The sequence below is a fragment of the Gossypium hirsutum genome, chromosome A08 (assembly GCF_007990345.1).
Source record: "Gossypium hirsutum isolate 1008001.06 chromosome A08, Gossypium_hirsutum_v2.1, whole genome shotgun sequence".
Taxonomy (NCBI): Eukaryota; Viridiplantae; Streptophyta; class Magnoliopsida; order Malvales; family Malvaceae; genus Gossypium; species Gossypium hirsutum.
In genome coordinates this window covers 117559432-117631520 of record NC_053431.1, presented here as the reverse complement: position 1 = coordinate 117631520, position 72089 = coordinate 117559432, and the positions used below count along the sequence as shown (strand labels likewise).

General features: G+C 33.3%; 1 protein-coding gene, 1 long non-coding RNA gene and 1 other non-coding gene across 3 annotated transcripts; 1 reads left to right on the top strand and 2 right to left on the bottom strand.

The window, feature by feature from the left end:
• Window positions 1-34785: 34785 nt before the first annotated feature.
• On the top strand, window positions 34786-36021 carry LOC107926958 (ethylene-responsive transcription factor ERF026). Its single transcript, XM_016857896.2, has one exon. The coding sequence runs from the start codon at window positions 35134-35136 to the stop codon at window positions 35656-35658; it is 525 nt and encodes a 174-aa protein (XP_016713385.1). The 5' UTR covers window positions 34786-35133; the 3' UTR covers window positions 35659-36021.
• Window positions 36022-38323: 2302 nt separating this feature from the next.
• Window positions 38324-39062, bottom strand: LOC121204648 (uncharacterized). The gene is made up of 2 exons (XR_005899848.1): window positions 38907-39062; window positions 38324-38609 (listed from the first exon to the last, which is right to left on the bottom strand). It is a non-coding gene; the product is annotated as an uncharacterized lncRNA (long non-coding RNA).
• Window positions 39063-46059: 6997 nt separating this feature from the next.
• Window positions 46060-46166, bottom strand: LOC121205725 (small nucleolar RNA R71). The gene has a single exon (XR_005900800.1). It is a non-coding gene; the product is annotated as a small nucleolar RNA R71 (small nucleolar RNA).
• Between the last annotated feature and the right edge of the window lie 25923 nt (window positions 46167-72089).

The following is a 72089-nucleotide window of genomic DNA, read 5'->3' as shown; positions in this document are numbered from 1 at the left end:
TAAAAACTGGATTGACAGATCACGATACATGAATGTATGTAATAAGCCCATGTGGTTGAAACCCATGAGAAGAAATGTCTATATGTATGTTCATAGTGTAGCCTCCGATAAAGTGTAAATCGAATTGGCAAATCACGATACATGAAATTATGTATAATTCCACGAGGGAGAAACTCATGGCACCTTCTATAAGAGTCCACCGGAACAATAGATACATGATTCTGTATGATGCCTTCGTGGCGTATTCTGAATGACACCTTTGTGGTGTATTCTATAAGTTGCCCTTGTGGCATACTATACTAAGTTTGTATAATGGAATCTAATTATCCGCCCTTATAGTAAGTTCTGGATAAGTTCTGATAATTCTGTGGTAAGTAATTCTATGATAAGGTCACGACACGTTTGAAGTTAATGTGGTTGTTTAAGATTTGATATCTAATTAAATAAGTTTAATAAGAATTGTTTGAAAAAAACGTGTATCTGTATGTTCAGAGAGAATACTTGCCATGATAATCTGTTAGTTTCGAATTTGGGCGTATTCATAAATAAGAATGAGATAAGTATCCATTAGTCTAGTTTGCCTGTAAAATATAGGGTTGAATATGAGGTTATCTGGAATTTCACCATATCTGAGTTGTATTATAGTTTCTTTTAGAATCATATGGAATCTAAGTTATTGTTATACTGAGTACTAAAGGTTCTGAAAATAAGCTATATGGAATTCATCATAATGACCTATATAGTTCATTATTAGTAAGAGATTATATGGTATTGAATGAGAATATGATTTGACTCGTAAACTAATAGTATTCAAATCTACGTGAGTATTTGCCTAAAGTGGATGTATCCGCCAGTGATCAATATATGTGAATAACCATTCTGGGTTAAGAGTAAGAGTGATGGGATGATCTATATGAAGCGGGCTTTGAACATATATTCTTTAAATAGTACTTTTGTATGTGTAAGAGAGAGATTTGGTATGCTATACATGGAAGTTGGTGTAAGTGTAAGCCTAAAATCATGAAAGTATTCGCCAAAACAGAAGTAACATGTTAAAAATAGTAGTTGTGTGCGAGTATTCACTCGATATTATAAAAGTATCCTCCAAGGTAATTCTAAGTTAACTCTTACTAAGTTCTTCTGAACTTAAAAATGCTATGTTTGTGTTTCATGTAGTGTGGTACAAGATTGCGCCAAGAGGGATGATGCTAGGAGTATGCCAAAGAAGTGGCAGGCTAGGTTATTAAGTATACAGTGAAAAAGTGGCGTGTTATAGTAGCCTACCCAAAAAGTTAGTCGTTAAAAAATATTTGTATTGTAATGAATTGTATTTGGTCTAATGTAATATATTATTTTTAGAATAGTTACTTTTGTTTCTTTGACAGTAAGTCTTTAAATGAAATGATAACGAGAAATGTTTTAAATAAAGGTGTTTCTCAAATTTTTTAAAAATTTTGTTAAGTATTATGTGTAGTAACACCCGAAATTCATATATAGTGAATCAGGTTAGGTTGAGGGCGTTACACCTCAAGTGTTGCACAACACTTTTGCTATCTGTCTCTAACTTATCTATACGACCCTTGATGTCCTTCACTTGATCAAAGACATTTGACATAGCTTTTTGAACCTTCCCCTTCATGAGTGCTGCTTTAACCTTGATGACCTTTTGAATTGTCATCATTATTCTTAGACCCCACCATTGTCATGTTGTTTGAATTTTCTGTTGCCTTTACTAGCATAGAATACATTTTCTTCTTTCTTTAGCAAGACTTCTACTATTTTTTTAGATAATGCTTCCTGATGAGCTAACAAATTTTCGAATTCAAAAAACGATGGTTGATTTTTCCATCTTAATGCTTCTTTAGCAAGACTCCTGCTATTTTTTCAGCTAATGCTTCTTGATGAGCTAACAAAATTTTGAATTCTTAACGAGCTAATGCTTCAAACCATGGATGATAATATGTTTCATCTTAGTATCACCAATAGGAGCTTCTAAATCTAACATAGAAATCTTTCGATATAGCAACTTTCCTTTGTAAAAATATTGTGTGATTGTCATATTTCCTTGTGTCATTAACGACAATTCATAATTTAAAAGTCAAAACTTCATATCATTTTTTTTAGAGAATAGCTTGCCAAGTGTATCCCAAGCTTCCTTCGGGTTTTTGGTATTACAAATGTGTTTTAGTATATATTTCTTTAAGGAAAATTATCTTCCATTGTCTTAGCATAACACTTACATCCTCGACTTTCAATTGTGCCACTTTACTATTGTTGAAAACCTCCTATAGGTTTTATCCTTGCATGTAAGACATTATGCTAGTTAACCACGTATTATACTTGTTGTTATTAAGCATTTTTATTCTGCCGACAACTTGCAAGTCTGTTATTGTTTTGGAAAATGATTCTCATAACATACACTCTTAAATACCAAGTCTTTCCTAAGCTAGAAAATTTTCTAGTCATGCAATTTCACACTACCATACTTCCTTCCAACAACTAAGCAATCAAGGATAATCTTTATATAGCTATGAAAATTTCTTTTCTCATGTGGAAAGTCAAACAATGTCGCAACCACAAAGCATACTAAGAAAATTTTCACTTCTCCAATGATCTTCCATAATTTGATATGGAAAATTAAGCTTTCTTGGTATACTTAAGGAGCTTATTCTTGAGCAAAGTAGCATATTTTGCATAGTTTTTCGTAATTTTTATATTTTAAGTTAATAAGTGAAAATGTATCGGTTTTACTCATTTTGTGACCCAATTTGGCCAATGGTGTCATTGGGGGGCCTAATATGTGGTTGAGTGGTGTAGAGATGTGTTGGAGGATGAAAACGAGTGAGAAAAACACAAAAGGAGAGGGTATTCGATATCCACACCTTGGAATCACGATACCTCCAACAGTATGGAAGATTGGAGACCATCATTCAGTGGTATCACGATATCCACCCTTCAAAGAAGACCCCAAAGTTTTGAAACTACACGAGGTGTCACGATATCCTCTTTTAGGTATCGCGACACCGACATTGAGAGGGGGATAAAATTGGACAAAAAGGGTAGTCTTTTTCCACTTGATCCACCAATCATCCAAGACTTGTGTAGAGGCAATTTTGGCAATAAAAATTCATTAGAATTAAACCTAAAATAGCCAAATTTGGCTAAGGAGGAGAGAAACACACATTAGCTTAGCTTTAGCCTTAGTTTTCTCTTAGTTTTTCTGCAACTGTTCTAAAGTTTTCATTTTCTCTTCTTCCTTATTAGTTTTAGAGTTTATTTCTCTGCATTTACTTTTTGTTCTTGATGTTCTTAGTGTTAATTAAGTTAGTTATAACTGTAGCTTAGGTTTTTTTTTTACAACTTCAGTCCCTATACCTTGGTTGTAAGACATTTCTAACTTTAGTTTAATGTATTTCAATTTCTTTTACTTTCGATCAACTAAAGTTTGCTCCTTTTATGTTTATTACTTTAAATTTTTTTATTGAATGCCTTTAGTTTCATGTTCTTTAAGTTTTCTTACGTAAAAATCCAAACTTTTATATTTTTCTTACGTTTTACTGTAATGGCTTTTTTTGTTTTTCATTTCCATGTTCATTCTCTTTACTTTCAGCACGAGCAGCTAACCTAAAAAGCGGTTGATTGATGGAGATGTGGGTAAGCTAATTTTTGGATAAATGACTAAATCGTAATAAATTAGACTAAATTAAATAAACTTAAAAACTTTGTGAGTGATGCCCCTAAGAGAATATCTAGGCAAGTGAGACCAAGAGGTAATCTTGTTGTGCACCTGTTCATTAGCCTCGGATTAATCGATGACATCAAGAGATAAATCAAATTAATTGGTCTAAGTCGATAAAATTGAGATCGAAAGATAAAATGGAGCCACTTAGTAATTTAAGCGATTAAAGTAGCCCGTTTGAGGACCTGCAAACCACACTGAAATCAACCAACCACCATTAGTCATTTATTTGGTTACTTTCTTACTTTTGTAATATTCGCAATTTTGTCTCTAGATTAGTATATTTAATTTTCTTGCAAAGTTTTCTTATTATAATTTGTCATACAATAAAATCATATCAGTAGTCGCTTATACTCTATAGTGTATGTTATTAATCATTTAACTGCCATCTCCTTTGGATTCGATCCTTGGAATACTCTGGTGTTGCATAATTTTGTTCCTACGCAATGTGTGATTTATTACCCTTTTAACTAACATAAGTGATAAAGAATGGGTGGAACAAGATCGTAAGTTTATCTAAGTTGTGGATTAGACTTAGGGATCTAGATGATCAGAAAGAAACTTGGATTTTGACACAATCTGAAATGCAAACAAATCCAAGTCAGATATGTGAATTAAAAAAACAATTGGAAAAAAAAGAACAGTTAAAAAATCAAAGATTTGAACAATTAAACAAGAAAACAATAGAATAAAGAAGAAAATAAAGAAGATAGATGAAAAAATGGAAAGTAATATGTATAAGTCCTAAGGAGCCTTGGAAACCAGATGAATCCACGACCCCTTCAAACGACTCTAATTTCCCCTTAAAAAAAACTTGGCAAGAAAAAGCTTGAAGATGATCCCCACAATCTGAAAAGATTGTTAAAACTCTTCTAAAAGAAAACTTAAGAGAAATTCTTAAAAAGAAAACTCAAAGAGAATTTTAGTAACTCAAAGTGAATAATGAATTTAATTGATTGTGTACAATGAAAAGGCCTTTATATAGGCTTGGACTCATATATAATAAAAATTAAGCATGAAACTCGAACCCAAGATGATTTAAATTTGAATAAAAAACCCGAAACTCATAATTTTCGTAATAATCCCATCTAGAAATTATGCTCGCGTAATCTTCACTAAAATGATCATTACTTGAGCTCCCAAACTCGAAATCAAGTGATTCAAAGTGCATTGCAAGGTTAACAGACAGATCTTCGATCATTATGAGACATATTGATCCAAAAATATCTGGATCCCTTCCAAAAATGCATCAAAATTCAACTAATTATAATATGGCTAAGTGTGTGGTCTTGATTGGGGTCTTGTGTAACACCTAAACTTGTTAACATCTTTCACATCGGCTTGTCATCATGGATTGAGCTTTTAAGTTCATGAACAAAATTGGTCCCTTCTGATTCATCCTCGCTTCATATTGAACCCCAAAATCCATCATCTTGAAGCTTCAACTCTTCTTCTCGATTTTTTTGGGATAAATTTTGAAAGAATTAGTTGAGTTTTGACTTTAACTACTTGGATTTGGATTTCATGATTAGGTCTTGAGGTAGTGTAAGCCCATCATGTCTATGGGATTCAAATTGGTCCTTGAGACTCGCATTAATAGGAGTAAGGCTAAATTTAGCTCCTAAGGACTAAACACTAAAGTTAAACTTTGTACAAGAAAGAAACCACTAATAAAGTATAACTTGTAAAGACTATTAATTGGCGATTGGTGTTGCTATGTCAACAAACTTGGATCAGGCATGAAGCATATTAAAAAATATGGATAAAATTTGATACGTTTGTACTTATCACATGGACAATATATATATAACATTTTTTAAGAAACAGACAATATCATTAAAATTTCGAAGGGTTGTTTTGTTAACATGTTAGATCCAAGTTATCAATGTGTTAGTACACATGATAAAATTCGATCCATATGTTCTAAATTTGTGCAATATAAAATGGGCTCTATTAATAAGATATTAGTACTTTGAGAACTTAATCGAAATATTTTAAAGTTGAAAACTAATTTAAAATCTCAATTATAGCTTGAGAGCTTTTGGTGTAATTAACCCTATTATATATTATATTCATAAAAGAAACCATAAAAATTGTTCTCTTTCTCTAACTTGCAAGAATGGGAATTTAAAATTTTTGAACCAATGCGCTGAGGCAAGTATTTGAGTTGGCAACTATGTGCTAATGGAAGTGCACATTTCCATCGTCATTTTAACAAAGTAATTTTTTTTATTTTAACAAAGTAATTTTTTTTTTCATACTTAAACTTGATAATTTATTGAACAAAATCTTTCAACTGTGTTAATATTGTAGAATCATTCAAAGTCATAATAGAAATTAATTCAATTTGAAAGAATATATTTTAAAAGATCAGATCAATCATACCAAATTCCTTATATCAAGTATGTTCAATTGATACTAAACTTTAATACTTTTATAAGCAAATATATACTAAATTGATATTCAAACCATCGACGTTGAACTACTGACAATACAGGTGGCTTATTTGCATTTGTCCATGTAGAAAAAAAAATGTTTTTGACTAATAAAAATAACACGAGAAAATGTGAAAAACTGTGATACTTGAGTTATTGACAATAGTACGACTTCTGTTTACATATACATGCATTTAGAATACTTTTAGCAAAGGCATAGAAATTCTATATTAGATTACGCATGCATGGCTCCATGACTTAGTCTAAATCAAATGGTATTTACAAAGAAAATTTCATTTGTTTTGAAAAGTAGAATGAGAAACAAGTCATTTTTGTACTAAACAGGTTGACTCAAAAGATTCAAAATTGAATTTCGTTCAAAATTGTGTGCCTAGCTTAGATACTCAATCATGCGTAGATTCTTTGCTTGATTTATTATAGACGTATCTAATTATTCAAATCTATTTTAATATAAATTTAGAGATATATTAATATTTTAGTTTCAATGTGATTGAGAAAATTCTATACGTAGCTTCAAAAGCGTGGTTTGTCACTAGGAAATCTTTGTTATCGGCCGTAAACTTATGCGATGATGGAGGAATTAAGTCAATAAACGTGTAACAACCAGCAGCATTTGAGTCTGCTTGTTTTTCTGGAGGCAAACAAAGTTAGGTAAATAATTAAATCAATTTAATTTGCATTGCTTAGATTATATTTCATCCATAGTTAAATCTGAGCAAAAGAAAAAATATTCAATCTTCAGTCGACTTTTTCAAGTAGGGTTGGTCGACTACATGAAGGTTGCTTGATTAAATGAAAATGAAATTATGTCAATTCTCAATGGGTCTAACTTTACATTTTTTTTTCTTTTGATTTAAATCATATTTGATATTGGACGTGGACTTTTCTTTTTAACGTGGCATTTATATTATTATTATTTATCTAATTTACCACTTGTATTTAACAAAAGTTGGATATTTTGGTATCCAAGTGTAATGATATTAACTTTTTTATGCTTAAATAGGGTTTTAAAGTTGATTTGATAAAAATTAATTGTTAATATTATTAAGTTTGGGTATTTAAATGATTTTGTTAATGTAATAAATTTAGTGTTATCTGTGAATTCGTTTAGTTTTGCGTTTAGTATTTTAAATACAATTCGATGAATGTGATTTGATTTGGGTTTTAAAGTTGATTTGATTAAGTTAATTGCTAATATTATTTGCTAATTATATATTTTCATTAAATCAACTCTAAAACTCGAATTAAACATTTAAAAATTAACACCGTTACCTTTGAATATCAAAATATTAAAATTTTATCAAATACAAGTGTGAAATTGGACAAAAAACTAACACTGTTACCACATTAGAAAAAATGTCAAACTCATGTATTAAATTATGTATTAAGCATTTTTATTTTTATTATTTTCTCTGTGTTCTTTTGATTTCTATATGACTGCTGTGTAAAGGGAAATTTCGGTGAATAAAAATCAAATTTTTGTTTGTTGATAATACAAACTAAAATTAATTTCCATTAAGAACCTTTCAAAAAAAAAGCCATTAAGAAAAACATGGTTCTAAAATTCACATTAATATGGTTCATGGCATTGGGAAATTGTTGGAAATAGAGGAAGTTGGAGTTTTAGCCCAGATTGAAACTATAAAACACATGATGACATCTCCCAACCAAGCCTAACCTAAATTAAAGTTCTGAGTTTTAGTGGAACCAACCCACACCATTACAAAGCTGAACCCCAAATTGCCCATAAATGGGTTGGGTGCGCTGGATTTTTATTGGAAAGATATTGGAGGTGAGCAGGTTTTTTATTGTATAGGTAAGCAAAAATCGTTTCGACTCAAAAATTAAAAAAAATTAAATTTTAAATCATTCAAATCAACTCAATTTTTTTTCGAATTTTAAATTCGAATCAAGGTGAAATTTCTAATTCGAATAAATCAAATATCAAATCCTTTTATTTTTTTGACCCCAAACTCTCCATCCCTCAAACTCTTTTACTTCCCCCCACCCCAAAATTTTACTTCTCCTTAAATTCCCAAAACTTTTTTTCTTTTATTTTCTCCTAAAACTTTTACTTCCCTCTCAAAAAATTTATTTCTTCCCAAGCCCCCAAAACTTTTCCCTTTTACTTTCTTTTCAAAACTTTTACTTCCTCCAAACCTCAAAAGCTTTTTTTTTTCAAATTTATGACTTCTATTTATATTATTGAATTAAGTTTCACATTTTGTACTATTTATATTATTGAATTGTTTAATCATATTGATTCGTGTTAAAATTTTCTATTGGTATCAACTTCACATTTTGATCTTTAAAATAAATTTTATTAAAAAATCACATTTTTTTATATTTAATATATATTTTTAATTTTAAAATATATGGTAATAATAATCAGAAGATAATTGAAGCAACTAAGTAAGCAAAGAAGCTAATCCGTATATAAAAGACTAATAAATAAATTATAAGGGGGTGAAAATTAATAACAAATTTGATTACGATTGGTGGTAGTGGCTACAATGACCCAAAGTCATTTTTTTTAATTTAACTCGAACAAATATATTCAATTCGATTTGAATTTCATCTCACTAGACTCGATTTGAGAAAAATTCGAATTGAGTTAGGATGATAAAATAAGATTCATCAACTCAATTAATTCAAAAAAATTCATTCGATTCGATTTGATCGAATGCTCACTCCTATTTTATTGGAAAGATATATTACCAACTATATAAAATGAACAGAAATTTGAGGCTTTTTTTCAAAATTGACCCAAAAATTTGGTTATTTACGAAAATAATCTAGGTGCAAAATCTTTGAAGGAAATGACATGTTTTCTACAGTGCATGTTGGTGTTGGCCATCTCACCCCAGCACCACCCTCTATCATCCCCTAATCTTTGCTCAATAATTGTTTGATCAATAAAAAATGATTTTTTTTGTGTCGACACCGGTTTTTTTTAAAAATACACTTAAAAAATATGGGTATTTTGGGATTACAAAAAAAAAGAAAAAAGAAAAAAAGAAAAAATTTTAATAGGTGTCGACGTTCACATAGTTGACACCGGTTCAAATTTTTTTTTAAAAAGTTTGTCATTGTTGGTGTCAAATTTCAAATACATTGGGTGGATGACAGATTATGTATGTGTGACTCATATATTTAGATATAAGTAAAAGTCTGAGTTCAAATAGATAAGGAACTGAAAGCCAGTGGTTGAGTATGCAACTTTTGTAGCATGTAGAGTCATTCACAATAGTGGAATTCATCGCCCGAGATACGGGTAAATGATATCCTCTCATTGGCATTATATGATAGATGAAAAGTAAACTTGGCCATGGGTCATTTTTCTTTGTGATGAATGACTTGATTACTATTTGATAGTAATTGACTTTTCATGAATAAAGATGCAATATGATTATCATAAGATAAAAAAGGATCATATTGGGAGAACGGATTTATCCCAAAGATATTAAGGATATCCTATGAGGGTAACACTTTTATGACAATGTCATTGGATGAGCACTAATCGAGCTGCTTTCGTAATGGTATGTCACGATGTTATAGTGGAATGACTTTGTGGCTAAATGAGAGTGGCTAAATGGGTTTATAATTAACAGATAAAAATATGAAATTTAATTATAAATCATTTGAGCCCTAATCACATATGTCCAATCGGTACCTTCGTTAGCTCGTTGAAACCATAAATGAATTGCATGTTGAATCAAATGAATAAAAAAGAACAGAAATGGTAAAGTTAGAGAAATGAGAAACATTTAGAAATGAATATATTTTCTCTAAATGGAAATAACCTAGAAATTTAATTTATGCTTTTTTCAAATTATTAATTAATTATTTATTTAATTAATTGAATTTCAAAAATAGAAATAAATTAATTGGTCATAGTGAATCCGTTGAATATAGAAATATTAAATATATCTTCTAATATATTCTTTTACGGTAAAATCGTCATGATTTTAGCATAATTAGAATTGGGTTGAGAATTTTTTTCATTTAGGAAATTATTTTAAGATGTTTATTTTGGAAAATAGAAAAATAAGTATTGGGTTGGATTGAATTATAAAGTATTGGGTTAAAAAGTTCAGGAAGTACTTATAATTGGATCCGATAAGGGTGAGACCCAGAAGCTTCCCATGATTAATACATGGGATGACAAATCCTAGTTTAATTAACTAGGGTTGCTGCTCCCCTAATCCTAGTTAGACTAAAAGTTCGTTTTTTTAATTGAAATAGACTTCTACAATTCAATAATGGTTTCACCTCTTCTCCCTATAAATAGACACACCGGTAAGACTAAATACACAATTTTGAGATATTGTTATTTTGCCTGAAAATAGTTAGAAATTATTTTCTAAGTATGAATTCTATTTTCCGGAATAACATTTCTACCAATTTCTATTGAAAAAGAATTTTACTTTCCCACTAAAACTAAATAAAATAATTTATGATTCTGTGTTTGATTTGAATTTGTTCGAACCCACACTCGAAGTAGCTTGTGGTACGAAAATAGTAGAGAATGTCATTCGGTTGAAAGTCGGGAACGACAAGGATCCGTTTAGTCAAAAACACATGTGCGATTTGGTAAAAGTTTTATTGCTATAAATATCACAAACCGGTTCGATTTTCAAAATTTTAAAGTTTTGATGTGCAAAGAAACCGTTTTGAAACCAAATTTTTTTTCAACAAAAGTCGTATATCCAACGCACCAGCTTTCGATTCCTTATATAGTTGAACTCAGGCTTTTACTTGTATCAAAGTATATGAGTCACGCATGCATAGTCCATCATCCACTCAAGGCTAAGGTATGCCACACTATGAATGTCACAAGTGAATAAATCCATAATCGGATTTTAGATCTATTCTACTTGGGTCTTGTTTTGGGAGTCATCCGCTTCGATGCTCAAGATAGGACATCTCTCCTATTAGACTTGATAGACAACATATTAGTCTTTCAATTGGTTTTCTCATTTTCGATTAGACAAATGACATGTTTAGTTTCATCTACTAATATTACATGTCATTTCGTATTACGATCTAACCACGTAATACTGCTTAGTATTAATTTAACATTAGATAACTAGTAAGCTAATATTTGTTTCAATTTTGTCTTGGGTTCAAAAACCATTAAGGACAATATATACACGGTATTAATATAATTTATGAATAATTTTATTAAACCAATCTATTCGAAAAAATACAAGTATACAAACAAATATACTACACTTGGGGCACCAGATCCAACATTATGTATTTGAAGCTAAGTTTGATTAGCTGATATTAAAGTTAAAATGTGTAGTTTTAAATAGATAGTCTATTTATTTATGTTTAGGACTGATGTATGAAATGATGTGAATTCATATGTGTTAGTTGCATCTGGTTAAATTGGTAAATAAGTTGTGCATTTAGGGTAAATTTATCATTAAATCTCGAGATGTCAAGAGTAAAAATGATTATTTTGTACTTTTTTCTAGTTTAACTATCATGACATGTCGAGTATGTCTTGAGACAATGGTTCATTGTCTTGAGCCAAATAAACATCGAATCTAAATTAGTTTTGCTTTATTTCAGGTACTGAGATCTCGAAATAGCTAAACATCGAAGCTACATTAAGAAAATAAGAAAAATATGTCTTGAGACATGAATGGCCTAGTCTCGAGACATGTACCCTATTTTCTTGAGACATACCAACTTCAAAGCAAAAGGAGGCCTGCCTCAAGTCCAACTCTCATTATCTGAAGACATATTGTTGAACATTAATATTTTGAATTGGATTCGAATCCTAACTCTGATTTTGAATCTATGTAACCTTTAGACTCAATAATTTAAATAGTTTAAATATCAAAATGGGAGTTAAGGTATAATGGGGGAGGGTCAAATAGTGACATAAACCATGAATTTATTTATGAAAGTGAGATGGTGAATTTATTAATGAAGCACTAACATTTGACCATGTAGGTAATGATATGTTTAAAGAAATGAATTTGTTAAGGTATGAAGTTGTTTACAGATAAGGATGAAGCTGGGATGGAGAATCAAACATGTTCATGGCTTGTTGTGATGTTAGCTATATTTTATTTTGATTTATATTAGTTTCTATGTAGGTGTTGAATATCCTTTATTCGGTATTTTCGCCATTTTATTCTCAACCAGAATGGTTGTAAAGCTATCTGATTAAATCTTTTCACAATTATTATTATTATTTTCAATATTGGTTTTGTTAAATTTGCTTTATATAATGTTATATGGTTATAAGTTGTGATGCATTACAATTTTTTTTTATATAATTAATTCAAACATTAACTTTTATGATATAATTCATAATAAAATATTGAAAAGAAAAGAAACAACTTAAAATTATATATTTAATATTAAAGAAACTAAATTATAATTTTGTTATTTTAGCCCCTACTGCCCAGCAAAACTGTGTTGGAAGAACTGAAACCTATAAAATCAGAAATCAGGAGTACAAGGGATTGAAGCAGCCATTTACAAATGATGCGAAATTCATTGCTTGCTTTGTTCTTTCTTATATGATATGATCACACCAATACCCTTGACAGTAAAATTAATTGGTCTGCTTCCAGCAGGTTCAACATTGTATCTGGAATTCTTGTAAATATGAATACATACCATTCCAACATAATGCAATCTATATCAGATTTAACCAAGTGTCGAAACCATTTTTAAATCATGTTTTAGGAAAATGGGAATCGACTTTAAAAACGAAAACAGGAGTCGCCACCAATCTTTTTAGGTGTGATTGGATCACCTTTAAAACATTTTGTTTTAAAATCATTAGTTTTGGTCTACGAAATCAGAAAACGGGTTCGGGAGTCGGTTACGTACGAGGAAGGGTTAACACCCTCGTAATGCCCAAAGATTGGTACCCTATTGATTATCAAGTGTCTTTAATGTCGGAGATTCAAAAATTTTAAGATGCAATCCTTTTTAGAATGTTTTTTATTATTATTATTATTTTTAAATTAGAGTTCACTTGTATCAACGTATTGATACTAAATTAGCTTTTTAGAAATTCCTATCTCGAAACAACAAAACGTTATATCCAATAAGTTAGGACATATTGCTTTGCAATCCCAAGACAGTTGCTCACATTTTGCAAATATTTAAGAACTAAGAAGGGTACTTGATTATTCGAACTTAACGAGAAAAGTTGCAACCCAATAAGTTAGGGCGCTACTTTCTCGAAATTTCCGAACACCAAGCATTGCCTTTATGTTTTTTCTTTTGAAAACTTTGGGGCCTTATTTTTAAAAAATGATGTGTTATGAATTGTATTATATTATAAATCATACATAATAACATATTATTGTAGTAGGTAAATAATACATGCATTTAAACAGAATAGTGACAATAATATAAAGATCGTGCATAGGATACATACATATAAAAATCATAAATTCATAGCATATATTAACAATATGCATACAAAGATATATATATATTTAACATGTATGAATAAACAAAACGTACAAACATACAAAGTAATAATTAAATAATGCATGACATACAAAAAAGAGTACTACAATATTAATGTACATGTTCATGAAATGTAAGGTCAAATAATAAAGATAAGATAATATATAACATATGATATATGATATATGCAATATATATATATATATATGTATAAATGAAATGAGTTATTATTAACAAAGTGTACTTACAATACAAATAAAGACATAATATTTAATAATAATCTTAAAATAGTATTTGCTATACAATATTTAAAGCATAATAACAAAATATTTATAAAAGAATAATAAATATATTGGGTTTAAAAATATATAAAAGTATGTAAAAGAATTTATAAAATAACACATAATCATGAAAATATCATTTTAAAATAATACATAATAAATAAATAACTAATAATTTAATATGTGTATAATATGAGCTAAAAATATAATTTAATTTACAAATTTTAAAATTTTAAATAATATAATGAATAACATAAATAATATAATAGATAATATATGTTATATATGCCACAAAAAAGTAATATAGAATAAAAATACAACAAATGTCGTATAATAAAATATAATTTAAATATATATAGAAAATAAGAAATATAATTGATATAATATAAAATAACGAAAATATATATGTAAGAACAATGTATATAGATATATAATACAAGTAATATACAATAATAATATAAAATAATAATGTAAAATAACAATAATTTGTGAACAATAAGATATAATAAATAATAATAATATATATAGTAAAATAATTTTATGATGTACAATATAAAAAATAAGGTAAAAAACATATATATATATATATAAATATAGGGCTAAATTGAAAGTTCAGTAAAATTATGGGGCAAATTTAAAAGAAATAAAAATGGATTAAGGCCTTAATTAAAACGCGCGCAAAACAAAAGGGACTCATTGGGAAAATTTCCCTATTTTCAAAATGACATCGTTTCCCTCAATGGGGTTTCAAAACACTGTGAGGGTTAAATTGAAACGAAATTGAAACAGTAGGGATAAATTATAAATAAATATTAATGAAATTATGAATAATAAAAAATAGGTGGACCAAATGAGCAATTAGCTCAATTCTTAAAAACACGCGGATCCTCCCCGGGTAATCGGGTCAACACGCGGATCCTAGGGCTTCAAAACGTCGTCGTTTTAAGCTTATCAGACTAAGCTAAAATGGTGTCGTTTTGTTAGGGCTATATAAGCCAAAACTAAAGCCTAAAAATCATTTGGAATATCGTTTTAAGAAAAAAAAACAAAGAATCCTCTAAAGAGGACTAGAGGCCGGTCATCGGGGCCCTGTGGAATCTCCGTCCATCAGTTCCCACGCGCCTACGCGCCGCCACGCACGGTGGTCGGAGGGTTAAAAACTCTCCCCTCTTCAAGCGTAATATAGGTAACTTTCTTTCCTTTTAAAACCTCAACGATTTCTGCTTAAAACAATTTATATATGCATGCTAAAATAAGAACAAGGTACACGATTAAATCACCTCTTAAAAACTGTTTGTATTTCTCTGAATCGAATATCTGTAAGTATATTTTTATTCTATAAAAAAAATCGGTCCTTCTACACTGTTTGATTTCGGGCTTTTATAGCCATTACTGTTATTACATAAACTGGGAAAGAAATTTTCTTTCCATTTCTTGTCTGCGGTATCTACCATATCTTTGATTGTGATCTGCTGAAATCTTTTTATTTTAGTTTCCTTTTTTGTTTTTCGTATCTGCTGTGTTTCTTTCCTTTTTTTGCAGGTGCTCACGAAAAATCCGGTAATGGAAGGGTCGCTGGCGTTGATGGAGGCCTGAAGTCTGGCGGTGGTATCGGTGAAGCGCTGATTGTAGCTGAAGAGTCGTCCAGGCTGTGTTGAGAAGGCTCATTGATGGCCTCGATTTTGGGGAATTCAACAGACACTTCCCAAGGCTTCCAGAAGCTGCTACGGCGCTGTAGTCCTCAGGAAACCCTAGGGTTTCCTGTTTCCTTAAAGTTACTTGGGCTTTTGGGCCATTCTGATTTGGGTTTGGTTTATTGGTATTCTGTTTGGGTTAAGGGTGTAAATGGGTCTACTGGGTAGTTTTTGTAATGGCGTAAATTCAATGTTATCGGAACAGTGGTTTCGTAACCACAAATCCGATTTAAAGAGAAATTTATTTTAATATTTTTGCTTGAAAATTTATATGATAGGAAAATCGTATGAAAATATTGATAGGAAAATTTTATCAATTTAGTGATTAGTTAGAAAAAGAAATTATTGAAGAAATTGGGTAAAATAAGGTATCGGGACCTCTATCTCGTAAAACAGAGTCAAAAATAATTTTATAAATATTTATGAAATGTTATTAATGTGGTATTAAAATTTCGTTAGGAAATTTTAATGTTTGGGTAGTCAATTAAATGAAAAGGACTGAATTGTAATAGGTGTAAAAGTTGCTAGAGTGATTAAATAGCTTATTAGTCTAATGAGAAAGGATATAAAAGGCAATTAGACCCAAAAGTTATTTGGGCTGGACGGCAAGGGTATGAAATCAGGAGAAAAATTGATAAATTAAGGGTAAAATTGGAATATTGCAAAATTAACTAAATAAAACTAGGACTAAATAGGAAATATCTAGATTTCTCTTCATTTCTCTTCAATTTCAGCAGCTAAAAACGCCATAGGAGGGTTCTATAAGCTGGTATTTCATAATTTTTGCACCAAGTGAGTTAATCCTTGCCTTTTTCTTGTAATTTTTGTGTTTCTAAGACTTTTACAACTAGATCCTACTATTAAATTCATTAGTTTTTTATTTCATGGATGAAATTTAAAGTCACCATGGTTGAGTGCTGTAAGTTTATGATGAAATAGAATGAAATTAAAGCTTTAATTTGTTTATGAGATGATTTTATTAGGCAATTTCAATGGAAATTGATTTTTGGGACCTAATTGTGAAAATATTTGGAATTAAAGTCTATTGCTGAAATTCTGATTCCTAAAGGTTGTAAACTAGTTTAAGGTGATAGAATAAAATGTTAATTGAGAAAAATCAGCCCAATTGAGAGGCTAATTGAGTAGGGACGAAATTATCATTTATTAGAAGCTTAGGGGAAAAATGGTAATAAACAGCTTGCACTAAAACAGTTTGGACAGCAGCAGTAGACTAACTTTGAAAAATCACCAAATATTGTAGGAATCGAATTAGAAGATTAAAAAAATATGGAATTAAAGCTTATTGAGTCTAGTTTCTCATAGAAGAAATATTTTAAGCAATGGATTTGTAAATTTTGAGATATAATGAATTTTGTGAGACAAGGTCAGAATGAATTTGGGTTCCCCTGTTCTGACTTTGAAAAATTATAAAAAATTGAATAAAAATAATTAGGGACTTAAATTTATATGTATAGAATTCTAAATGAGTCTATTTTTAATATAAACAAACAATAACATCATTTGAATTCTTTATAAAGAGATAATTTATTTTTAGTGAAGAAGGGTCAGAACTGTTAGACAACAGAACAGGGGTGACTTTGAAGAATAAACTGTACTGATTTGCTAAACCAAAAATTATGAAAATTTTATGGTAAAAATATATATGAGTCTAGTTTTAGGGAAAATTAACGGATCTTAATTTGGAGTTCCGTAGCTCAAGTTATAAATAATTTAGTGACTATGACTCAAGTAGACAACTTTGAATGAACTATAAATAATAGTTGAATTATAGAGAATGTTGCATATGAACATGAAATGTATTAAATTGATAATTAAATTTATTTATTTAGATCCAGAAGATTCAAATACGAAGCTAGATCGAGGAAAGGAAAAAGTTCGGTATTAATATATTTTTACTGTTTACAAACAAGTATCAAGGTAAGTTCATGTAACTTAAATTATATTCTTAAATGCTTGAGATTGTATGTTATTTATGTAAAAATGATTTGAATGTTCATTGTATGAAAATTTATGAAACATTGATATATTTGATAAAATGGGAAGAAATCCCGGTTGAATGAAAGGAAAATTCGATGGATCTCTGAAAAGGAATTGACGGTAAAAAGGATCTAGCCCGGACGGGTAATCCGAATTAGGGTCTGAATTTAGCCTGGACTGGTAATTCAGATCCAAGCTCATTAGAGTAATTGTCGTTGTAGGGGATTTAGCCTGGACTGGTAATCCCGCTGCAAGGTTGAGGTTCACGGGAGTGTGCTCTCTGAAATGGAAATGTGCGCACATGAATCTGAATTGACGGACCTGGAATTGTACACTAAAAGTGTACCTCTAAAAATCCATCGAAATTCCGATAAATTCAACGGGATAAGTATAAAAAAAATAACAAGGAAATGGAAATTATGATATTGATGAGCTCATTAATCATGGTATATATTATTGGTACATGGAAATTATTGTACTAACTTGAATGTTGAGTTTGTGCATATTAGGGTAATAATGCATTGAATGGATATATGGATGTTTATTATATTGTATTGAAAATATTAGGTAAGTATAATTCTTGTTACATGAGCTTACTAAGCACAAAGTGCTTACCCCGTTTCCCTTTTCCCTGTTTTGTAGTGTTAAGAGCTCGGAGGTCGGATTTGGTCGGAGACACATCACACTGTCAACCTCAGGATTTCAGTATATAAAGAAACTTTATTTTGGAAATCAATGGCATGTATAAGCTAACAAAGTAAATGTTAACGTGAAATGAATGTAAAGTTAGCCATTAGTATGGTTAACAAACCTGGTTATAGATATGTGATGACGTTATCTTATATAAATGCATGAATCTATCATGAAAATATGTTGAATTGAAAAAAAAATTAATTCGTAAACTCTGGTAATGCCTCGTACCCTATTCCGGCAATGAATACGGGTAGGGGTATTACAGTTTTAGGTCTGCTGGGTAGTAACCGGGTTAATAGGTCTGAAATATTTGATTTTGGGCCCACTGTTTGGGCTTTGTAACATGGACTTGGACTGTTAAATAAACAATTGTTTATTTATTTATTTATTTTTCAGCCCGGTCAAATTTGGGCTCTTACAGCTGCCCCTATTTGCTCATTGCAGTGTAACAGGAATCGAGCAAAGATTTAGAAAGACCAAATTTGACCGATCTTATTATGGTCTTCAATCCGCTTCTTGCAAACTTGGGATTGTCATGTTGATATCTTTGATCTGTTCTTCACCAAACATAGAGATGCCAAATCTGCTTCTTCGATTTGTTCTCTGACAATACAGAGATGACAAATCATCTTAGATTTGCTTCATCATAAGCTCGTGAAAACTAAATCAGCTATGTCTTAATTTGCTCATTGTAAGCACAAGGATGCCAAATCATCTTGGATCTTGTTTCAGTCTAATCGTCTGAAGGTCAAATCTGCTATGTATCTGCTCTCTATTGAAGTAGAGATGGCAGACTTCGATTTGTTCTCTGACAATACAGAGATGACAAATCATCTTAGATTTACTTCATTGTAAACACGCGAAAGTCAAATCAGCTATATCTTCGATCTGCTCCCCGCCGAATACAGAGAGATAAGATCTGTCATCTTGGATCTGCTTCAGCGTAAACATCTGAAGGTGAGATTTGCTATGTGTCTGCTCTCTATTGAAGTAGAGATGCCAGACTTCGATTTGTTCTCTGACAATACAGAGACGACAAATCATCTTAGATTTACTTCATTGTAAACACGTGAAAGTCAAATCAGCTATATCTTCGATCTACTCCCCGCCGAATACAGAGAGATAAGATCTGTCATCTTCAATCTGCTTCAGCGTAAACATCTGAAGGTGAAATCTGCTATGTGTCTGCCTTCCATCAAAGTGGAAATGCCAAACTTCGATTTGTTCTCTGACAATACAAAGACGACAAATCATCTTAGATTTGTTTCATCGTAAACACGTGAAAGCCAAATCAGCTATATCTTCGATCTGCTCCCCGCCGAATACAGAGAGATAAGATCTGTCATCTTCGATCTGCTTTAGCGTAAACATCTGAAGGTGAGATCTGCTATGCTGCAGCTTATTACCCTACTGTTTTGGGGTTTAAAGCGTGCTGTCTCCGATAACCTGTAGAATGATTATGCCTGATAATTTAGGATGCTATACTCGAAGTGACTCGAATGTTCCTAATTAAACATGTTATGATGCAAAATGTTGTGAATATGACCCCTATCCTAGACGTCATCATTCATTCCTTCGTTTGTCTTTTCTTTTCTCAAAGTTTCATTCATGCTTAGCCTGTAAGCCGTCCTCCAATGCTACGATCCACTGAGGATGTCTGTAAGAACTGAATTATTGGCTTTGTCTATTTTCTTTTTGGACTAAAAGAAAGGAATTCCTCAAGTTCTTTCATCCATTACTTATGTGAATTTCTCGAAGAAATGTCCTGTTTTAGTTTCTTGTGTTATCTAGAAATTTTAGAGTAATGTGCAAAACTTCATTTGTGAACATATTAGTTCATCTATCATTATTTCAATGCAACATACTTAAAGAATAGTGAATGATGAATAATTTTTTAAGAATAATTAAATTTGAATGAATTATCAAAACATACAAAAGGGAAGTAATCTGCTAGCCTATCTTCTAGAAGAAATAGAATCTAAAGATAGCAAACAAGATAGAAGTTAGATCCTCTAGATATCGCCTCTTGAGCGCCTATACACCAGCTCTATGAAGTCTTTCTTAAGTTCAAAATGTGTTTAAAAGATCCCAAGTACTCTGTTGATGCCCCAGTTTGCAGCATTCTTCGCTCTTTGTAGCAAGATCATTGTGTACTCTTCAAAATTTGAGCTGCCCTTTCGGGTTTTCAACTCAAAACTCCTTTGGTCACAAGGTGCCCTTTGCGGGTTTTCACCTTGGCCTCTCCGTTTTTTTTTTTAAATCTTAAGGCGCCCTTTGCGGGTTTTCACCTTAGATTCTCTTCTTCTCCAGACAAAGTATTTTTTAACTGAGTCTGAATTCACTGGATTGGGTAAACTTTTCCCATCCATTTCTGCTAAGATCAATGCACCACCGGAGAAAACTTCCTTTACGACATACAACCCTTCCCAATTCAGCATCCATTTTCCTCTAAAATCCTTTTGAATAGGAAGGATCTTTTTCAGTACAAGGTCTCCCTCATAAAATTCTCTTGGTTGAAATTTCTTGTCATAAGCTTGCATCATTCGCTTCTGATACATCTGACCATGTCGAATGGCTTTTAGCCTCTTTTCCTCGATCAAGTTCAACTGCTCATACCGGGATTGAACCTATTCAGCTTCATCTAACTTTACCTCCGTCAAAATTCGAAGAAAAGGTATTTCTACTTCAATAGGTAATACTGCTTCCATCCCATAAACTAACGAGAATGGAGTTGCCCCAGTAGAGGTTCTGACAGATGTTCGATAGGCTAGGAGTGCAAATGGCAACTTCTCATGCCAATCTCTATAGGTCTCAGTCATCTTCCCCACTATTTTCTTAATATTCTTGTTGGCAGCTTCCGCTGCCCCATTCATTTTTGGATGATAGGGAGAAGAATTGTGATGCTTGATCTTGAACTGGTCGCAAACCTCCGCTATCATTTTGTTATTTAAGTTCAATGCATTGTCAGATATGATCTTCTCAGGCATTCCATATCGACAAATGATCTCCTTCTTCAAGAATCGACTCACAGCTGACTTAGTAACATTCACATAAGAAGCAGCCTCTACCCATTTTGTGAAGTAGTCAATTACTAAAAAGATAAACCGATGTCCATTCGAAGCTTTCGGTGATATTGGTCCAATAACATCCATGCCCCACATGGAAAAGGGCCATTGAGAAGTCATAACATGTAAAGGTGAAGGTGGTACATGAATTTTATCCCCATAAATCTGGCACTTATGGCATTTCTTGGTGTAGTTGATACAGTCCCCTTCCATAGTAGCCCAATAATAGCCAAACCTTATGATTTGCCTTGCCATCGTGAACCCATTTGCATGCGTCCTGCATACACCTTCATGAACTTCTTCTAAAATTAGTTTAGCTTCCACAGCATCGACACATCTCAAAAGTACTTGGTCTTTTCGTCTTTTGTACAGGATATCTCCATCTAAAACATAGTCGCAAGCTAACCTCCTCAAAGTTCGTTTGTTATTTTCACTGGCCTGTTCAGGGTATTTACGATCTCTCACATATCGCAATATATTTTGATACCAGGGGTTATTGTCATTTCCTTCCCTCTCAATGTTACAACAATGAGCTGGAGCCTTGTAAACGCTCATTTGAATTGGCTTCATTTCTTCTTCTTTATTCGCCTTGGTCATTGAAGCCAAGGTTGCTAAAGCATCTGCCATCTGATTTTCATCTCTTGGGAGATAATTGAAGGTGATGCTATCAAAACTCCTCAAGTAACCCCAAAACTACCTTTCGATAACTAATCAATTTAGGATCCCTTGTCTCCCATTCGCCTCTAAGCTGATAAACAACCAACGCCGAATCTCTATATACTTTTAAGGTTTTTATACCTCGCTCTATAGCTGTTTGAAGTCCCATGATGCATGCTTCATATTCAGCCATATTGTTCGTGCAATCAAAGTCCAACTTGCATGTAAAAGGATAATGATCACCATTCGGAGATACCAAGACTACCCCAATTCCATTTCCGACTGCATTAGAAGCCCCATCAAAGTTGAGTTTCCAAGAAGAATTTTCAGTCATTGCTATACACATCAACTCCTCATTTGGAAAATCGAAGTTCAATAGCTCATAATCCTTTAGAGCCCTACTCGCCAAGAAGTCCGCTACCGCACTTCCTTTTATAGCCTTTTGACTTATGTAGACTATATCAAATTCTGAAAGCAAAATTTGCCATCTCGCCATTCTTCCATTTAGAGCCATTGACTCCATCATGTATTTCAACGGACCAAGTTTTGAGATGAGCCAAGTGGTATGGTATAGCATATACAGTCTTAATCTTTGAGTTGTCCAAATCAGCGCACAACACAACTTTTCAATTGGTGAATATCTCATCTCACAGTCAGTGAATTTCTTATTGAGATAATAAATTGCCTTCTACTTTTTCCCTGATTCGTCATGCTGGCCAATCACACATCCCATAAAATTACTGAACACTGACAAGTAAAGTATTAACAGTCTGTCTAGGCTTGGTGGAGATAATACCGGAGCATTCAACAAATATTGCTTGACCTTTTCAAAAGTATTCTGGCATTCCTCATCCCAAGTACATTGGTTGTGCTTTCTGAGGAGGCGAAAAATAGGATCACATTTCTCGGTTAGTTGTGAAATGAACCGAGCAATGTAATTCAACCTTCCTAGGAATCCTCGAACTTCCTTCTGAGTACGTGGTAGAGGTAACTCTCGTATGGCTCTGACCTTGTCTGAGTCGACTTCAATTCCTTTTTCACTGACTACGAAGCCTAGTAACTTTCTTGATCTAGCTCCAAAAGTACACTTTGCTGGATTGAGCCTCAACTGAAATTTTCTCAACCTCAAGAACAATCTTCTCAAGACCTCAATGTGCTCTTTTTTTGTGCGCGACTTGGCAATCATATCATCAACATATACCTCAATATCCTTATGCATCATGTCGTGGAACAAGTTTATCATGGCCCGTTGGTATGTTGCCCTGCGTTCTTTAATCAAAACGGCATTACTTTGTAGCAAAAAGTACCCCATAAGGTTATGAAGGTGATTTTATCCATGTTCTCTGGATGCATCTTTATCTGATTGTATCCTGAGAAACCATCTATAAAGGAGAACAACGAATATCCTGCTGTGTTTTCCACCAAAGTGTCAATGTGTGGTAAAGGAAAATTATCCTTTGGGCTTGCTTTGTTCAGGTCTCTGTAGTCAACACACATTCGTACCTTCCCATCCTTTTTAGGAACAGGCACAATGTTAGCTACCCATTCAGAGTACTTCACTTCTTGCAAGAATCCTGCATCGAGCTGCTTCTTGACCTCATCCTTTATTTTCAGAACGATATCTGGCCTCATTCTTCGCAACTTCTGTTGGACTGGCTTACCATCCTGTCTTATCGGAAGATGATGCACTACAATGTCGGTACTCAATCCGGGCATATCCTGATACGACCAGGCGAAGATATCCTTGAACTCTCAAAGCAACTCAACCAGACCATGCCTTGTGTCCTCGCTAATTAGGGTTCCGATTTTCAACTCCTTCCCTTCCTCTAGGGTTATATTCTCTATTGCCTCTTTCTCATGTGGCATGATTTGTTTCTCCTCTTGCTTTACCATTCTTAATAGATCGAGGGATACGTCACTATCTTCAAAATCCTGAGGTTCCTCTAAACACATGTCTTGCTCACCAGAGAAATTAGGAGCTACAGTATCAGCGCTCATATCATTGATATCTAGGGACCTTTGGGGGTATAAAATAATATACAAAGAATGAATGAATCAAAGAATGATTGTTTATGTGCTAAGAATTGCTAGAATTTAAAGGAATATTGGTCGATAAAAGTGAAACAATACTCGTTTAAATTGATAAAAGTTATGTTTTATTTAAATAATTATAGATGAACATAAGCCTATTTCACATATGTAATCTTATTACTCCTAGGCCCTAGAGTAACAAACATGTTTCGAGAATTACTCTGAAAAATTCCTAAAGACTACAAGAAGGTCTTCCGCAGTCCAATTGTTCAGAGAGCTCCCCGATTTTTAAGGTCCAATGCCCTCGAGGTTTTCTTGCCCCGATCCCTCATTATGTACAACATTAACTTGATGACTTTCTTCTATCAGCAATCCTCCTAACTTAAAGGATTTGGATATAGGTGGGAATGTCATCGGTTCCCACTCCACTTCTCTTCCATTCAAACGCGCTTTTCTTCTTGCTTGGTGCTTTTCCATTTCTTGCCTCCTGTGTTTATAGTCTAGCTTGAAACCTAAACCAAAACGATTCTTCTTCTCAATTAATTTTGGGATTTCAACCCCTCCTTGCAACTGTCTTCCTAGCCCTTTTCCTGGCAATGCTCCCCTCCCTATTATCATTCGTAGGGTCATCCTCGTGGCTCTAGACATTTTGGGTGCGAGCATCACACTTCCTTCCGAAATGAAGGTGGCATTAATGATTTCTAAAGAGCGGAAAGAACACTCGATAGCCTCTTCATTAGCCTCAACATAAAAGGCCTTGTTGGTGACTGCTGCTATGATATCCTCCTCCGCGTTGATGGTTATTAGGCGTCCATCTGTCACTAACTTTAATTTTTGGTGCAATGAAGAGGGCACCGCTCTTGCCGAGTTTATCCATAGTCTCCCCAATAAACAATTGTAGGAAGGCTTGATATCTATCACCAAGAAATCAACTTCATATGTATTCGGTCCAATCTTTAAAGGGATGTCAATTCGTCCCATCACTTTCCTTTCAGTTCCATCAAAGGCTCTCACCACATTATGACATGTCTTCATATGCGAACTGTCAATGGGTAATCTGTTTAATGTGGATAATAGAAGGATGTTCAAAGCAGACCCATTATCAACAAGTACACTTGGAAGCGTGTATCCCTTGCACCGAGTAGTGATATGCAAGGCCTTGGTTGACCCTATGCCCCCGGGTGGAATTTCATCATCATTGAAATAGATGAAATTTTCAGCACTGATGTTGTTTACTAACCGGTCCAACTTGTTAACGGATATGTCATGAGTGACATATGTTTCGTTAAGCACCTTTAACAATGCATCCTGGTACATCTCAAAACTCAGGAGTAGGGCTAACACTGATATACGTGCCGGCTGCTTGCGCAACTGCTCGACCACGCTATACTCACTATGTTTCAGGAACTTTAGAAACTCCTTAGCTTCTTATTCCTTTACTGGCTCATTGATGGGTACTTCTGTTTCCTTCTCCCTTTCAACCTCGACATCTTTCGTCTTTGTGGGCTCCATTCTGATATTCCCCCCGTCATAACGTTTCCCACTCCGTATATGGGAACCTTCATTTTGCACACCTCTATATGCACTGGCTATACTCTCCCCCTCAAGTATTGTTACACTGCAATCATAACTCCATGGCACCCTCTTGTCATCCTTGTAAGGGAAATGACTGTGTCTATGAATGACAACCCTGGGCCCAGTTTGCGATTCCACTTTATTATTCCCTGGTAAGGAAATAATAATCCTCGGTCAGTGGGTTTCTTGTCATTTATTCTTAAGTACACATATTTGTCCTTCACAAGAACTACCCTCAGAAAACTGTAGTTCTTTGTTAACCATGAGGCCTTGTATCATGGCTTTAAACTCTTCACAATTTTGGATCATATGACCCACTTTTCCATGGAATTCACAATGGTCCTCTATTCCTTCTCTTCTTTTTCTAGAGGTCAGCATACCTCTCTTCACCATCTCCTCCCATATTATTTTCATAGGTGTCTTCACCTTAGCAATATCTTCCTTGACTTTTCCTTTCTTTGTTCATCGATGGCATTCACTCCTTGATTGCCATGATTTGGTAACAGATTTTTAGCATTAGGGGTACTATCGAATTTTACAACCCTCATCTTAATAAGGCTTTCCACGACCTTCTTAAATTTGGTGTAGTTTTCAATTGAATGCCCCGGTATTCCCGCATGATATTCGCACTTAGCATTTGCATCATACTATTTGGGAAACGGTGGCTGTAGTGGTTTCAAGTGAAACGGAGCAATGGCATGTACATCGTATAAGCTTTGATAAAGCTCCCGATATGTCACAGGGATAGGAGTGAATTGCATCCTTTCTGAATTTTGTCTTGCACCCGATTCCTGTCTTTGAGTACTTTGTTGCTCACCCGTAGCTGCTTTAGGTTTTCAAACTATGATTGCCCTGGAGTTGAAACTGTGCATGTTATTCACCTCATTGTCTTTTCTCCTTGGGGCCGATCTTTTAGCTACTTCCCCCTCGATTTTACCGCCCCTCATAGCATTCTCAATCATCTCACCCGCCATAACTATATCCGCAAAACTTTTCGTGGTACTTCCAATCATCTGTGTGATGAATGGTGCCTTCAAAGTATTAATAAATAACATGGTAGTCTCCTTTTCCAACAATGGTGGTTGTACTTGCATTGACACCTCCCTCCATCGTTGTGCATATTGCCTAAAACTTTCATTAGGCTTTTTCTCCATGTTTTGAAGTGTGATCCTATCTGATGTCACATCAGTCACATGGTTATACTTTTGCATGAAAGCCTGTGCAAGATCTCTCCATGAACCGATTCTTGCACGGCTCAATTGATTGTACCATCTAGCCGCTGCTCCTACTAGGCTGTCCTGAAAACAATGGATCAATAATTGATCATTGTTCACATATCCAGTCATTCTCCTATAGAACATTGTTATGTGTGCCTCTGGTCAAGTAGTTCCGTTGTACTTTTCAAACTCTGGTATCTTAAATTTATGAGGAAGCACCGAATCTGGGACCAAACTTAGGTCTTTTGCATCAATCCCATGATGATTGCCAGCGCCTTCCAAAACCCTAAGCTTCTCCTCTAACCATCTGCAACGACCTTTCAATTATTTTGCGGATTCAGTTGCCATTCTTTCCTTCTCTATCAAGTCCAGATCAGGAGTAATAGGGTTGACCGAACTATCATCCAAATTATTTCCCAACCCAGATGGGAAATTTACGGGGATTCCAGCATCAACTGGCCCATGTTGAGGCCCCACGGTGACAGATGGCCTTTTAAGAGGTGCCTCGGTTTGCAATGGCATATGAGGCAGAGTAAAACCCGAAAGAGGACATTCATTCTCCTCTTCAGTGATGGCCATGAGAGCTTTTCCTTTATCAGTGGCTCTCAACAGCTGAGCCATTTCAGCCATCATGTTTCTCTGAGCCTCTAACATTTGTTCCCTCATTTCATTCTGTATTTTGGCCAACTGCTCTTGCATTTGATCTTGCATATCTTTTTGTAATTGCTCGAACCTTTGATCCATACTCTTAGTTTTAGTATGAGTGCCGTAAGGATGCGTGATTTCCAGATTTTCTTTTCTACCTTCGGAAGTAAACTTTAACTAATCAGGGTCTTTCTATAACTTTGAATGCAAATGATGTGATGAAATGCTATGAGATGCAAATGCATGAATGCAAAAAAGAATATCGATTCTGGTTCAACTTCATTTAGAAAATTTTATTTAGAAAAAGAATATCTTTAAATATAAGAGGATTACAAATACTCTTTCGCCCTAAGGCCCAAAGCTTTAACTTTATCTAATAAAAAGGCTAACTCTCGTCCTACATCCGATGATGATGAATACATCAGACTCAATACATCAGCTCGAATTGCTAAGTCTTGCACATACTCAGCAACCTCGCGAATCTGGGTTACGGCTTCACCAATGACATGATCCCTCTCTCTGACCTATCCTCTAGTCTGATGAAGCTCTCCCTTCAAATAATCTTCTTGCGCCTCGAGCTGCTCTACTCGGAGTTCACCATCATGCAATGCCACTTCCAAATCTTCGACCTTGCTTTTTAGCTCCCTCAACTCGACCGCAGAATTATGGTTTTGGTGCCAACGTAGGGATCTTCCAAGCTCAGTTACCTTAGTCTTCAATCCTCTATTCTCTTCCACTAATGCCAAATTCTGCACCTGCATCTCTTGGAACTTCCTCTCCCAATACTCGGCTCTAGCCTTTTCCTCTTGGACCTTTTTCTGCAACTGATCTGAAGATCCTCCTACTCTTGCTCTCTTCAAGGATACTTGTGCCTTTTTGTAATGCTCCTTTAGATCATCTCGATCTTCCTCAATCTTCCTTATTTATTTTCTCTCTTTCTCGACCTCCATCTTTTGAACATCGACGTCCAAACTCAAGTACATCTTTTCTTCCTCGAGCTTTGCTATCCTCTTCTCGAACTCCAAGTTCTTTCTCTCGAATTCCTGCTTCATAATTTCTAACTCTGAGGGCCTTACTTGCAAATATTCCTCTATCGGTCGAGCTCCTTCCACGCTTGGCTTGGGGATGTTATCGTTAACCCTTCTGCCTCTCCATTCAACGTATTCTGGTGTGGTTGTAGGACTAATAGCTACTCCTTTCAACCGAAAAGTCTTTTTCCAAGCACTAGAAACTTTACTAACCTTCCTCTTGTAATCGGCTCCTCTATATACGAACTCACTTTGAGCTAACCCCTAAGTCGCTGGTACGAACTGTCTCAATCCATGCTGCCTCAGCACAAGCAAAGGGGCATAACCAATGGCACCCCAAATTCCCAACAGGGGGACCCAATCAAAATTGCCGCATTGGTAAAGAACCTCACCAGGAATCATCCACGGAGCCCTCCACTCAACATCTTTCGACTGAAGGTTCTGAAGTAGAGCTATCCAATTCTCTTCTGGAACATCAACTCTCCTAGTTGAAGCTACTATGTCTTTCAACGGTGAATAATCCTCGAAGAAGAACCGACAAACCACCCTATCTATAACCGAAAATGACTATAGAACCAAGCCAAAAGTAACTGAGCACACCTTATAAACCTGCCAACACCAGCCCTCCTACATGCACCTAAAGACCTGAATGTTTCATCCAAAATTGCTGGGATAGAAGTGACCTTTTTACTGAGTCGATGAAAAAGATCCGTGGTTGCCTCATCCACATATCCCAAAGCCCTAGGGAAAACTATTAATCCATACAAACTTAAGGCAAAAACATCTACCGTCTTCATCTCATTAGGGTGTGTCAGGATCAAATCTTTCAAAGAAAACGGAAGGAAGTCCCACTTAATTATACAAAATGGTTTTGTTTTGTCCCATTTCCTGAATTGCACGAATTTTGACCTAATGCACTTGCACTCACCCTTTTCTTTAATTCGGGCCGTGGCCCACTACTCGCTCATCCCGTAATAATTATCAGTTTCTTCCAAAAGGTAGGGACACAAGCAGCTCGAGAATAGATCCTATCATTTTGAAACTTGGGACAACGAAGCAAGGCAGTGTACTCTTCCACAGTAGTACCAGGTCTACTTCCCCAAAAGTGAAACAACTGTACGCCGGGTTCCAAAACTGAGCAAGGGCTCGGAATAAGTGCTCATCTACCTGAACATCGAGCAAGTGAGGTAAGTTTCTGTAATTATCGTAGAATAGCTGCCTGGTCTTTTTACCCCACTGATCCCAAATCTCCTTCAGCTCTTGGAGATTATTCTGCGTGACACTAATACGAGTGTAATCTGACAGCTCTGACACGTATCCCACAGCTATACTATCTCCCTTTTCTAGTTGAATTTGCTCAGACCATCTACGGACATTGGCGTTGCCTTCCACTCTATCAAGAAGTCCGTTCTCCATAATAAAACGTCCTAACTTAGAAACTGACTGTGAATCGATACCTTTCAAATGCAACATGACATGCACAAAAAGAAAATAGATAGTCAGTATCACATGATATCAATAAATTTCAACGATAATTCATAAGGGTAATATCTAAAGTTTAAACCTAACTAAGTTGGGCTCTTACAGTTTTTCGATATGAGGTTGGTTCTAAAGTTTGAGGTACCCGAACCAGTAGATTCCTTGATTCTCACCCATTATAGGCTCATTTGAATCGAGTTCGGTCCAGGGGAATACATTTCCGGCTACACGAAGATGAAAATATCACAAAACCATAGGTACGGATGTATCCCGAAAGTGATCCACTATCCTGCATGGAGGTGAAAACCTCACGAAGGCGTAGCTTCTCACTCCCACTTAAGGGTGTGACCACAACGGTCATGCAAATGTAATACGTATCAGAATATATAACATATGCAATAATACAAACACATGTAATGTAAAAAGGATTGAATTTTAAAATTTTTAATTTTTGACATTAAGATAAGAGATAATCAATTACACGGCTTGACTCTCTTATGGATTCCCTAGCGGAGTCGCCAAGCTGTCGAAACCATTTTTAAATCGTGTTTTAGGAAAATGGGAATCGACTTTAAAAACAAAAACAAGAGTCGCCACCAATCTTTTTAGGTGTGATTGGATCACCTTTAAAACATTTTGTTTTAAAATCATTAGTTTTGGTCTACGAAATTAGAAAATGGGTTCGGGAGTCGGTTACGTACGAGGAAGGGTTAACACCCTCGTAACGCCCAAAGATTGGTACCCTATTGATTATCAAGTGTCTTTAATGTCGGAGATTCAACAATTTTAAGATGCAATCCTTTTTACAATGTTTTTTAATTTTTTTTTTGAAAATTAGAGTTCACTTGTATCAACGTATTGATACTAAGTTAGCTTTTTAGAAATCCCTATCTCGAAACAACAAAACGCTATATCCAATAAGTTAGGACATATTGCTTTGCAATCCCAAGACAGTTGCTCACATTTTGCAAATATTTAAGAACTAAGAAAGGTACTTGATTATTCGAACTTAACGAGAAAAGTTGCAACCCAATAAGTTAGGGCATTACTTTCTCGAAATTTCCGAACACCAAGCATTGCCTTTATGTTTTTTTTTGAAAACTTTGGGGCCTTATTTTTAAAAAATGATGTGTTATGAATTGTATTATATTATAAATCATACATAATAACATATTATTGTAGTAGGTAAATAATACATGCATTTAAACAGAATAGTGACAATAATATAAAGATCGTGCATAGGATACATACATATAAAAATCATATATTCATAGCAAATATTAACAATATGCATACAAAGATATATATATAACATGTATGAATAAACAAAACGTACAAACATACAAAGTAATAATTAAATAATGCATGATATACAAAAAGTAATAAAATAATGCATGACATACAAAAAAGAGTACTACAATATTAATGTACATGTTCATGAAATGTAAGGTCAAATAATAAAGATAAGATAATATATAACACATGATATATGCAATATATATATATATATATATAAATGAAATGAGTTATTATTAACAAAGTGTAATTATAAAGACATAATATTTAATAATAATCTTAAAATAGTATTTGCTATACAATATATAAAGCATAATAACAAAATATTTATAAAAGAATAATAAATATATTGAGTTTAAAAATATATAAAAGTATGTAAAAGAATTTATAAAATAACACATAATCATGAAAATATCATTTTAAAATAATACATAATAAATAAATAACTAATAATTTAATTGTGTATAATATGAGCTAAAAATATAATTTAATATACAAATTTTAAAATTTTAAATAATATAATGAATAATATAAATAATATAATAGATAATATATGTTATATATGCCACAAAAAAAAGTAATATAGAATAAAAATACAACAAATGTCGTATAATAAAATATAATTTAAATATATATAGGAAATAAGAAATATAATTGATATAATATAAAATAACGAAAATATATATGTAAGAACAATGTATATAGATATATAATACAAGTAAGTTATAATAATAATATAAAATAATAATGTAAAATAATAATAATTTGTGAACAATAAGATATAATAAATAATAATAATAATAATAATATATATAGTAAAATAATTTTATGATGTACAATATAAAAAATAAGGTAAAAAACATATATATATAAATAAATAAATATAGGGCTAAATTGAAAGTTCAGTAAAATTATGGGGCAAATTTAAAAGAAATAAAAATGGATTAAGGTCTTCATTAAAACGCGCACAAAACAAAAGGGACTCATTCGGAAAATTTCCTTATTTTCAAAACGACATCGTTTCCCTCAATGGGGTTTTAAAACACTGTGAGGGTTAAATTGAAACGAAATTGAAACAGTAGGGATAAATTATAAATAAATATTAATGAAATTATGAATAATAAAAACAGGTGGAACAAATGAGCAATTAGCCCAATTCTTAAAAACACGCGGATCCTCCCCGGGTAATCGGGTCAACATGCGGATCCTGGGGCTTCAAAACGTCGTCGTTTTAAGCTTATCAGACTAAGCTAAAACGGTGTCGTTTTGTTAGGGCTATATAAGCCAAAACTAAAGCCTAAAAATCATTTGGAATATCGTTTTAAGAAAAAAAAACAAAGAATCCTCTGAAGAGGACTAGAGGCTGGTCATCGGGGCTCTGTGGAATCTCCATCCATCAGTTCCCACGCGCCTACGCGCCGCCACGCACGGTGGTCGGAGGGTTAAAAACTCTCGCCTCTTCAAGCGTAATACAGGTAACTTTCTTTCCTTTTAAAACCTCAACGATTTCTGCTTAAAACAATTTATATATGCATGCTAAAATAAGAACAAGGTACAAGATTAAATCACCTCTTAGAAACTATTTGTATTTCTCTGAATCGAATATCTGTAAGTATATTTTTATTCTGTAAAAAAAATCGGTCCCTCTACATTGTTTGATTTCGGGCTTTTATAGCCACTACTGTTATTACATAAACTGGGAAAGAAATTTTCTTTCCATTTCTTGTCTGCGGTATCCACCATATCTTTGATTGTGATCTGCTGAAATCTTTTTATTTTAGTTTCATTTTTTGTTTTTCGTATCTGCTGTGTTTCTTTCCTTTCTTTGCAAGTGCTCGAGAAAAATCCGGTAATGGAAGGGTCGCTGGCGTTGATGGAGGCCTAAAGTCTGGCGGTGGTGTCGGTGAAGCACTGATTGGTAGCTGAGGAGTCGTCCAGGCTGTGCTGAGAAGGCTCATTGATGGCCTCGATTTTGGGGAATTCAACAGACACTTCCCAAGGCTTCCAGAAGCTGCTGCGGCGCTGTAGTCCTCAGGAAACCCTAGGGTTTCCTGTTTCCTTAAAGTTACTTGGGCTTTTGGGCCATTTCTGATTTGGGTTTGGTTTATTGGTATTCTGTTTGGGTTAAGGGTGTAAATGGGTCTACTGGGTAGTTTTAGGTCTGCTGGGTATTAACCGGGTTAATGGGTCTGAAATATTTGATTTTGGGCCCACTGTTTGGGCTTTGTAACATGGACTTGGACTGTTAAATAAACAATTATTTATTTATTTATTTAGTTTTCAGCCCGGTCAAATTTGGGCTCTTACACCAAGCCCCTTAATCAGATTAATGGAAGCACACACGCATTCATCTCTGGCAGAAAAGGTTTCTGTCACAAGCTTTAAGTCGACAACATGTTGCAAAACTCTTAGCCATGAATACAATATTTTAATACATTTGGTACATTTTCTAATAAAATTACAATAATATAAGATTTTAGATGGTATGTTACATTATTTTGTTTAGCTTATTTGGTAGGGTGGTAAAATTTAAATGTTCCATTGACGAAATATAAGATTATTAGAAATAAATTTTACTAAATTATTCTTAGTATAGCATTTGTTTTTTTAACTAGTTTAATTCTTTTAATAGTTTTTAGTCTCATTTTTTAAAAAATTATGATAAATTAATACAATTATTACTTTTTGTTATAATTTATTTATTAATAAATATATGATGAAATACATTTATAAATTATAGTTATAATAATTCATGAAAATGATTATCACAAGTATAATTATAACCATAACTAATATATAAATAAATAAATTAGTAAAGTAAATATAATAATTATAATTTTAAGAAAAATTGTTGCATACTCTTTTGCTTTTTAAGAAAAAAATATTATTTAATTAGTTTTGAATTTTATTTGAGAAAAAAATTTAAATTAATTAAAATAATAGAAATGGTAAATTGATTTAAAATTTAAAATTATATATTTTATATTACGATATTTCAAAATATAAATTTAGGTGATGGTTGAAATGATGAAAATATAAAGCATGTGATTTTATTTCGAAATGTATCCTTAAAGAACATATGTTTGATGTTGCCAAAACTTAAACTAATTTATGAAATGGAAATGGGATCGCACCAGGCGCTCCTAGCCCATAGGTAAACAAATCAATAAACTAGAAGTAATCAATTGATTAAAGGAGGTATTAATGATTTGGTTGGCGAGTCAAGAAATCCATGACTATCTTCTTCTTCCCCCACAACGAAACTAGGCAATGGAACTATTAATTTCAACACGGTCCCTTTGGGTTTCCAATTTGCAAGAGATTATTTGGGTGCATAAAAATTACTAGCAACATGTTTTAAAATTTTCTTTTTATTTTTTCCATGTGCGTGTGCCAAAGTGTGTAATAGAAAACAGCTAAGTAATAGCTTTGAGACTAATAAGGCGTGTGCATGAGAATCTATATATAAATAAACCCAAAATTTTCATCCAATAAAAAGAAAAAGCCTCAACACTTGAAATTCTAAAAAGGAAAAGAAAATCTAGAACCCTACAAACCCACTCATAATACTATAAACTTCCAATAAAAAGTAACTGTGTCTTTCATTTAAAGTCTTCATCACTTGCTCCTCTATCTTGGTTTGTGTGTGTTTATATATATGGCTGACCCCAATAATCCTACCAACGTGCCTCAATTAAACCAGTCTTCCCCGCGACCCGTACCATTATCCTTAGACCAACATTCCCTCATCACAACAAATAGTCACACGTGCCAGAACCCATCTCCCAACGTGTCACGGATTACCTCCTCCTACTCCTCGGAAAGCCAATATGGCCTCAGCTTCCTCGCCCTCTGGGAAACACCCATTGTATCATGGAATCCGGCGCCGTAGCGGCAAATGGGTGTCTGAAATCCGTGAACCGCGCAAAACTACTCGCATATGGCTGGGTACATACCCAACGCCGGAAATGGCTGCTGCTGCCTATGATGTGGGTGCCCTAGCCCTAAAAGGTGCGGAGGCTTTTGTTAACTTCCCTGCCTCTGTTGCTTCTTATCCGCTTCCTGCTTCTATATTATCGGCTGATATACGTAAAGCGGCTGCCGCTGCTGCTTTACTTAAAAAGGCGGAAAGTAAAGGTATTGAGATTGATCTAGGATCAGGTCATCCTCATCCTGCCAAAAAAGAAGAAATGACGTCGACAGAAGAATATATGGACGAGGATGTCTTTCTAAACCTTCCTAATTTGCTGGTGGACATGGCGGAGGGACTGCTGGTGTCGCCACCAAGATTAAGCTCGACGCCATCGGATGATTCGCCGGAGAATTCTGATGGAGAAAGCTTGTGGAGCTATTGAATGATTTCATTCATTTTTCTAATAATGCTGCTAGATCTTAGATATCCTGTTTTTGGTGTTTTCGGTTTCACACAAGGACATGAGTAGGACTTGACAGCATCTGATTCAGCTTTGAGCATAAATTTGTCGGTCTTTGAAAAAAGAAAAAAGATAATGTTAAACAGAAACAAATATGAAAGATGAACAAGGAAATTTTATGAGTATGACAGGTTGAGACATTTTGAACACGTAAAACTTGTGGGTTTAGGGTTCCCATCTTATGAGTGCTGTTTTGTGGTAATGCAGATAAATGATATACTTTCTTCTTTCTAGATTTTTCTCAGAGCTTCGTGTTAGTTCCTCTGCTTTTTTTATTATATTCTCTTTCCCGCTTCTTTTTCTAAATGGAAAAGATGAATTCCAAAGCAGAGAATGTGCATTAAATTTATATTTTAATAAAATAATGTCATTTATGATTTACAATTTAGCTTCATTTCTTAGAATAAGGGAAGAAAAAGAGATTTACTATTATCTATAACTACCTACAGGGAGAAATTATTTCATATACTTGGATATACTTGATTATACGCATGCACCTAGGTATAACCCAAGCTTCTATGCCAAAAATCCAACATTTGAAGCAAAGTCGAGAGCCAGGTAATGATGCATTTTTGGAATTGGAGAAATATTATGAGTCAAAGGGTAGGGGACCTATTATTATTATTATTGTATTGTGTTAAGTGTCAATCTCGCAAATGAAGGATGGAATTGGAGTAATCAGAATAGCACCTTAACCTCGGTTTCTGTTTGATTAAACAGATCCACTGTTAAATTGCCGGGGGCCCACATCAACCCTGTAGAGGTGTCTCATTTTGTTCTTCTTCATCGTATAAATTACAATTAGGACTCAACTGAGCACAGACAACGTAATTTGTCTCTTGCTCGACGTTTAGTTATTCATTTTCTGCTTCAATTTCACCTCTTTTCCTAAATGATTTACATTTCTTTTTATTTCATACTTTTCATGGTTTTTCAATTCCATTAATTATATTATATATTTTTATGGGACACCATTATCATCTGGTCTTTCTTCACATCCAAAACCCATCAAGTTTCAATCTTTCACCATTTGAACAACTTACAAGTTACATTTGAAGAAGAATCCATAATTTTTCCACATACAGAACCTTTAACCCATCCATAACCTATCAAATTCTAATCTTTCACCATTACCCTTCAGTCTTTGTTTATATAAGCAATGTCAGGGTAATTTATACTCTTAATGGATCACTTGAGTTTAAATATTAGAAATCACAATAGGAGACAATTTAAATTAAGTAAATTAATTTAATTATGTTAATATTAAACCATGATCACAAATCTATGAAAAATATAAAAATTCGTATCAAATAATCATGTTGCATTGACACAAATCATTATTGTATAATGTGAAAAATAAAATAAAATAAAGAACACACAGATTTTTACGTGGTTCGGGAAAAAATCACGGGCAGAAGAGAAGAAAATTCAATATGTCGAATTCGAATAATTACAAGAAGAATAAACTATGTCTATTTATAGGCTTATAAAGCCATATTCTAGTAAAACTGAAACACCTTATTCTAATTAATATAAAATAGATAGAGTTTAATAAGGTTTAAAAAACCTTATTATAAAATAAAATAAAAGAAGTGTAGTTCTATATGGATTTTACTTTTATTTTATTTTACCACAGTATTTTATTTAAATAAGGATTAGGGTCATTTAATTCTAACAATCTCCACCTTGACACAAATTCTCAATGAACAAGTTCTTCATCGCGAACTCTCAAAGAAACAAGTTCTCCACCTCCTCCATAAAACCCTTTAAGGGTTTAACTTCAACAATGGACACCAACCAAGTCTAAGCAATGCTCAAACTTAGTTATAGGAAGTGATTTAGCCATCGTATATGCAGGATTTTCATGAGTACTAATTTTGCTCACAACAATATCACCACGAGCAATAATATCACGAACAAAATGATACCGAACATCAATGTGTTTTGTTCTCTCATGAAACATTTGATTTTTTGTAAGGAAGATTGCACTCTGACTGTCAAAAAATACTGTACTGATTTGAAGGTCTTCATTGAGTTCACTAAAGAGCCCCTTCAACCAGATAGCTTCTTTATAAGCCTCAGTAATTGCCATGTACTCAGCTTCAGTGGTAGATAAAGCGACTGTAGTTTGCAAAGTGGCTTTCCAACTGATTGCACAACTTCTGATTGTAAAAACATAACCTGTGAGAGATCTTTTTCTATCAAGGTCTCTAGCAAAATCAGCATCAACATACCCAATGACTCCATCTCTAGTTCTTCCAAACTGTAAGCAAACATCAGTAGTACTTCGTAAGTATCTTAAAATCCACTAAACTGCTTTCCAGTGTTCTTTACTGGGATTCTCCATGTATATGATAACTGCACTGACTGCATATGATAAATCTGGACGTGAACAAACCATAGCATACATGATAGATCCCACTGCATTAGAGTATGGAACATGTGACATGTACTCAATCTCATCATTTGATTGTGGAGACAAAGCCGATGAAAGTCTAAAATGGGCTGTGTAATAGGCCCAATTCGCCCGGGCCCATACAAAACCAAAAACCAAAAAATAAAAACAAAAATAATAGACAGCCCAAAATAAGTCAATATCCATTTACAAGTTATTTAACCCCAAAAATATATATATATATACAGTCCAACTCAGATACATTTTTAAAACCCATTTGCATAAATCCTAAACCCAATTAATTAATAACCCAAAGTCCCAGCCCATTCAATACATGACCCAAAGACTGGTCCAGGTGATTGTTTCAGAAGCTCTAAGGGTTCTCCCTCTCACGCATCAGCCAGTAGTTCGGATGAACACCACACGTGCGCCACCAGCCCCCGCCCTCGTCTCCGCTCGTGCTTGTGTACGGCCTTTCCTGCAAATGGAACATACGAGAAGGAGAATAATAGAATTTACAGCAAATAACAACAATAAAATGTAGTTTTATTTTTTGATTTTACTCTTAAATCCGGCTATAAAAGCCGACGAATGTACCTGCAAAAAAAAGAATACTACGCACACTAAATATTAGAAAAGGAATTTCGAAGGCAAATTCTTGAAGGTGATTTTCCATTTTCTTTAAGTTCTCAGTTGAATTATCTTATTTTCTTTTTCAATTTTGTACACTACTGTATTTAAAATAACAAAAGAGGAAAGGAAAGGAATATCTTACCTTGCGAATCTGCCATAGATTCCTCTTGGCTTCGTTGAAATTGGAGTTGAAAGGGGAATCATAAGGCCATAAATCATCTTTTCAAGGCTCGAGTACATCGATCATTGATTGTTGTGGCCGATCGGTGTCGGAGCAGAAGGGAAGTTAGGGTTCTGATTTCTTTTGATTTCTGTTTCTAAATGGCTGGGTATGCTAATGTTAGGGTTTTTTAGTGTTAATTAAGTGTATAAAACGGTACCGTTTAGGGCCTGTGCCAATGGCCCCAAAACGTAGCCGTTTAACCCGACCCGCATTGATCCGACTCAATCGCCTCTGGGATCCGCGCATTTCGGCAGAGAGGGGATATTTTCACATTAGGTCCTTCCCTTTTGCACAAAATTGAAATTGTGCCTTATGTATTTTACTGCGTTTTCTTAATTTGTCACTGTAATTTGCGCGTGTTTGCAATTTGGCCCACATTCCGACACTGCGTTCTGGGATCTGGATTATTTCCAGCTTTGGTCCTTTGGCATTTGCGTGCATTGCGCACTAGTCCTCAATTTAAATTTCAAAGATTCTTAAATTGTCCTTTCTATTTAAACCTTATTTTAATCTAGTTTTTTTTCATCATTTCTTTAAAATTCATTTCATAGTCATCTTTTTTAGCTCTTGTTTAATTGTTTTTATATTTTGAGTAACTTTGATAATTGTATTTTGCTTAAAAAATCATTATTGTAATTTTTTTTCTTTAGCATATCATTTTGACCTTTTGTATAATATTTTATATAAATATTTTTATATTATTATATGTATATATACTTTATAATAAAGTTAACTTTACTCTATGTATATTATTAACATTATATTATTTCATACATATAACTGTTTTTGAATTTATTCATATATTTTAATATATATATTTGGTGTTTAAAAGGAAACCACATGTCTTATACATTATTTAAATTATTATTATACATATACATATACATAAACATTGGTACATATATTTAATCTATATACATTATTAAATCCATGCATTTTATACATATAGTTTTCTTTGTATATATAAGTATATTTTTAAATCTATTATATATATAATTTACAATAAAATTAATTTAATCTTAAATACATTTTAAGTACATGCTATTTTTACAAATAATTATTTCTTAATCTATTTATGCATATGTTTGGTAAATTTATTGTGTGTATTTCCTAGTATTATATCTTATCATGTATTTTTATTATTCTTTCATATTTTATATATTATTTAAGTTATTGTGTACATTGTCAATTTTTAAATGAATTTGTGTCTAAAATATTTTGCATATAATTTGATTCAAACTTTTATTCTATAATATCTATTTCAATAATTATATATATCCCTAGTTTTTATGCAAATTTGTCAACTTATATTATATATATATTATGTGTTCATTAATTCATCATTATTTTGAAAATGTCTTATCCCATATTGACTTCTAATTTCCATTTTATTTTGTACATGTTTTGTGGATCGTTTTATATTGTGCCATATTTATTGTTGTTGTATATTATTTAGTCATTATCTTATTTGTTATATCAATTGTTCTCCATCCATGATTAAGAATTTGGTTACATTTTACTTAGAATAGTTGTACATAATTGTTGGATTTATTAATTGTGGTTTATTGTACTATATGTGTGCATATTGTTTCATGTTCATTAATCTGTTTCTATACAAATGTTTTGTTACAATGCATTAAGTATTCCATCTATTTTAAAACAAATAAATGTGTTTTGAATGAATTTCCAATTTTCCTTATTATTCAAAAATTCTGAAATAAGGCAATATCTAATATTTTGGAATTCGGGAAATCGTGCCCTACCGTGCTGGGTATGATTTTTCGGTGAACTAAATATTTGGATACCCTTTTATAATTTTAGTGTACGAGTTTTAAAAGTAAAAAATCAATCGTATTTTTTAAGGTATAAAGGATCGTATCCAATCGTGCTATGGATATGATGCTGCATATCTTTGAAACGAGAAAATTTTGACAGCTCACTTTAACTACTCAAACATTTTTAAAAAAACCATACTTCGAAAGGCTTTTTAAAAATCTTTGATATAAGGATAGCATTGAATCAATCTGGTACCAATTTTTGGGCGTAATGAGGGTGCTAGCCCTTCCTCATGCGTAAATTGACTCCCGAACCCATTTTTTTTTAATTTTACGTGAACCAAAATTGTTTTAAGTGGAACAAAATGTTTTAGTAGGTGACCCAATCACACCTAAACAAAGAGATTGGTGGCGACTCCACATGTTTAAAAGTCGATCCCTGTTTTTTCCAAAATAAAAAAATGGTTTCGACAGGCTGCTAAAGGAGTACTAACAGGCTTAGCACTTTGCATATTGAACCTGCAATGAACTTTCTCAATGTACCCCTTCTGACTTAGGTACAATTTACTTGCTTTTCTATCTCTGAGAATTTACATACCTAGTATCTTCTTTGCTGGTTCTAAATCTTTCATCTCAAATTCTTTACTTAGTTGGGCTTTGACCTTTCTTATCTCTCCTTTATCTTTTGCTGCTATCAACATGTCATCAACATAAAGAAGTAGATACATAAAAGAACCACCACTATTTTTCTTAAAGTAAAAACAACTGTTAAAACTACTTCTTTTGAAATCATGAGAAGTCATAAAGGAATCAAACCTCTCATACCACTGTCTTGGTGACTGTTTCAAACCGTAAATGGACTTTTTTAGCAAGCAAACATAGTCCTCTTTTTCTGAGACTGTAAAATCCTCTGGTTGTTACATGTAAATATCCCCCTCAAGTTTTCAATGTAAAAATGCAGTTTTTACATCTAACTGCTCAAGCTCTAAATCATGCATGACCACAATACCAAGCAAAGCTCGAATCGAACTATGCTTAACAACTGGGGAGAACACATCTGTGAAGTCCACTCATGGAATTTGACTGTAACCCTTTGCAACAAGCGTTGCTTTATATCTGGGTTCAACTCCTAGAGTCCATTCTTTCTTTTTAAACACCCATTTACAACGAACAACCTTTTTACCTTTAGGAAGTTTTACAAGATCCCATGTTCTGTTTTTATGGAGTGATTCCATCTCTTCTTGCATAGCAAACATCCACTTTTTTGAGTCTTCACAGCTAACTGCCTCAGAATAATTAGATGGCTCTTGATTCCCATCTATATCTTCAGTCACATTTAAAGCATAAGCAACTAGATCAGCCTCGACATACTTCTTTGAAGGTTTAATTTCTCTTCTAGTTCTATTTTTGGTGATAGAGTATTGCGGTGAAGAAGCAATTCTAGTATCAATTTTTGTACTGGCTTGAGGAATCGACTCTGTATTAATCTGATGTTCCACCTGCTTTTGATTTTCTTTACTGGAAGAGTCTTTAATAGATAAGTTAGGTAGCATAGCAGTTTCATCAAAAACAACATCTCTGCCAATCACAACTTTTCTATTTTCAGGACATCATAACTCATACCATTTTACACTAGCTTTATAACCAAGAAAAACACATTTAATGGATCTCGGTTCCAATTTTCCATTATCAACATGAGTATACGCATGACACCCAAAGATCTTTAAATTAGAATAATTAGCAAGATTACCAGACCATACCTCTTGTGGAGTCTTTTTCTCAATGGCAACGGATGGGGATTAGTTGATAAAAAATGCAATAGAGGCTGCTTCGGCCCAAAACGACTTTGGTAAGTTGACATTTGACAACATACACCAAACCTTCTCCATGATCGTTTTGTTTATTCGTTCTGCAACGCCATTTTACTGTGGAGTATGGTAAACTGTCAAGTGTCTCACGATCCCTTCTGACTTGCAGAATCTATTAAACTCATCAGAACAGAACTCTAAGCCATTATTAGTGCGGAGTTATTTTATTTGTTTTCCCATCTATTTTCCAATCATAATTTTTCAAGACTTAAATGCGGAAAACACATCGCTTTTCTGCTTCAAGAAGAATGTCCAAACTTTTCTAGAAAAATCATCAATAAAGGTTAGTATATAATTAGCTCCACCTCTCGAAGGCACTCTGGATGGCCTCCACAGATCAAAATGAATATACTCCAACGTTCCCTTCATGTTATGGATTCCTCTGGTGAATCGGACTCTCTTTTTCTTCCCAAAAACACAGTGCTCACAAAAATTCAATTTGCAAATTCCTTGCCCATCAAGAAGTCCTCTTTTGCTAAATTCTGCCATACCATTCTCACTCATATGCCCTAGGAACATATGCCAAAGTTTAGTAATATCATCATCTGGCAAGGAAGAGGAAGCGACAGCTGCATCACTAGTAACAGTAGAACCCTACAAAACATATAACTTGGTAGTCTTTAACTGCCCTTTCATCACAACAAGGGAACCTTTGGAAATCTTTAAAACCCCACTTTCAACTGTGTATATGTACCTTTTTGAATCAAGAGTACTCAATGAAATTAAATTTCTTTTCAATTCTGGAACATGTCGTACGTTAGCAAGTGTTCTGACAACTCCATCAAACATCTTAACTTTAATTGTTCGAACACCTTACACGAAGTATTATTTCCCATCAAAGCAACACCTTCAGACACTATTTTGTAAGTTGTAAACCAATCTCGATTGGGACTCATGTGGAGGGTGCAGCCTAAATCAAGTATCCACTCCTCGCTCACTTTAAAATTGTTGACTGAAGTGACTAGAAGTTCACCATCGCTGTAGTCTTCTACAACATCAGCTTCACTGGAATTTTCTAGTTGTTTTCCCTTTTGATTCACAGCCTCCCTTTTAATCTTGTTCTATAGCTTATAGAACTCAGATTTAATGTGCTTTTTCTTCTTGCAGAAATTACAAGTTTTACCTCTGTTTGAAGACTTTGATCTACCATTAGATTTACCGCGAGGATTTCATTCCTATGTCCTTCCACGATCATTATCAACATTCCGATCTTGTCTCCCACAAACAATGAGACTCTCTTCTTGAGAGTCGGGTTTAACCACAAGATGCTTCATCTTATCATACGAGGTCAAAGAATCATAAACCTCATCAACTGTGAGAGACTCGCGACTATATAAAATTTATTCTTAAAAGATTGAATAAGACGAGGGCAACTGATAAATCATAATATATACATGTTTTTACCCTATGCTAGACATATTTTTGGAAGGGTTATTATAAGATTTAATGAACTTAATGCTCCTAATCCGTTAATTTCATGTTTTATACTCAAGAGAGCTTAGAATAGCAAAAAGAGTGAGAAACAAGCCAAGAATGGACAAATTGGGCCTAATTCAGTGTTTCACACGGCCTAGGCACTTCCACACGGGTAATCCACACGCCCGTGTGTGACACATGAGTAGGCTACACACCCGTGTATCATGGCTGTGTCGACACTAAACCAAGTCAGAATTGCACACGGCCTGACCACCTTCACACGGGAGTGGCACACAGCTATGTCCCTGTTGAGCCAAAGTCTAATTCTATTCGAAAAAAAGGCTAATTTTGGTCTATTTTGGGCATTCCAAAGTCTATATAGACACCCTAGAAGAGGATCAAAGTGGAGACACAGAGTAGAAGGAGAAAATACTCAAGGACAACCATCGGAATCAGCTCGGAAGCAGGATCTACTTCAAGACTGAAGATCTCCATTCAATTTCCTTAGAAGTTCTTTGGGTTTCTTTATGTTTAGTTATTTTCCCAATTTTGAGATGTTTTCCATTATTATGAACTAAACTCCCTAAATACCTAAGGGAGATGAAACCTAAGACAGATCTTATTACTATTTGAATTATATGATAAATACTTGTTCTTATTCTTAATTGTGAGTTTTAATTCTTGTTTTAATATTTCAGGATATTAATTCAGGTTTTGATGTGATTATTCAGTGGAACAAAAGTCTCTATTTAAGAGTAGATACTCCATAATTAAGCGGAGTTGCATGCAATACTAGAGATAGAACAACATAAATCTGCCGGATTTGAGTCAAATCTAATAAGGAAATCCATATATCGAGTTAATGTGACAATAGGGGTTTTAATTAGAAAGAGATTTCAATTAATCAACCTAGAGTCAGTTGTTCTTAGTCTCGAGAGAGATATTAACATAAATCAGGAATTTCTATGGATTAAGTCAAGTGAATAAATCGTCTAATTCAGAAGTGATAAGTGAAGTCTAGGTGGATCTTCCTTGGGTATTGTCTTCTCCATCAGTTTTCTAAACAGTATTTTTCAACTTTTACCTCTGTCGTAATCTTAGTTAATTAGATAATTAGTCTTAGTTAAAAACATCCTTTAATTCTTAGGCCAGATAATAAAAAGATAGTAATTACTAGTACTTTTAGTCCTCATGGATACGATATTCTCGGTCTCACCATAACTATACTACTGTATGATAGGTGCGCTTGCCTTAGTCGAAATTTTATGTTAGTTTAGCGACCATCAAGTTTTTGGCGCTGTTGCCGCGGATTAAGATATTAGGAACGGTTGATTTTTATTACTTTAGCCATTTTTACTTTTATTGCAATTTACTTTTTGTTTTTAATTTAATTTTTCTCTTCTAAATTTTCCTTTTTAATTGTTTCTGGCAAGTGTCTCTAGTTTATGACTAGGAGGAACCCGTTAGGACCTTTACTTTTTGACAGTAAGATCGAGAGCACAGCTCGCAGAAATCGAAGATAAATAAGGCGAAGTCTACAATACATAGAGGAAGAGCGAGAGGACGATATCCATACTACAACCGAAGAGATGACTGAAAATCAAAATAATCCGCTGCCTCCTGTAGTTGCTGCAAATCCGGTGAATCAGAATCCTACTCCTCGTACTATGTACGACTATGCTAAGCCTAATTTAATGGGGGCTGAATCGAATATTGTTAGACCGACAATTGCTGAAAATAATTTTAAACTGAAACCTAACACTATACAAATGATTCAATAGTTTGTTCAGTTTGATGGTTTGCGGATGAATACCCTAATACTCATTTGGCCAATTTATTAGAGTTCTGCGATACTTTCAAAATAAATGGCATTTCTGATGATGCCATTCACCTTTGGTTATTTCCCTGTTCATTAAGGAATAAGGCTAAGCAGTGGTTGAACTCGTTACCACGAGGGTCAATCACTACTTGGGAACAAATGAACTTAAATACTTTTCGCAGGCCAAAACGGCAAAATTGAGGAATGATATCTCTTCTTTTGTGTAGATAGATTTAGAAACACTATATGATACATGGGAGAGATACAAGGATTTATTGAGAAGGTTCCCTCACTATGGCTTACCTTTATTGCTGAAGGTTCAGACTTTTTACAACAGTGTGAACCCCTCAACAAGGCAACTGATCGATGCAATCGCCGGTGGAACTTTAAAGATCAAAACACCTGAAGAGGCTTACAAATTTATAGAAGATATGTCACTGAATAATTATCAGTGGCAAGTCATGAGAACGAAGCTGACAAAAGCAGCTGATGTTTTCAACCTCGACACGATCACTATGCTATCTAACTAAGTAGAAATTTTAAATAAAAAGATTGATGGTTTCTGTGGTTCTATTCAGGTACATCCAGTGATGAAGTGTGATTCAAATGGAGGAGAAGTACACAACACAGATTATCCATCCTTCAACCCTGGCACCGAGGAGGGACAAGTCCGCTATATAGGTAATAATTCTAGACCTCAAAATAACCTATATAGTAATACTTATAATGCAGGTTGGAGGAACCATCCCAATTTCTCGTGGGGTGGTCAAGGAAATTAAATGCCACAACATCCTCCAGGTTTACAACAACCACCTTACCAACAAGAGAAGAAACTGAAACTTGAAGAGATGCTTACAAAATTCATCTCGGTGTCAGAAACTCGTTTTTAGAAAACCGAAACATTGCTTAAAAATCAGCAAGCATCGATTCAAGGGCTCGAAACTCAAATAGGACAGCTTGCTAAGTTGATCTCTGAACGACCACAAGGTGGCCTACCAAGTAAAATTAAAACTAACCCAAGAGAGCAACTTCATGCCATTACTGTGCACAATGATGAAAGGTTAGTTGAAGATGAACCAAAACCGAGGCAAGACAATGTGGTAGATAACGATAAGGTTAATGTAAGCAAAGAGTATAAACCTTGTGTGCCATACCCTAAAGCGACAAGGAAAGATCACACGGACGAACAATTTGGTAAATTCCTTAAATTATTAAAAAATTACATATTAACTTACCATTTATTGAAGTTCTTTCGCAGATGCCAAACTTGGTTAAATTTTTAAAGGAGCTTTTATCAAACAAACGGAAGTTAGATGAGTCATCACATGTGAAGTTAAATACAGTCTGCTCAGCTATTCTACAAAACAAGCTACCTAACAAACTGAAAGATCCAAGGAGTTTTACAATTCCTTGTTTAATTGGTAGTTTGAATGTTAACAATGCTTTAGCTGATTTAAGGGCAAGTATTAATATTATGACTTATAAAATATTAAAAAAACTTGGACTAGGGAAACCCAAACAAAATAGGATGAGCATTCAATTGGCTGATAAAACCATTAGAATTCCTAGGGGTATAATTGAAGATGTGCTTGTTAAAATTGAAAAATTTATATTCCTAGTTGATTTTGTTGTCTTAGACATGGATGAGGATACGTACCTTTAATTCTAGGTAGACCCTTTTTAGCAACTGCTAGAACTATTATTGATGTTGGTACAGGAGAATTAACGCTTTGTGTAGGTGATGACACGATTAAACTTCAAGCTCGTGACTCTGTTAGACTATCTAGTGATCGAGATAATATTACGAGTTCTTTTCATGAGAACAACATGTTGGCTCAGATTGCTATACAGAAAATCCATAGGGATAAAGTGATGGAGCCACAAACAACTCTTGAGGGATGAAGATAACAAATCGAGGAACTAGATAAATGGAGAACAATAGTTAAGGAGAAACCGAGGATACACGATGAACCAAAGCAGTGTCATGATGAACTCAAAGGTGAATTGAATCAACTTAAGACAAAGTACTGTTAAATAAAGCAGGCCCTCGTGTTGCCACTACTGATCCTAATGGAGCAATCCCTTTTGAGGTACTCAACATTTTCTCATACGGTACAATTGAGGTAACTCATCCTAAATTTGGCTCTTTTACGGTAAATAGTACCCGTCTAAAACCTTATTTTGATAAGATTGATAGCAGGAATGAGGAGTTTCAACTCCTCGAACCACCATGACAGTGTAAATATGAGGTGAGTCGAGCTTAGACTATAAATAAGCGCTTCTTGGGAGACAACCCGAGCACTAACACCACTAACCCCTTTATTTTATCTATTTTCCGTGTTTTTATACAGGTACAGTGACCCATACGGCCTAGACATACGGGCGTGTCCTTGGCCGTGTGGAAACAGCGCTAAAATTTTCCAAAAATCGACATGCACATGGCCTGGGATAAATCCACATGGGCATGCGACACGGCCGTGTGGACCATACGACCTGGACACACGAGCGTATCCTAGACTGTGTAAAACCTGGAGATTACTTTTTTGAATTTTAAATAAGTCAGAGAGTTACACGGGTAAGGCACACGAGCGTGGGAGAAGTGAAAAATGTATCCCACGGCCTGGACACACGGGCGTCTCTCAGGCCATGTGACAAATAGGCATTAAATTTGCACGACAAATAAGGGCTAACCATGTGCAACACAGGCGTGTGACATGGCCATGTGGCCCAACACGGGCCTCACACGACCGTGTCCAATTTAACCCCGTAAACCCTAATTTCTTTTGTCATCTTCTTAAAATTTTCTTTCCCTCTAAACCGCCGACTTCCCCTACCTTGCCCCCTACTCCGTCCACTTTTTGCCGCCACCGTCCTCCTTTAACTCCGCACCAAATCACAGCCACTTCTCTCCCTCTCTCCTGCGAGCAAACCACCCCCACGCCTCACGCACACGGCCCATTTTTCCCCGCCCTCACACCACGCCCCAACCCACATGACCTGAGCCCACCCACACCACTTTCGTTCGGCCACCACTCATTTCGCGTCAGTTTACCTTCTCTCTAATTTCTTTCATTTGCTTATATTTTATCTTATTTATTTTCTATTTTTCTTTTATTCTTGTCATTTTTTTGTATTATTATTATTAACTTTCTTAGTTTTGGATTCATTATTATATTTCATTGGTTATGTCTATTTTTGGTTTTACTCTTATCCTACCTTCGACCATGCTATTTCTAGTTAATTTTGGTAGTTTGTTACTTATCGTAGGATTTTCTTTCTTATTCGCTTATTAGGTATCGTGGGTTGTCTTGTTAGCTTAGTTGCAATCTCTCTTTGCTCTTATTATGACCACTTAGAGTCGTATGCTCCTAATTTAGATTCACATACTGTCAATTTTTTGTTTTCGCATGTTTTGTTATTGGTGCATATAGGACTAGGTTCTTTATCTCAACCATTTTTCATTTATCACACTAAGTCCTTCATATTACATTTTTGTCTTATTCACATAACTATTCCTACATTGCTAGCTATGTTTTCTTGGAGATACTTGTTCCTTTTACTAATATTCGAATATTCCATTTTTCAGGAATACTATGACAAACACACGAGGCAAGAAAACTATCATCACCGCTTCGAAAAAACGGAAGGGTTCTGGCGCAACCTCCTTATCAAGTGCCTTGACCGAAGGTCGTCAGCCTCTTTTTCGATTTTCGTCAGGCCTACAGGACGACTTGTTTTAGCTTTTGCGCGTGTAACTGCTAGGTTTAGGCTGATGTATAGATTGGACCGCCTTAGAGCAGGTCTAACTTGCCCACTTTGTTCAATTCCATCTCGCCACATTTTTGTCTTATTCACATAACTACTTCTACATTGCTAGCTATGTTTGCTTGGGGATACTTGTTCTTATTTTACTAATATTCAAATATTCTATTTTTCAGGAATACTATGACAAACACACGAGGTAAGAAAACTGTCGTCCCCGCTTCGAAAAAGTGGAAAGGTCCTAGCGCAACCTCCTTATCAAGCGCCTTGATCGAAGGTCGTCACCCTCTGCTTCTATTTTTGTCAGGCCCACAGGACGACTTGTTTCAGCTTTTGCGCGTGTGATCGCTAGGTTTGGGCCGGTGTATAGATTGGACCGCCTTAGAGCATGTCCAACTTGCCCACTTTGTTCGATTCCTTCTCTCTACTGCCCCATAGGATCGACTTTTTTGCAATTATCGAGCCCACCTATTCGGAGCTTACCTTGGAATTTTGCACTACTTTCCATCTTCAGCACGTGATGAATACCCATGACAAGACACATGAGTGTACTAGAGTTTGGAGCTGCTTTGGGCCTCTACATGGAGGAGTTTATGGCTTCTGAAGCTTTTCTACATCTTCACCGACACATACACCACTCGCCTTCTTACTGTTGGACCGACCTTACAACAAGTACTGTTCCCTATGACGTAAGTCGCTCAAAGGCGACTTCTCTTCCTCCAGCACTACGCTACATCCATGTCATCTTGGCTCACACCTTGACTGGGAGGATAGAGAGCATCGGCGTCGTTAGCACCACCGATACTTACTTTTTATAGAGTATGGCTACTGGTCATGTATTCGATTTGGCATACTTTATGCCCTTGCTTTTCACCACTAGACAGACGCCATAGGAGGGGCCCCATCTATCTTGGTCCCTACGTGACTCGTCTAGCTCGACACTTCAGCCTCTTCGACACTCCAAAGATGTCTTCGACACTCCAAAGATGTCTTTGACACTCACACTAGTAGGCCAGATGTCTCTTCAAGGAATTTCCAATATGATCCACATGAGGATGATAAAGCGACGCTGTAGATTCGACCCTCCTCAGTACAGACTCGTTCACTCTGATGACCAGGTTGAGCCAGATGACATTACTGATGATGTCCTTCCCCCTCACGAGGACCCAAACCCACTTCACCACCGAGTTGCCGACCTCCTACAGCCACTTTGACTGATATATCCGAGCGACTCACTAGATTCGAGCAACAGTGTTTTGCGAGGTTCGACAGCATCGAGGCGACTCTGCAGCAGATTTGCCAGCACTTTAACATCTTGCCTCCACCACCACCACCTCAAGGTCCATCTACCAATGAGGAGTTTTGAGTCCATTTATTTTATATTTTATTTTTCGCTTTATTTTTATTTTTATTTTAGTTTTAAAGACTTGTCATTTATACTTTTAAACTATATTTATCAAACTATATTTATCTTTATGGCTATTATTGAGTAACCCTTTAATTCTCTTTACAGTTGTGTTTATTTTCTTAATAGTAGCTCCGACTTATGTACATCATTGGCCATATCTACAATTTTCACTTTCATTATTTCAAGGATTCCCTCCAAAAATTCAAGGCAGTTTCGCTTCTCTCCCTCTCTTATGATATTATCCGTTTATTGTTATCTATCTTTGTACATTGAGGACAATGTACATCTTAAGTGCGGGGAGGTTATTTTTATTATCCCTGAATTTTTATCTTATTCTCAAATAATTTTCTCATATTATTATTAGAGTGAATTCTGATTGATTTATAATTTCTATTGATATGTTTTGAATTAAATCATAGGTAATTGTACATTGATTGTTTCACCTTAAGATATTAGAGAATAAAGTATGATAAGTTGACTTTTGAGAATTAAAATTCCTAGGTTGTTTCCCTGAATTGAGGTATTATCTTGAAGTTCTGAATTCACAGGATTGACATCAAAAGCCATAAATTTTGTGAGATCTTGAGTCTTTAGAGCATATATCTTTTTTTGTTCACTTTTATTGTTGCTTATGAGTGTGTCATTACTGATTTGTTATTCTAGAACTTGCTTCGATTATGCATAGACTACACCATTGATTTGATATACCGAGATGATAAGGGCACTTAGGTTTTAACCCACTTACCCCATAAAAAGCCTACCCACATAATTGACCCTTAATGAACCTCTTTGAGCCTTAACTATTGTTTTTTGATTTTTCCCTTAATGTTAACCCACAACTTAACCCTTTTTAATTTGTTAAGAATTTCTTCCTTTTCATTGACTCCTTTTTATTGAGATTTGATTTTTTTAGCTACCTAACTAATGTTCGTTCATTCCAATTACTGCATTATTTCTTCTTATGTACTTTCCATTATTGTACTTGTTCTTATTCTTTAAAAAAACGTATATTTGTATTCATATAATTACATATTGTTATAAAGAGCTTGGATAAGTTAAAGTTATTATTTCGAGAAAAGAAAGCCCATTTCATTAGTTTTGGATAGTTTTAATTCTGGGAATTGTTTATAATTCAGTAATTAGCTTTAATATTCTAAGTTTGGTAACTTATTAATTTAATCTCGATTCTAACACTCTTGTTCAGCCTTTACCCATACCTTTAACCCAAGCTCCATTGCAACCCTGTTAAAGACCTTTTGATTCGTGTATCATCTCATTTATAGTGGTAGAGATTTGATTTTCATGCAAGCCTATGGTAATAAATTTTCATGTTTGACTATTGAGTGCTTAATTATTGAACATTAAATATTTCGAGTGATTTGAGTGAATCGTTAGCGAGGATGTCAACTCTTGCCAATTTGGAATTAAAGGTGATTACTTAGATAAAGGGGGATACCTATAATTTTATGATTAAAATGCTCAACTTGGATTGTTTGAAACTTTGATGTTCTTTTAGTTGAATTCTTAATGTGTGATTATCTGTGGATTACTTCGAAACATTATTGATGAGAATTATAAGTGAAGAAGAATTAATTTTAATTTTGAGTTGAGAATTTTGCTTAAGGACAAGCAAATGTTTAAGTGTAGGGATATTTGATAAATCATAATATATACATGTTTTTACCCTATGCTCGACATATTTTTAGAAGGATTATCTTAAGATTTAATGAATTTAATGCTTCTAATCCGTTAATTTCATGTTTTATACTCAAGAGAGCTTAGGATAGCAAAAAGAGCGAGAAACGAGCCAAGAACGGACAAATTGGGCCTAATTCAGTGTTTCACACGGCCTAGGCACTTCCACACGGGTAATCCACAAGCCCGTGTGTGACACACGGGTAGGCCACACGCTGTGTGTTATGGCCGTGTCGACACTAAACCAAGTCAGAATTACACACGACCTGAGCACCTTCACAAGGGCGTGGCATACGGCCGTGTCCCTGTTGAGCCAAAGTCTATATAAACACTCTAGAACAGGATCAAAGGGGAGACACAAAGTAGAAAGGAGAAAATACTCAAGGACAGCCATCGGAATCAGCTCGGAAGCAGGATCTACTTCAAGACTGAAGATCTTTATTTAATTTCTTTAGAAGTTCTTTGGGTTTCTTTATGTTTTGTTGTTTTCCCAGTTTTGAGATGTTTTCCATTATTATGAACTAAACTCCCTGAATACCTAAGGGAGATGAAACCTAAGAAAGATCTTATTACTATTTGAATTATATGATAAATACTTGTTCTTATTCTTAATTGTGAGTTTTAATTCTTGTTTTAATATGTCAAGATATTAATTCAAGTTTTGATGTGCTTATTCAGTAGAGCAAAAGTCCTTGTTTAAGAGTAGATCCTCCATAATTAAGCGGAGTTGCATGCAATCCTAGAGATAGGACTACATAAAGCTGCCGGATTGGAGTCAAATCTAATAAGGAAATCCATAGATCTAGTTAATGCAACAATAGGGGTTTTAATTAGAAAAAGATTTCAATTAATCAACCTAGAGTCAGTTTTTCTTAGTCTTGATAGAGATATTAACATAAATCAGAGATTTCTATAGATTAAGTCGAGTGAATAAATCGTCTAATTCAGAAGTGATAAGTAAAGTCTAGGTGGATTCTTCCTTGGGTATTCTCTTCTCCATCGGTTTTCTAAATAGTATTTTTCAACTTTTACCTCTGTCGTAATCTTAGTTAATTAGATAATTAGTCTTAGTTAAAAACATCCTTTTATTTTTAGGCTAGATAATAAAAAGATAGTAATTACTAGTACTTTTAGTCCTCGTGGATACGATATTCCCGGTCTCACCATAACTATACTACTGTACGATAGGTGCGCTTGCATTAGTCGAAATTTTTAGTTAGTTTAGGGACCATCAACAACGAACAAAATAGAATCAACCCTAGATCTTTCTTATCATACTGAACCTCCATGGCCTCCAAGTTTGAGAGAATTTCTTTAAACACTGTTAAGTGTTCGTGTACAGACGCACCTTCCTCCAAACGATGAGCATAAAGACACTGCTTCATATGCAACTTGCTTGTTAGAGTTTTCGACATACATATTTGTTCTGGCCTCTTCCATAATGCAGCGGCGATATTCTCTTTCATCACATCCTGCAAAATTTCGTTGGACAAATGCAGATGTAATTGTGTTAATGCCTTTCGATCCTTACGCTTCTTCTTTTCATCTGTTAATGTCGAAGGCATCTTATCTATCCCTAGCAGGGCATCCTCCAGATCCATCTGCGCAAGAACTGCTTGCATCTTAATCTGCCACGACGCAAATTTGGTGTTGCGATCCAATAGCGAAATTTCATACTTCAAAGACGCCATTACCGTGATCGAGATGAACAACCCGAAAGCTCTGATACCAATTTGTGAAAAATAAAATAAAATAAAATAAAATAAAATAAAGAACACACAGATTTTTACGTGGAAACCCTTTCGGGAAAAAAACGATGGGCAGAGGAGAAGAAAATTCACTATATCGAATTCGAATAATTACAAGAGGAATAGACTATGTCTATTTATAGGCTTGTAAAACCATATTCTACTAAGACTGAAACACCTTATTCTAATTAATATAAAATAGATAAAATTTAATAAGGTTTAAAAACCTTATTCTAAAATAAAATAAAAGAAGTTTAGTTCTATATGGATTTTGCTTTTATTTTATTTTACCACTGTATTTTATTTAAATAAGGATTCGGGTCATTTAATTCTAGCATATAAAAAATATATAAAGATTTGTATACTTAATAAAATTTTAAATGCAAAAAAGTACAACCTTAAGTAACACAAATATAAATATTAGACAAACATTTTTCAAAAAAGAAAGATATATTTAGGGGTGAGCGTTTGATCGAATCGAGTGAAAAAAATTTGACTTAATCGAATTGACGAGTCCTACTTTATCACCTCAACTCGATTCGAAAAATTTCGAATCGAGTTGAGTTGAATTGAGTGAATTGTTTGAGTTAAATTAAAAAAATTAAACATGTGTTGTAGTATAACTAATCCCTTGTTAGATCACATAAATTTGAAATCAAATATATTTGAAAAATTTTTCAAAGCAAAATAATAAAAAAATAAGATACTTTGTTATGATAAACTTGACTCATTAAGTAACTTATTTAGGTCCCAAAATTATTATTTTAGAAAATTTTTAAATTTTTAACTTTCTTTATATATATATTTTAGAATTTTTATAATTTTTAAAAGATATAAATTTTAGAATTTTTATAAATATTTTGATCTTTTTTTTTTCTAATTTTTATTGAGAGAGAGACAAAATTGCTCATTTTCAAAATTGACAGGGACTATGTAACGCCCCAATTTTTGGGAATTTTGTGAATGTTGGCATAGGTTTAATTATGTTAGTGGGCCTCTAGAAGGCCCAAGCTTAATATAGAACCCGGCAATTTTAGTTAATTTTTGTTTCATAAGAAAAAGGGAGTGAAATTATGAAATAGGACCTATGTGAAAATGTTTGAAAATGCTATAGGCTAAATTGAAGTGGCCAAATAAATAGGAGTGCAAAATAGGAGGATTTGCATGACAAACCTCCCATTTTACATGAAGTGGCCAGCCATCATGTTGTTGTAGACAATATGAGCACTTGATATCCATAATTTATGGTACAAATTGATACAAATTGATAATGGGTTAGGTAAATGTTCCATGATAATGGATTAGGTAAATATTCCATGATAATGGGTTAGGTAAATGTTTCATGATAATGGTTTAGGTAAATCTTCCATGATGGGAATTTCATGTCTTTTGTATTAAATAATTAAATGGATGAAATATGAAATTTTATTAAAACAAAAAGGGGTGAAAAGAACAAAGTTTTGTCCATCTTTGTTCATCATAGCTGAAAGTTAGAGAAGAGAAAGGAGAGGAGAAAGCTCTTGAGTATTCGGTCACTAGGAGGAGGAAAATTGAAGGTAAATTCTTGGTACCTTGCTTCTATTTTGAGGTTCATGAGTTCTTCTTGATTCTACCTTAACTCTTGAAGCATATTTTGATTTTTAGTTGTGTTGTGAGCATTTAGTCATGAATTAAAATGAAGGAAATGGTTGTTGTTTCATGTTCTTTTGATGAAAAATGGAAGATAGGTGAAGTTGAGCCAAACAAATGAGCATGCATGTGCCTTAGATGCTAAGGGGAAAAAATCGGCTAACATGTTGTGCTTTAAAATGATGAAATGGAGATTATACTTAAGTAAAATCCTAGATATGTGATGATTGATTGGTGATATACATGTTTAAATAACAAGCATGCAAGTTAGGTGTGAAAGAGTGGTTTGGAAATAAATCTGCTTGGGACAGCAGCAGTAACGTGACTTTGGAAAATCACCATAAATTGTGGGAGATGAGTTAGAAGCTGCATAAATTATGTAATTAAAGCTTAATGAGTCTAGTTTCAAATAGAATAAACGAGAACATATTTTGAATTCTATACAATGAGAAGTTTGATTCGTAATGCAGAGTGGTTATATTAGTCAAACAGTGAAACATGGGAAACTTTAAGAAAAATCTGGTATTGATTGGCCATACCAAAAATTCTGAAAATTTTATGGATAGAAGATATATGAGTCTATTTTCAGGGAAAATTAACGGCACTTGATTTGGAGTTTCGTAGCTCCAGTTATAAATGATTTAGTGACTGTTGCTCAGGAAGACAACTTGCAGTGAAATTATGATTATGTGGTAAACATTGACAAAAATTTGTTAATGAGTTGCTTATTGTTTTCTTATAAGCTTACTATGATCTGTAGGTGTGGTTGGCCGAATATTGTAAGGGGTTAATATGTAGTTCGTATTTGAATAGTTAGATTAACGTGTTAGTAATCCAATTGTAGGCGGTTCGTGTGTGGATCTCGTCAGCATATCGTCGCAAACAGGTGTGTAACTAACACCCTCTTTCTTAGTCTGGATCGGCAAAAGTCGAAAATCCGAAATGCCGAAAACCAGTATTTTGTAGATTTGCGAGTGTGCGAATGCTCGTGAGGTAAATCGATTAATGTTTTTGGTAAGCTGCAATGTTTGGACTGCAAAGTGCATGATTTTTGTGCCCTCGATATTTTTGGGCTTAATGGGCCAAAATTGGAATGATGGGCCAACGGGCCCAATTCGGTAAGAACCCTCGGTACGTGATTCTGTAGTACGTGAAAGGTAGGAATATGCATGAAAATACCTAAAATAGATAAATTACTGAAATACCTTTAAAAGTGGAAAATTTACAATTTTACCCCTAGGAGATAAATTACCGAAATACCCCTAGGGTTAAATTGACTTAAATGCATGTTTGACTGTTGCATGCCATGTTGTTATTATCTAATGCATGGGATTGGGATATTGACGGAGGAAGTACTAAAAGTGGCTTGTCTACGTACTGGAGGCTTTGCCTCAATTTACTGTTAACTGAGCAGCAAGGCTGCAACTGTGGAGTGTTGGGCTGGGTGGGTTGAGCTATTCCCCACATGGAGTGTAAGGCTGGTACGGGTGGAGTGTAGTGGTTGGTGGGTTGAGTAGTCTCCCCAAATGGCCTTGCATATGTTATTGATGTTGCATGTATTTTGAAATGGGCCTATGGGCCATACTGTTATCTGAATAAGGGGCTAAGACCCAGTTTATTGTAATCTGAAAAGGGCTCTGGTCCAGTACCACTGTTACTTGAATGGGCTTAGGCCTAATAGGCTTGAGCTGACTTGGGCTTTGAATGGGTTTTCCTTACACACTGAGTTTCCCCAAACTCACCCCTTTTATTTTCATCCACGCAGGAAATCCCCAACCATAGTGGGCTTGGAGCTGTGAGGGAATTCGGAGTGGCTACCCGTTCTGAAAGTTTGATTTTCTTCTGGTGAACTGGACATCCTTTTATTTACATTTTGGGCTTTTAAATGTAATAAGGCCGCTTAATTATTTTTGATGGTTTTAATATGTATTACTACTCACCCCTTTTATTTTCATCCACGCAGGAAATCCCCAACCATAGTGGGCTTGGAGCTGTGAGGGAATTCGGAGTGGCTACCCGTTCTGAAAGTTTGATTTTCTTCTGGTGAACTGGACATCCTTTTATTTACATTTTGGGCTTTTAAATGTAATAAGGCCGCTTAATTATTTTTGATGGTTTTAATATGTATTACTAAGATAGGTATTACTTATTTTAACTGTTGAAATTGGATAGCTTTAGGGCGCGTTTTCAAAAACAACAATTGATTTCAAAATAACACGACAACAAGCAAAGCTTCCGCAATGAAAGTATTTTCCAAAATTAATCACTTTTCTTATAAATGACATAATCAAATCGGTTTCCTAGAAATATCCATGACGTTAAGGTGTGGCAATGGCGGTATGCATGTCTAGGATTGGATCCGAAGGGAGCTTGGTATTTAAGCTGTCCGATGGACCCACCACCTCTTTTCCGGTTTCCTACCTGGTGCACAGCTTCCATTCATTTTAACCTATAATGAAATTATCTTTTAAAACACTAAGTAAGTTTTTCTGGATCAACAATATAAAATGTTTTGAACGCTTCGATGTGGCATGTCGAATCTGGTCATAACGTCTGGGCCGGGTTTGGTGTACTACAGACTAAAGAGATATTTACACCAATATTTTATTCGAATTATTCGAATGGTAAAATTCAACTCGATTCGAACTTGAAACTCAAATTACTTATTCGTGTTGACTTGAATAACTCAATTCAATTAACTCAAAATTTATTTATTTTTAGATTTTTTGAATCGAATCTAGTTTTGCTCACTCTTCAATGTATCCCTTATCTAGCAAGATTCAGTCTATCAATTTAAATATGTAAAGTGATTTAAAATAAAATAAAAAAATAATTTCTTGAGCTCTCATTAAATCTAAGGTAGTCTATACCATATTAATAGGTGTATTATTTTTATTTTGGTATTAGTACGTATTGATATCTGTATGTTTCAGTATATTAATTTCGAGTTTATTGATGTTTCTAAATATTTTTTAGACATGCATATAATTATAGTCTAATTTTTAGCTTCTTGATAAATTATAGGTCCATTTAAATATTTCTCACTTAATATATATTTTTAGCTTAATTTTTAGTTTTTAATAAATTATATATTATTTCGGCCAAAATATATATTATATATTGTATATGCATGTAAAATATATCTTAATTATATCTGTATAAATATATTTATATATGTAAATATAAGTTTTAAATAATTAGGTTGAATAATTTAATTTAATAATTTTTATTATTAAATGTAATAATAGAAAAAAAATAAAATGGTTTAACTAAACATTTAAAAGTTGATTTAAAACATCAAAATTTTATAATAATCGGTATGGGCCAGTATAAGATGATATTAATCAAAACGGGTTGAAATACACCATCGAAATAAAATTTAGACTACTAGTATTCATTTAGAACTTATACTTACTAACTAATACAATCGGTATTGATATTGGTTTAGAACTTATAATACAACCGATATCATACAGTAAACTACGATGATTAAACTCAATGCTCAAATTTCTTAAATCTAGCAGGAGATTGCTTTAAAGTATTGTAATTGCTTATTTTTTGATCAAATTATAAAAAAACCCAGATATATCAATTAGGGTTCACATGACTTTTAGTACTACAATTTAGGAAGACAAACTTGTTATGAAATATCTAGTGGAGTTGGGGCCTAAGTGCAAGCAAGCACTCAAACAATGTCAATGAAATTTATGATAGTTATGTCAAGCAATATTTTTATTTTATATTTATAGTGCTTACCGGTTATCACCTCATTTGGATATATACAACTCCTTGTAAAAAAGAGCATAAAAAAATAAAAAATTGTTCCATATATAGGATTTATCATTTCTTAGTGGATTTTGAGACTCTTCTATGAATAATATTGGAGGAGGAATTAATTGCCCAAAGTTTTGTTCGAAGTCGGCCACCAAAACCCACACCATTTATAGAGCTGCCTTCGATATTTAAATCACGAAAGTGGGAAGGAATTAAATTACATTTTATCTCTGTCATTTAAAAAATAAGAAAATTAATTTTAATATGTTAGATTGTAAAGTAAATTAATTTTTTATTAAATCTTTTATCTATTTATATTTTTAAAAATTGACATGACTAACATAATAATCAGATAACAACACTTAGTATGTCACATATACCTCAAGCTAATAAATAAATATCAAATTTTAACAGAAAAAATAGATGAAATTCTTAATAGAAATATCAATATATTTTTTAGTCTAATGCATAAGAATTAATTTTTCTATTTTTAAGTGAAAAGGATAAAATATAATTCCATTTTTAATAATTTTTTTTTGATATTTTTATAAAAAAAAGAAGAAGGATGTTTTGATAGTTTCGAGTATAATAAAATTTATAAAAAAGGGGTAGTAGCCGACTTGAATGAAAATAGTTTTGACTGAAAATGGCCGACATAGATAGCCACTTTTGTTTGCTTTTCCCCTCCTATAACTTTCTTCCTTGGTTGGTAATGCATCTCTCTCGCTATCTCTTTGCCTCCGTTCATCAACAATTTCAAAATTAACTTTTATATATAAAGAGGAAAATCTTATACTTTTATACTTTTTATGACAAATTTAAATTGATAACTTTATATTTTATTTTACATGTTAAAATATATGTGAATTAAAAATATTAAATATTTATTTAATAAAGGGACTAAATTATTATTTCTATAATCTATAATATATAAAAAAAGTATGTGTTTGAGAAAAACTTTTGAATAGAAAAAATACCTTTTATTATTCATCATATTTATAAATTAATATTCAAAAAATATATTTTTAATATATTATTAACTCTTATATGATAATAAAAATTAATATTAATTAAGTACTAATTATTGTGATAATATCATCACATTTGTAAGTATGTTTGGTAGTTTATTGTGGTAACTTTAGTGGGTACGGCAATTAGAACAACAAAAAAATCGGTTTCACTATATACATTTGTGAGATTTTACACAGAGAAATATTGCACTATAATGATCATGATAAAATGATTTAAGACTATAACACCCCACATTCGACCCGATTGTTGAGTCCGAACTATAAGGTGTCACATTTGTTGTCGGAGCAACTACGAACAAATTACAATTTGATTCACAACATTAAATGTTCAAATATGAGTAAAATAGGTATATAAAATGATAAGTATTCATTTCCAGGTCTTATACGAGCTTACGAAAGCTCTAATGCTAATCCGAGGCCAATTAGGACTAAATTGTAATGTTTACAAAATTTTAAGTTGACATCGCGACGTTGGGTGTTCCTCGTTACAACTCTATATTGACTTGGCTCCTCATTGCAACGACCCATGCTTGACGTCGTGCCATGGCATAATGGCTTGATCTCGTTACGATAACACTTGCCTGACGTCGCGACGTGACATACTGATTCTCAAGATACCAATTAGCTTCAACGAGTAACACCTAAAACATCAATTCTTTTGAATTACAATTCACCAAATCAACCAAAACATACCATTTACAAAGGTACAATCCTAGAATATTTCATCATTTATGTCTTTAAACTACCTAAACACATATATTAGTTAAATAACTACACCATCTACCATGTATTAATCAAGTTGATATACATACATTCATACATAAGTTCCCAAAACAACCAACTTCCATACAACCAAATAAGCAAGCCAATTAACTTCCATACAACCAAATAAGCAAGCAAATTCACATATGCATCTCTATCATTGAACCATTTTCAAGCTGTCTATTCAAGCCTTAATACAACAAAATCATTAATTTAACAGTAAATTGGCTCGACCTAGGTAAATGCCATCTTGAAACAAAACGAAACTATACGAAATTTGAGGAGTCGGGAATTAACTCCTGGATATTGGATCTACTTATCGCACTCTCGAGAATCTACTAAACCTACGCACAGAGAAAACAAACCATACGCTAATCGAAAATGCTCAGTGGTAGTTCCATGAATGAAGATAAAACAACATATGCATTAGTAAATTGTCGCAAGGTATATAATATCAATGATAAAATCAATTAAGTCATTTATCAACTACCAACCTTTAAACCAATTCCAATTTGAATACATACAATTCTATTTTCATTTAGCATTTATATATTGTCTAACCTACGATTTAATTGCTTTTTGGAGTCTATTGACTCATTCGTAATCGTTTGGGCCCCAAGGTTTGTTTTCAACTTATTCAAATTGTAGTTTACACACCTTATATGTCATAACACACATATAAGCATAATATACCAATTTATCAAACATTTCGTATCTTATTATACTATTCTCGTAATCTTGGGTGACCCAAAAACGATGACTTTGTGTATCTATACTCACTATACCATCCTGAGTGGCTCGATAATGATGGTTTCACTATACAATATATTACCATCCCAGATTTCCCAACAATGATGGTTAATCTTTTTCAATATTCTACAATCCCGGATGGCCTGAAAATTATGGTTCTCTAATCCAATAATCTACCATTCCGAATGGCCCGACAACGATGGCTTTCACTATTCTTACATTTTACCATTCCGGGTGGCTCGATAATGATGGTTTTCACAAATTATTTATCCTACCATTCTAGATAGCCCAAAAATGATTACATTCAATATTTGAACATTCTACCATCCCGGATAGCCCGACAATGATGATTTTCAACCTAAAGCATGCCAGCTAATTCGATGATACTCGAGACCACTATTAGGGTAACACCAAATCAATACACATTTCAATCTTATCATCAATACATTTCATGCATTGCATACCATTCATCATTTCGTATTGTAGTCATTTTTCCTACATTCAACCAGTACACAGTTCCGACATTTAATACCGTCACATAATTCAATTCAATACATGTTCTCAATTACATTCGCAACCACAATCCATTTCATTTTCCAAACACATATATTTATATCATGCACATATTCTACTCAACTTCCATAAAACATATCACAATTCAAGATAATTCATATCATTTCTCATTTTATTCAATTTGGTCCATATCTCGATATTTAATCATAAGCATAATAATTTAGTTTAATTAATCATTGATAACTCACCTTAACACCATATAATGCAAAATGTCATGAACATGTAGTAAATAAATTGTTCTCGAATTATAGAAATACAAATTGGGGTCCCGTGTCACTTGTCGACAACTCTCGCTTTTGTTTTCCCTCTCGATGGCCCAGCGTTGCTACGAATAATAATTCAATAATAACATAGTATCAAATTCCATCCAAATCACATTCAAATAATAAGCCAACCATATTTTGCAATTTATTTAATTTGGGCCCTAAACCTAGGATAAACATAACTTTCAATTCTTATATTAGGATTGAAATTTGATTTCACATTTTTCATTAGGGACCTCCTACTTTCCATTCCTACCAAAATTTCATAAAAATTTTCCATTTTATTCAATTTGGTCCCTAATGTACGAACCTAACAACTAAGTTTTACAATCTAGTTTTTTTTTTATAAACTAAACTTAATTTCTATCAATTTCACACATAATTCTTCAAGAAATCAACAATGACAACTTTCTAAAACTTCAACAATTTTACAAATTGGTACATGGGCTAGTAAAATCAAGCTCAAATGACCTCAAATCTATAAAAATTACATGAAAAATGACTTAATTACCTTGAATATTTGTTGGCTGAATGTTCAAATAGATAAAAGGTTTTTCTCTTCAGTTTGTCTTTCTTTTGGATGGTGGAACCATATGGAAGATGACAACCTTCCACTTTAGTTGCTATGTATACACTGATTAGCCTTAATTTAGTTTAATTAATCTTATTTATTTAACTAATTAAGACATAATTAAACATAATTTGATCATAATCTAGCCTAAGTGGATTATGCCATTAGGAAGCACTATATCTTATTGGAAAATGGTTTAATTACCATTTTAGACATTTGGTTAATTATTATTTAGGTCCCTAAGCCTTTTATCAATTAAAACTCTGTAGCGATTGAACTTTACAATTTAGTCTGTAAGCCTTAATTAAATACTGTTTCGAACTAAATTACTTAACAGAATTTCAATTTATATATATAATAACTTCATAAATATCCCCCTTTAATATTTACGGACTTGGTTTACGGAATTATAGTTCCCAAATCGTCTTTTTCTGACATAAATAGAAATTGGGTCGTTACAAAGACCAACCCCAACATTCTCAAGTTGTACGTACAAGGTGAAGTCTCTCTCAATCTTCAGGAAAAAAGATGGAATCAGAAAAATAGTTGACGACAATATTTTTGATTATAATATTGTTATTGGAATAAGAAAAGAAAATGTGAATCTTGAGCCTAAATCCTTTAAAGAATGTAGAAATAGAAAAGATTGACCAAATTGAAAAGACACAATTCAAACAGAATTGAATTCACTTGTTAAATGTGAGGTTTTTGAACTTGTAGTCCAAACAACTAAAGATCTAAAGATGATAGGATATAAATAGGTACTCGTGCAAACAAAATGAGAAAAATGAAGTCGTAAGATATAAACCATGAGTTGTAGAACAAGGGTTTTCGCAAAGGCTCAACAATGATTATGAAGAGACATGCTCTCCTCTGGTGGATGCAATCACGTTTAGATATCTTATTAGTTTGACAATATGTGAAAAACTTGACATGCGTCTAATGGATGTTGTTATTGTTGGAAAATGTGTCTCTAGTCTAGTAAACATGTAACTGTTTTCTATGTATTTAAACAATGAATAAATGAATAAAGCTAATTTCACATTTCACTATTATATCTTTTGTTTTTTTTTATTTTTCATATTTTGCATACATAGAGAAATTGTAACAAACAAATAGTAACTCATTAATTGTTTGAGTTTTAACTGATGATAAGTGGTACTGTAAGAATGTTTACATTGCAAGAAAGATAACTTACTTCAATAGATAATCTAAACGAGTCTATAATCTCATAAAAGAATTTAAGTGAAAATTTAATTTAAATACTTACAAGAATTATTAGGTCGTCTATGATTCTAATTGGAGAGATGACTAGTCTTGGCTATTCGAATAGCTAACTTCATTGGTAGATACATAGATGTACTCATTAGAAGAATGATACATTGGGCTGGACATAAGTTGAATTAGTTTTGAATCCGTTTGTGAATTAATTCATTTGTCAAGTTCGTGGTGTGACTTACCTAAATCCTGAGTTAGTCACTGACCAAGCATATGTAACTCATGTGCTTTGATATAAGTAGAGGCTTATGATTTAAATATGATCTTACCAATAGTCAGTATGTTGGGTACATGATGTAACAACCCGTTTTTCAGTGGTTTCGGGGCCACCAAATCCGACGAGTAAGTTCGTAAATATTATTATTTAATATTTATGAGTCAAATGTGATTTTTTTTAACAAAAAGTTTTTGATTTGATAATTTATGTTATATAAGTGATTTATTAAGTTCAAGTGGTTTTAGAAAATAAGGTATCGGGACCTTATTTTTATAAATTGAGTCGTAAATATTTTTATAAATATTTACGGGGTATCATTAAGGTGGTATTAAAGTTTCATTAAGAAATTTTAATGTTTCAATAGTTAATTAATTAAAAAAGGAACAAATTAAAAAAGTGCATTCTCGGGACTCTGTTCCCGTAAATTAGACTCGTAAATATTTTTAAAAAATATTTACGAAGCTAGTTGTGTAGTTAATTAGGTTTTAGTTAGGTGAATTTGCATGAATTAAGAGTAATTAAGTATAAGGACTAAATTACGTATAGGGTGAAAGTTGAATTATAGATTAAAGAAAAATTAAGGGGACTAAAGAAGAATTATGCCAATAATCTAATTAAGGCGGAATAAGTATATATATTATAAAATTTTAAAGATAATATATATTATAATATTAAACCTTAAATGTTAAAATATATATTATGTAATATTATAATAGTTAAATAAAAGAAATAGAAAAAGAAAGAAAGAAACAAAGAAGCAAAACGAAAAAAGAAAAAGAGAAAGAAAGAACGGAGAAAGCAAGGCTTAGGTTTTTCAATTGTTCAAAGCTCAATTAGTTAGTTAATTAAGTTCATTTTTCTTTTAATTTTTATATTTTTGGAATCTCGGTGTTAATTACTACCTGACTCATGTTAAAATTTTAGAAATTATTAAGTTTTTTAAGTGTTGTCTATGTTGAATAATTTTAGTATTAGGGATTAAATTGATAGATTTTTAAGTTAAAAATGAAAAAAAATGATTGAATTGTAGAATAAATTGTAAATTTTGAGAAATAGAGACTAAATTGTGAAAATTTCAAAATTTAGGGAATTATGTGAAAATACGGAGTTGATTTAGTTTAAAGTGGAATTTGCATGAAAATAAAGAATTAAATTGTAAAGAAATGAATTTAATCTCGGCTTAGGGACTAAATTGGAATTTAGACAAATGGTGAGTAAAAATTTGAAATATTCAATATGAAATTTAAATTTTATTGTATTGATAAATTTTAATTTTTTTAATTCCGTAACTCACGTCGTACCAGAATCCTCGACTAAAAAGGAGAAAGATAAAGTCGACGTGGAATAGCTCAGAATTCCTGACTTGTATTTCTATAATCTGAAGCTAGTTATTAATTGTAGTAATATTTATTTAATGTATATGGTAAGTGTTGATGTGAGAATTATTGTGTTTTGCAATTTAAATCGATTGATTTATTATGTGATAAATTTATTGAATTTATATTGATTGAATTGGTATATATATATTGAATATATTGATTATTTGAATTGAAATGAATATTGGTTGTATTTGAAAAGTGAATAGGAACCCTATTAACTGTATCGGGCTGAGTCGGATATAGATGGCATGCCATAGGATTGGAAGAGTTCAGGAATTTCTTCGACTTCGAGTCGATGAGACACTGGGTGTCAATTTACTACTTCAAGTTATCTGATGAGGCACTGGGTGCCAAACTGGTGTATTTTGGTTGGATCCGTGTATCCGTCCGATTCCGAGTCGTGTTGATAGGGGTAATTAAATGAAATGACACTATGGTCGATGTTGGATGATATTATATGTGAAATGAAAACGGGACTGTGAATTGAAATATGGATTGAGAAACATGAATTGTGTATTCATGAATTGGACATGGTATGAACATTATTATTGTTTAAGTGAAATGTGTATTATATTGTGAGAAACTATTTTATGGAAAATAATGAGAATTGAGTATGGTATAAAATGATGTATTTATGATTTAAGTATTGAATGGTTAATGCTATTGTATAAATAAATGTGAATTTTAAATATTCAATTGTGCTTAATATTTCATTGTTCCTATTATATTATTTGTCTTTAAATATTCAGTTTATAGAAATACCACTGAGTTTTACTCAGCGTACGGTTTTGTTTCCCGTGTGCAAGTTAGGTACTTTACTCTTAATCACCGATTCAGCATCCAAAAACAATCCCGAACTCAAATGTGGTGATGTTTATCCTTTGTGTCGGCATGTACCTAGGGTGTCTAAATAGTAGTTATTTTGTGGTTTGATTGTAAATGAGATTATAAGTTTAATTTTGGTTGGTTTTATACATATAAATACGTGTTTGTTTTTGAAGCCATATTATGGCATGGTAAATTGAACTAAATCTAAATAGGTGCATTTGAATTTAATTCTATATTTAAGTGCTCATGAACTAGGCAAATTGATTTAGATTTGGTATGTTTATAATTTGGATTAAAATGATGCTTTGATGACTTGTTTTGATGATATGAAATGTTTGAAATTTTTGTCTATTTGATCTGTAAACTCCGGTAATGCTTCGTAACCCTATTCTGGTGACGGAAAAGGGGTAGGGGTGTTACACATGACTTGTGTATGACATGACTTTACTAGCAATAATGGAATTCATAGATCAATTAAAGAGTTGATGATATCCATCAATTGGCATTGTGTTGATTGATAAATATGGAACGTGGCTACAGGTTGCTTGTTCTCGATCAAGCAATTTGTCACAGCCATTAGTTTGATCATATTAATCATTAAGAAGACACAATGGTGACAATGAGATAAAATACGATTTTAATGAGTGAATGAATTTAACTTAAAAGAATCAAGGGTATCACATGAGAGTAACATACACATAGCGAGGTTATTGGACAAAACAGTTGGATGGATTGCTTTCGTAAAGGGTATATAATAAGGAGTTTTCAATCATAGTATTTCTTGTGGACTGACTCCATGATTAAGTAAATTGCGAATTATCAAAATGATTCTTCTAGATATAATTGCAATTAACTCGAGTCTAATTGTATATGTCTGATTTGTCCTTTCGCTAGCTCAACAAAAGCTCGATCAAACTACATTTGAATTAGAAGAAAATTCTACAACTTAGGAAATAATTTAATTGAGAGGATTTATTCGATATGGAATTAAATTAGGTGGTCGTGCTGTTCAACTAGAGAATTTGATTAAAGAATGTCTTGAAATATTAATTTGGAAAATCTTAGTGATTTTTGGGAAAATTAATTTTGAGCAAGTAAAAGTAAATTAATCAAATTAATTAAAATAAATATGATATTTTTGGAAATCAATTTTCAAGTCAAACATTTAGCCCAATGGGTAATTGAACTTAAAAATTGGAGCCGAGGTCGAAGATTGGACCTGAGAATCAAAAATCAAAATCAAGACCCAAAACTGGTTGAATAGAGCCAAGTGTATGAAATTGACTCGATGGCTTGGGATGCCAGGGGCGTCACATCGGTGATGGCACCATCAACCATGATGGCTGCAATGACGATGATCTGGCGACCGGTAGATGGTCAGCGGCAATAGTTCTTCGATGATAAAGTAGTGGAAAAAGTAAACTCTTAGTAGGACTCTACCGGATAATTTGATTTCAATTTAACTTTTCCAAAGATAATATTGTTTTCATGAATTTAATATTAAATTTAATTTAATATTCATCTAGATATTAATATGAGATATTAAATTTATTTTAATATTTATCTAGATGGTATTTTATTAATTTAATATTAATATGAGATATTAAAATTAATTTAATATTTATCTAAATAATATTTTATTAATTTAATATTAATATGATTAATTCTAGTCCTAGTTGAACCCTCTCTAAACTCTCCCTATATAAAGAGAGCCAAAACCATTATTCTCACACACTTGAATTCAAGAAAAGTTGTAGAAAGAAAATTCTCTAAAGAAATTATTTTAAGAAAATTCTAGAGATATTCTTATTATTTACAATTGGACCATAGAAGTTTAGAGAAATTGAGAAATTGCCTCACTGCCAATTTTTCTGAAAAATGTAACACCCCAAACCCAGCCTAAACATTATGGTCGAATCTAGAGATGTTACGAAGAAAAATTAGAAATTCATCTTTTCTTTTAAAAACATTAAACCTTTTTATTTTAATGAATCTGTGGTTATATTCATTAATAAAACCATCTATTGTTTACTCTTTCAAACAAAATAATAATTTGCAACGGAAGTTCTATAAGCCATTATATTTTGAAAACTGAGTCTATTTCCTTAAAAGCGTTAGATCATATAAAACAGTTGTTTTGTAAATTGTTTTGTTGAGAGTCGTTAGCAATTTCAAATCTAAACCAAATCCAAAAATAAAACTAAAAATTCCAAAGAGTCCCAAAATTACAAAACTCTCGAAAACCAGAAATTTAAGTAAACTTTTAAAGTATATGAAATTTACGGACAAATGGTCACAACTGAGCCTCAGTGTGTTTTAAAAACTTAGTGTGTAACTCAACGGGAACATAAATTCAGATTCTATCGTACAACAGAACAAAACAGATACAGACTATATCATTTACAAAATTCAATTATCAACAGAATCATACAGAAATAGACATGCATAGTCCTACCCCCATCCTCTACACACCAACTCCGACCATCCAAACACACCACGTGAGGTTTAAAACACCCACCCATCCCTACAAACCACATAGTGTCCATACGATACTTATCAGAATAATAACTGCCATGCTGCCAGTATATTGGTGAGATATCGCCTTACAGAGTACTTCCTCCACAAATCATATATCCCATCCCACAGTCAAATACAACAGAATACTAGATTAAAAAGAATTATCAGATACCAGAACCAGAATTATTATATCAAACATTCTCGTATAACAGCTAACAGACATGCATATACATAGCAGATCACACAAACAGTTTATCAAACCTTATGCTTTAAGGCTTATCTAAGCTCATATTGATCCCACGAAAGGCCCATAGTCAATCGGAACGACGTGTAGAACTTTAGGGAAAGTTCTGAAATTTGGGCCCATATGCTTGTGTATGCCCATAAGCCCTAATTGGCCCTGCCCGTGTGGCCCACACAGCTTGGTTAATGGTTCACACGCCCGTGTAATTTGCCCGTGTGGCCCACACACCCAAATTAGCCTCACACGGCTATACACACACACACACACACCTATCACACTGCCTACCACATGGCTGGGCACACGCCTGTGTGGCGTCGACAGACCAGATTTTTGGCTTTCACTGATTATCGTTTTCTCACGTTTTTGTTACACACTTGACTCGATTTTGATGTGAAAGCAATCTCAAGACCACCGAATCCTAAAAACAACATTCCAACACCCCAATTTCAGTAATAATTATGAAACTCACACAAAAATTATCCTAAAACATAATCTTACAAATAGCATCCAAGTATTCGCACACTTACCGTCAACGAATAGGAAACACCCAAAACTCAATTCGCTGGAGGAGCACCAATTGCCTTTTGCCTTTCCCTTAAACGAGAATTAACAAGAATCCCTATTACTCACTAATCAAGAAATAGTAAAACCATACCTACACAAAACTTACCGAAACGAAAGAAATCGAAAGTTGCACAAAAGAAGATGAAGAATTGAAATAATGATGCCTAGCAACAAACGGTAACACACGATTTTGATTTGAAACTCAAGAAGAGAGGAAAAAGAAAAATTGAACAGAGAAGAGAAAAGAGAACAGAAAAATGACATAAAATCAAGAGAGGTTTTTTTGGAAAACAAAATTAAAATTAAAAAAATTCATTAATTAAAATTAAAAAATTAAAACTCCCTACCAACTCCCCCACTAACAGCACAATCCCACAGAATCCTATCCACTAAACTCATCTAGCTACCAAAGACTTTCCATCCCACCGAACTTCTACTACATAACTGATACACACTCATAGAAGTAAAAATTAACATCCTTTGCTCATACGGGGGTTTGAACACAATACCCTAAGGCAAACTAACACCTTACCACTTGAACCAGCAAGCGCATTGTAATATGAATTGATCAAAAGTAATATGTAAGCCAAACCACTAAAGATAAGGCTAGGATAAAAAAATAACATAAATTCCAAAAGTGGGACTTGAACCCAAGACTTCAAACACACAATCAAAACATTTAGCATTAAAGCAGATACTCACTTATGACAAAATTCATAAAAAAAAAGTTAAATAAATCAGAGTGGTACAAAAATTTTTGAAATGAGCCCAAACTCAACAAACGCGAGCTTGATTAAGTTTTTATTACTTTAGATAACATAACAAAGTTATTGTTTTTTAGAAAATTTTTAAAACTCTAGTTTTCCCTTAAACCTATTTTTCGCTGCAATTTTTTAACTTGATTTTCCAACAATTATGGCCTATTTATATGACTCACTTGATAGTGAAATTTATATAAAATTCCCTGAAGGATTCAATATCCCAAAAGTATATAGGTCTCTCTCTGAACATTGCTTGATCAGATTAAAGAAATCCTTATATGAATTAAAAAAATTTGGATGTATGTGGTACAATTGTCTTAGTGAATATTTATTGAAAGAATGTTATAAAAATGATCCAATTTGTCCATGTGTTTTTATAAAAAGATCTGGATAAAATTTTGTGATAAATTTTGTTTATGTTGACGGTTTAAATATTATTGTAACTTTCAAAGAGCTTCAAAATATAGTAA

Coding starts and splice junctions, on each gene's coding strand:
- LOC107926958 (XM_016857896.2), top strand. CDS start 35,134: ATGGCCTCAGCTTCCTCGCCCTCTGGGAAACACCCATTGTATCATGGA.